Below are 67610 nucleotides of genomic sequence, written 5' to 3'. Positions count from 1 at the left end.
CGGACACGGGACAGGGGACACGGACACGGGACATGGGACACGGGACACGGACACAGGACAGGGGACATGGACACGGGACAGGGGACACGGACACGGGACATGGGACATGGACAGGGACATGGACATGGGACAGGGGACATGGACACGGGACATGGGACACGGACACGGGACATGGACACGGGACATGGACACGGGACATGGACATGGGACACGGGCATGGACACAGGACATGGGACAGGGAACATGGACATGGGACATGGGTCACGGGATAGGGGACATGGACATGGGACACAAGACACAGGACGGGGCCAGAACCACTATGGGGGAGGCACTGGGAAGGGGATGGAACTGGGATGGGGACAGGAATGGGATGGGAACAAGAATGGGACTGGGGTGACGATGGGGACAGGGACAAGAATGGAGCTGTGGCTCTGGGATGGGGACATGAATGGGACTGGGATGGGGACAGGGACCTTGTGGGACCCCCCCATGGTCTCGTCTCTCCCCCTCTGAGCTGTGAAGCGGACCCAGGTGTCCGGGAGGGGACTCACATGTCTGAGACGGGACCCAGGTGTCCAGGAGGGAACTCAGATGTCTGGGAGGGCACTTAGGTGTCTGGGAGGGGACCCAGGCGTCCGGGAGTGGACCCACCTTTCCAAGAGGGGACCCAGGCGTCCGGGAGGGGACCCAGGAGTCCAGGAGGGGACCCAGGCATCCGGGAGGGGACCCAAGCATCCATGAGAGGACTCAGGCATCCGCGAGGGGACCCAGGAGTCCGGGAGGGGACCCAGGCATCCGAGAGGGCAGTCAGGCATCCAGGGGCGGTCCCAGAAGGGGATCCAGGTATTCAGGAGGAGACCCAGGCGTTTGGGACGGGATGCAGGTGTGCAGGAGGGGACCCAGGCGTCCGGGTGGGGACCCAGGCGTCCGGGAGGGCAGTCAGGCATCCAGGGGGGGACCCAGAAGGGGACCCAGGCGTCCGGGAGGGGACCCAGGCGTCCGGGAGGGGACTCAGGAGTCCAGGAAGGGACTCAGGTGTCCAGGAGGGGACCCAGGCGTCCGGGAGGGGACCCAGGTGTGCAGGAGGGAACCCAGGAGTCCAGGAGGGGACCCAGGCATCTGGGTGGGGACCCAGGCGTCCGGGAGGGCACTCAGGCATCCAGGGGGGGACCCAGGAGGGGACCCAGGTGTGCAGGAGGAGACCCAGGTGTGCAGGAGGAGACCCAGGCGTTTGGGACGGGACCCAGGCGTCCGGGCGGGGACCCAGGCGCGCGGCCTCGCTGCCCGCAGGTGCACGCGCACATCATGGGCCGGCTGCGCAAGGAGATGCCGTCGGTGTTTGGGAAGGAGCACAAGAAGAAGCAGCTGATCCAGAAGCTGCCGCTGCTGTTCGCGCGGATCCAGCTGGAGCAGCACATCCCCCCCGGCGACTTCCCCGACTGCAAGCGCATGCAGGTGAGACCCCGCTGGGGGGCTGAGCCCCGGATTGGGGTGCTGAGCCCCAGATTGGGGGGGGCTGAGCCCCGGGATGGGGGGCTGGGGGTGCTGAACCCCGGATTGGGGGGGGGCTGAGCCCCGGGATGGGGGGCCAGGGGTGCTGAGCCCCAGACTGGGGGGGGCTGAGCCCCGGGATGGGGGTCTGAGGGGGTCTGGGGGTGCCCCCATGGCGCCACTGAACCCATGTCCCGATACTGCCCCATGTCGCGACACTGCCCCCGTGTCGCCATCCCCACCCCATGTCACGATACTGCCCCATGTCACGATCCCCACCCTATGTCACGATACTGCCCCATGTCAGGATCCCCGCCCCATGTCACGATACTGCCCCATGTCACGATCCCCACCCTATGTCGCGATACTGCCTGTGTTGCCGCTGAGCCCATGTCCTGATACTGCCCCATGTCATGATACTGCCCCATGTCACGATCCCCACCCCACGTCGCGATCCTGCCCCCATGTTGCCATCTCGCCCGTGGCGCCGCTGAGCCCATGTCATGATACTACCCCACATCGCGACACTGCCCCCATGTCGCCATCCCCACCCCATGTCGCGATACTGCCCCATGTCGCGATACCGCCCCATGTCGTGACACTGCCCCCATGTCGCCATCCCCACCCCATGTCGCGATACTGCCCCATGTCGCGATACTGCCCCATGTCCCGACACTGCCCCATGTCACGATACTGCCCCCGTGTTGCCATCCCCACCCCATGTCGTGATCTTGCCCCATGTCGCGACACTGCCCCATGTCCCGACACTGCCCCCGTGTCCCCATCCCCACCCCATGTCGCGACATTGCCCCATGTCGCGATACCGCCCCATGTCGCGATACCACCCCATGTCCCGATCCTGCCTCAGGTCCCAACACTGCCCCATGTCACGATACTGCCCCTGTGTCACCATCCCCACCCCATGTCCCAATCCTGCCCCATGTCCCAATACTACCCCATGTCGCGATACTACCCCCGAGTCGCCATCCCCACCCCATGTCCTGATCCTGCCCCATGTCCCGATCCTGCCCCACGTCCTGATACTGCCCCCGTGTCGCCATCCCCACCCCATGTCCTGATACTGCCCCATGTCGCGACACTGCCTCCGTGTCACCATCTCCACCCCATGTCCCAATCCTGCCCCATGTCCCAATCCTGCCCCGTGTCGCCATCCCCACCCCATGTCCCGATACCGCCCCATGTCCCGATCCTGCCCCACGTCGCCACACTGCCCCATGTCCTGATACCACCCCATGTCCCGATCCTGCCCCACGTCGCCACACTGCCCCATGTCCTGATACCACCCCATGTCCCGATCCTGCCCCATGTCCCGATCCTGCCCCACGTCGCCACACTGCCCCATGTCCTGATACCACCCCATGTCCCGATCCTGCCCCATGTCCCGATCCTGCCCCACGTCGCCACACTGCCCCATGTCCTGATACCACCCCATGTCCCGATCCTGCCCCATGTCCCGATCCTGCCCCACGTCGCCACACTGCCCCATGTCCTGATACCGCCCCATGTCCCGATCCTGCCCCATGTCCCGATCCTGCCCCATGTCCCAATCCTGCCCCACGTCGCCACACTGCCCCATGTCCCGATCCTGCCCCATGTCCCGATCCTGCCCCATGTCCCGATCCTGCCCCACGTCGCCACACTGCCCCATGTCCTGATACCGCCCCATGTCCCGATCCTGCCCCATGTCCCGATCCTGCCCCACGTCGCCACACTGCCCCATGTCCTGATACCGCCCCATGTCCCGATCCTGCCCCATGTCCCGATCCTGCCCCACGTCGCCACACTGCACCATGTCCTGATACCGCCCCATGTCCCGATCCTGCCCCACGTCGCCATCCCGGCCGTGCCGCCCGCAGGAGCTGCTGCTGGCGCAGGACCTGTCGCGCCTGCCCGCGCTGAAGCCGCGGCTGCTGGAGGCGCTGGACGAGCTGCTCACGGCCGACATCGCGGCGCTCATGCCGCTGCTGCGCCAGGAGGAGCGCGGCGCGCCCGACGCGGGCGTGCAGGGCGGCGCGTTTGACGGCGCCCGCCAGGGCCCGTTCGGCGCCGACGAGGAGGACGAGGAGGAGGCGGCGGGGGCCGAGGAGGAGGAGGACGAGTGGGTGGTGACGAAGGACAAGGCGAAATACGACGAGATCTTCTACGGGCTGTCGCCGCTGGGCGGGAAGCTGAGCGGGCGGCGCGCGCGGGGCTGGATGGTGAGCAGCAACCTGCCCAGCTCGGTGCTGGGGCGCATCTGGCAGCTCAGCGACGTGGACCGGGACGGGATGCTGGACGCCGAGGAGTTCGCGCTGGCCGGGCACCTCATCGGGGCCAAGCTGGAGGGGAGGGGGCTGCCCGCAGACCTGCCCCCCCGCCTGGTGCCGCCGTCCAAGCGCCGGCCCAAGGGGTCGGCGGAGTGAAGATCCCGCCTGGGGGGGGATCGGCAGGGACCCCGCATTGAGCAGAGACACCCCCGGGACCCCCATCGAGCAGAGACACCCCTGGGATCCCCCATCGAGCAGAGACACCCCAACTGGGACCCCCCATCGAGCAGAGACACCCCCGGGACCCCCATTGAGCAGAGACACCCCCTGGGACCCCCCATTGAGCAGAGACACCCCACCCAGGACACCCCCCCATCGAGCAGGGAACCCCCAGATAGAGACAACCCCCCCGGGACCCCCCATCGAGCAGAGACACCCCCGGGACCCCCATCGAGCAGAGACACCCCCGGGACCCCCCATCGAGCAGAGACACCCCCGGGACCCCCATTGAGCAGAGACACCCCCGGGACCCCCCATTGAGCAGAGACACCCCACCCGGGACCCCCCATCGAGCAGGGAACCCCCAGATAGAGACAACCCACCCGGGACCCCCCATCGAGCAGAGACAACCCTGGGACCCCCATTGAACAGAGACACCCCCCGGGACCCCCCATCGAGCAGGGAACCCCCAAGCAGAAACACCCCCCGGGGACCCCCTATTGAGCAGAGACACCCCCCGGACCCCCCATCGAGCAGAGAACCCCAAAGCAGAAACTACCCCCTCGGGACCCCCAATTGAGCAGAGACACCCCCGGGACCCCCCATTGAGCAGAGACACCCCCGGGACCCCCCATCGAGCAGGAAACCCCAAAGCAGAAACAACCCACCCGGGACCCCCCGATCGAGCAGAGACACCCCCGGGACCCCCATTGAACAGAGACACCCCCGGGACCCCCCATCGAGCAGGGAACCCCCAGGCAGATACATTCCCCCCCCCGCACAAGGGGGGTTCCCCACCCCAATAAAGGACGATGCGGCTGATGGAGACACCGTGGTTGTGGCGTTTGGGAACTGGGGGGGGGGGGTTGAAAGGGGTGGGGGGGGGGGGGGCAAAGGGGGTGAGTGTGCAAGGCGGGGGGGCGGGGTGGGTGTGCAAGACACCCCCCCCCCCCCCCCCCGCTGGGCAGCGCCCTTCCCAAGATGGCGGTTGCACCTTTACCTACATGGCTGCCTCGCCCTTCCCAAGATGGCGGCCCCGCCTTTCCCTCGATAGCGGCTCCGCCCTTCCCAAGATGGCGGCTCCGCCCTTCCCAAGATGGCGGCTCCGCCCTTCCCAAAGTGGCGGCTCCGCCCTTCCCAAAAAGGCGGCTCCACCTTCCCCGCCCTCCCCAAGATGGCGCCCGGAAGCGGTGTCGCCGCACTTCCGGCCTGCCCCGCAGCGTGGCCTTCCCTTTCAGCATGGCGGCGGCCGCAGGCTCCCCGTCGTTCCTGGGCCTGTGCCCCGGCTCCCGCGATCCCGCCGCCGCCCGCCGCCGCTCCCGCGGGCCCCGCCACCGCAAGAAGGGCTGGAAGCGCTGGGCCGGCCCCGAGGCGCGACTGGGCCGCGAAATCGGCGACTTCCTAGAGGACGTGGCGCTGCAGCAGCGGGCGACGGGGTGAGGGGGCGCGGCGGGGCCTGGGGGGGACCCCATTGGGTTTTTAGGGGGGGGATAAACCTCGGGGCCCCCCCGGAGGGTGACGCCGCGGGGTTTGTCCGCAGGGGGCTGATCGCGGAGCAGCCGGACGAGGGGCTGTTCTTCCTGGACACGGGCGACGCCGACAAGGGTGAGCGGGTCAATTTTGGGGGGGGGGGGGCACACAGGAGGGACCCCCGGGGGGGCACCACCCCCCCCCCCCCCTTTCCCTCAGCGTTTGGGGGTGACGTGTCCCCCCCCCCCCGGCAGACCGGCGGCTGAACAAGGGGAGGGAGAAGCCGCTGCACGTAGACCTGGTGCTGCAGCCCGACTCCAAGGTGCCGCCCCCCAAAAAGTGAGTATGGGGGGGGGGGGACACACACACATGGGGGTGACATTTTGGGGGGGCTGACCCCCCCGCAGCATTCTGGCCCACCAGGTCCCCAACGGGCGCAAGGAGCGGCGGCGGCGCGAGTTTTGGGAGAAACGAGCCGAAAAGGGGGTTCTGCCCCGCGCCGAGCGGCGCCTGCGCGCGCGGCTGCAACGGGGGGCGCCCCCCCCGCAGAAAACACCCGAGAAGGGCCGCTCGGACCCCCAAAGAGGCTTCTACGACATCTGGGCTGCTGATAGTAAGTTAGGGGGTTTCGGGGGGGGGGGGGGTTGGGGGGGTCAGTGTTGCCCCCCGCCGCGGTGACGCCGGTGTCCCCGCAGACCCCCTGGAGCGGGCGCTGGCGGGGCAGGACGGCTGGTTCCTGCAGCAAACCAAGAAGCAGAGGGTGAAGGTGAGGATTTGGGGGGGGGGGGTGGTCCTGCGTGACCCCCCCTGGTCCTGCGTGACCCCCCCTGGCCCTGCGTGACCCCCCCATCTCGTGTGACCCCCCCGCAGCGTCCCGCCAGGCTGGCGACGAAGCCGTCGCAGGTCCCCGCCGTGGAGGTCATCGCCGCCGGCGGCTCCTACAACCCCACCTTTGAGGACCACCAGGTTTCTTTTGGGGGGGTGTGAGTGTGGGGTGACCCCCCCCCACCACCCCGTGCCCGATTTGGGGGTGATGGGGTGTGCGTGTCCCCCCCCCCAGGCGCTGCTGCTGCGGGCGCACGAGGTGGAGGTGAGGAAGAAGAGGGCGGAGGACAAGGTGGAGCGGCAGCTGCGGATCCCGGCCGGCGCGCAGCTCCCCACCGCGGTGAGACCCCCCACAGAACCCACAGCGCTGCTCGGGGGGGGTCCCAAAGTGGGGTGGGCACAGGAGGGAGTCCCTTCCCCAATTGGGGCGCTGACCCCCTCTCCTCACCCCCCCAGGAGACAGTTTTCCAGGAGCAGTGCGAGGGGCTGCTGGAGGAGTCGGGGGACGAGGGGGACGCGGTGCCAGCGGCAGAGCCGCAGGACGCGCCGGTGACGGCGCCGCGGCGGGAGAAGAAGACGGAGCAGCAGCGGCGGCGGGAAAAGGAAGCGCGAGCTCTGGTGAGGGGGCGCTGCCGATGCTGTGCCGATGCTGTGCCAATGCTGTGCCGGTGCTGTGCCGGTGCCGTGCCGGTGCCGTGCCGGTGCCGTGCCGGCGCCGTGCCGGCCCTGATGCGGTGTGCTGGTGCCATGCCGGCCCTGACGTGGCATGCCGGTGCTGTACCGGGCCCTGGCATGGTGTGCCGGTGCCGTGCCAGTGCCTTGCCACCCCTGACGTGGTGTGCCAGTGCCTTGCCAGCCCTGATATGCTGTGCCGGTGCTGTGCCGGTGCCGTGCCGGTGCCTTGCCGGCCCTGACACAGCGTGCAGGTGCCATGCCGGTGCCGTGCCAGCCCTGGCCCAGTGTGCCGGTGCCGTGCCAGCCCTGACACAGTGTGCCGGTGCCGTGCCGGTGCTGTACCGGGCCCTGACGTGGTGTGCCGGTGCCTTGCCAGCCCTGACCTGGTGTGCTGGTGCCATGCTGACCCTGGCCCAGTGTGCCGGTGCCGTGCCGGTGCCGTGCCGGCCCTGACACAGTGTGCAGGTGCCATGCCGGTGCCGTGCCAGCCCTGACGTGGTGTGCCGGTGCCGTGCCAGCCCTGACACGGTGTGCCGGTGCTATGCCGGTGCCATGCCAGCCCTGGCCCAGTGTGCCAGTGCCGTGCCGGTGCTGTACCGGGCCCTGACGTGGTGTGCCGGTGCCTTGCCAGCCCTGACATGGTGTGCTGGTGCTGTGCCGGTGCCGTGCCAGCCCTGACACAGTGTGCCGGTGCCGTGCCGGTGCTTTGCCACCCCTGACCTGGTGTGCCGGTGCCATGCCAGCCCTGACACAGTGTTCCGGTGCCGTGCCGGTGCTTTGCCACCCCTGACCTGGTGTGCCGGTGCCATGCCGGCCCTGGCCCAGTGTGCCGGTGCCGTGCCGGCCCTGACGCGGCGTTTCCCGCGCAGGAGGCCCAGCAGCGGCGGGAGAAGGCGGCGCGGTGCCGGCGGCAGCAGCTGTTCCGCCTGCGCTCACTGCGGCAGCAGCTGCGGCGCTGGGACGAGGAGCTGCTGCGGCGCCGGCAGTTGCGCTTGGCCAAGCGCCGCGCCAAGGACGCGCTGCCCCGGCGCCTGGGACCCCTCAAGTGAGTTTTAGGGGTTTGGGGGGGGGCTGCAGGGTCCTCCCCCCGACCCCCTTTGAGCCCCTGAACCCCCCAGGTACGAGGAGCCCATCCTGGAGGTGCAGCTGAGCGACGAGTTGGCTGAGTCCCTGCGTACCCTCAAGGTGGGACACTGTTTTTGGGGGATCCTCATGCTTTTGGGGGGGTCCCCACCCTTTTGGGGGGGGGGTCCTCGCCCTGGGAGGGGCTGGCACCCCATGATGAGACCCATCCTTGCGCTAGGAGGATTCACAGCCCCCCCGGGCTGGGAATGTGAAGGTTTTTGGGGTCCCGGGGCCTCGCCGTGTAGGCGGGGGTCTGGGTGCTGAGGGTGCTTTGTGGGGGGGTGCTGGGTGAAACTGCCCCCCAAATTTGGTTGAGGGGTGGGGGAGTGTACCCCCCCACCCCCTAAATGTCTCCTCTTTGGTGTCCCCCCCATTTCAGCCCGAGGGCAGCGTCCTGCGCGACCGCTTCAAGAGTCTGCAGAAGAGGAGCCTGATTGAGCCGCGGGAGAGGGCCAAGTGAGGGGGGGTTTTGGGGGTCCGGGGGGGGTTTAGGGATCCGGGGAGGGGGTAGTTTGGGGGGGCTGGATTTTTGACCCCCTCCCTCCCATCTCTCGCCAGGTTCAAGAGGAGATATCGCCAGAAATACGTGGAGAAAAGAGCCTTCCGGGAAGTGACGTGAGTGGGGGGCACTGTGGGGATGGGCCCCCCCCACCAGGGTGCCCCCCCCGACCGACCGCTCTCCCTTGCAGGTTGTAACGGCGGATCCTGCCCCCCCCCAGCGCCACAGCCCAATAAAACCATTTGCACCCGCGCCACCTCCTTCAGTTCTGTACTGGGGGGGCTGGGGCGGGGATGCTGTCGTGCGTCCCCCCCCCGGGGGGGCCATGACAGATGGCACCAGGCTCAGCCCCTTTCCCTTCTTTAGAGCTATTACAGAGCGGATTAGAGGCTGCAAATCCAGGGGGGGGGCCCCCACTACACTCGGCGGGGGGGGCGGATTGCCAGGAAGACCCCCAAACCCACCACGTAGAGCTCAGCACTCAACCCTCCAACCCGTTTATTTACATCTCGGGGGGGCTCTGCCCCCCCACAACCCCTCTGACAAATAAATAACCCCCACACATGCTGTGCTCCCCCCCCGGCAGGGTCGTGGGCCCCCCCACTCCCCGCTTGCACCATGATGAGGTCGATCGACGCCGAAACTCGGCGTCAGCCCTTGCGGCGAATCGGGGTGGCGGGGATGCACCCCGGGGATTTTGGGGAGGTGGGGGGCAGCACCGTTGCCCCCCCACGCTTTCGGGGGGGCGGGTCTCAGACGTAAGCAGACTCGCTGGACTGCGTCCGGCCCAGCGCCGGGGGGGGGACGGGGGGAGAAAGGTCCTTTTTACGCACCTCCACCAGCGACTTGCGCCGCGCCTGCACCCCGCGCACCGCGGCCTTGACCTTGCGCCAGCCCAGGTGGTTGAGCTCGGCCAGGTTGAGCAAGACGCAAACGCCGCTGACGGCGAACATGAACACCAGAAAAACCGTCTTCTCGGTGGGGCGCGACACGTAACACTCCACCTCCTTGACGCAGGGGTAGCGGTCGCACTCAAAAATAGCCGGGACGTTGAAGCCGTAGAGGAAATACTGCCCGGCCAGGAAACCGATCTCCAGAGCATTCCGGAAAACCACCTGGATGACGTAGAAGCGGGAGATCCCCTCTTGGCGCTTGGCTTTGGAGCTGCGGGGGGCGCGCGGGAGGGGCCCGGGCAGCTCCTTGGCCTCCAGGCAGTCGGGTTCCTCCTTGCAGCCCCCGTCGGGGCCGGGCGCCAGCGCCCCGTTGATGGGTTTGGCTCTCTTGGCGTCGCGGTCCAGCAGCGGGTAGAGGAAGGAGTAGCGGCGCTCGCGCTGCTTGGCCGACTGGTGCACCGAGTAGGTGATGAAGCAGAGGCTGGGGGTGCAGACCAGGATGATCTGGAAGACCCAGTAGCGGATGTGGGAGATGGGGAAGGCTTTGTCGTAGCAGGCCTGGTTGCAGCCCGGCTGCAGCGTGTTGCACATGAACATGGTCTGCTCGTCCTCGTACACCGTCTCGCCCACGATGGCCACGATGAGGATGCGGAAGATCACAACCACCGTCAGCAGGATCCTGGGAGGGAGGAGCTGTGGGCATGCGGGTCCTACCTGCACCCAGGCATGTCGCTTGGACGTGGATAAGTGGGTCCTTCTTGGGCCCAGATGTGTGGGTTGAACTCGGAGACCTGGGTCCTACCTGGACCCAGACAGGTGGGTTAGACCTGGTCCTACCTAGACCCGGACATGCAGGTTCTACCTGGACCCACACAGGTGGCTTAGACCTGGACCTACCTAGACCTGGACATGCAGGTTCTACCTGGACCCAGACACATGGGTTGGACGTTGAGATGTGGGTCCTACCTGAACCCAGACACATGGGTTGGACATGGAGATGTGGGTCCTTCTGGGGCCCAGATGTGTGGGTTGAACTCGGAGACCTAGGTCCTACCTGGACACGTGGGTTAGACCTGGACCTACCTAGACCTGGACATGTAGGTCCTACCTGAATCCAGACAGGTGGGTTAGACCTGGTCCTACCTAGAAACAGACATGCAGGTTCTACCTGGACCCAGACAGGTGGGTTAGACCTGGTCCTACCTGGACCCAGACAGGTGGGTTAGACCTGGACCTACCTAGACCCAGACATGCAGGTCCTACCTGGACCCAGACACATGTTGGACATGGATATGTGGGTCCTCCTTGGACCCAGATGTGTGGGTTGAACATTGAGACCTGGGTCCTACCTGGACCCAGACATGTGGGTTAGACCTGGACCGACCTGGACAGGTGGTTGGACCTGGATACATCTAACCCAGAGATGTGGGTCCTACCTGGACACGTGGGGTGGGCCTGGCCCCCCAGGTGCTTCCCAGGCCCCATGTCCCCATGTGCCACTGCCCCTGACCTTGACCTGTCCCCATGGCCACGGGTACCCGTTGATGCTCATCCCCTAGTGCCATGGCTGCAGGTTTGGGGTACATGGGGTGCAGGTTTGGGGTACATGGGGTGCAGGTTTGGGGACACAGCTGAAGGTTTTGAGGGACAAGCGGTGCAAGTTTGGGGACACAGGATGCAGGTTTGGGGACACGGGATGCAGGTTTGGGGACACAGGATGCAGGTTTGGGGACACTGGGTGCAGGTTTGTGGGACATGGGGTGCAGGTTGGGGGGACATAGCTGCATGTTTTGGGGGACATGGGGTGCAGGTGTGGGGGATGGGGGTGCAGGTTTGGGGACACGGGATGCAGGTTTGGGTACATGGGATGCAGGTTTGGGGCCACAGGATGCAAGTTTGGGGCCACGGGGTGCAGGTTTGGGGGACACTGGGTGCAAGTTTGTGGGACATGGGGTGCAGGTTGGGGGGACATAGCTGCATGTTTTGGGGGACATGGGGTGCAGGTGTGGGGGATGGGGGTGCAGGTTTGGGGACACTGGATGCAGGTTTGGGGGACACTGGGTGCAGGTTTGGGGTACACGGGGTGCAGGTTTGGGGACACAGCTGCATGTGAGGACCGCGCTTGGAACCGCCCCAACCCTGGGCTGTGCCTGTCCCCACGCTGTCCCTTGTCCTGAGTGTCCCCGTTGTCACAGCTGTCACCTACTGCCAGCGGGGAGGTGACGCGGGGAGGGGGGAGGTGACAGCAGGGAGGTGACAGCGGGTCCCTCTGCCACCCCCACACGCGGGCCACCTCCCAGCCTCTTGCCGGGGGGGGGGGCGGGTTGTCCCGCTGTCACCCCGCGGGTGACACGACACCCCTGCCGCCCCCCACGGGCATCTGCTGCCCCCGGGAGGGGCCGGGGGGTGCGGCGGTGACCCAGGGGGCCCGGGGGGCGATGTGGGGGGTCCCGTGGGGGGGGTCCGGTGACCCGTGGGGGGCCCCGGTGTCCCCCCCCCGCCGCGTGGGCTGACCTGCCGATCATGGTGGAGTGCTGCTGCACCGCCGCCTCCAGCAGCCGCTCCAGGATGGTCCATTCGCCCATCGCTCCGGGACCGGGGGGCGCCGGCCCGGGCCCCCCCGCGCCCCGCCGGGCCCCCCCCGCTCAGCGCCGCCGCCCCATCCCCGCCGCAGCCGCCGCTGCCGCCGCCGCCGCGCCCGGGAGCGCCGAGCGCGGCCCCGGCTGAGCGGCCCCGGCTGCGCGCGGCCCCGCGGGAGCGCGCGGGGCGGCGGGAGCGCGCAGGGCCGTCCCGCTAACGGCGGCGCGGGGGGGGCGGCGACGCACGGGTTGTACTGGGAGGGTGCGCTGGTTATACTGGGGGAGGTGCTGGTTATACTGGTGGGGGACACAGTGGTTATTCTCGGGGGGATACACTGGTTATACTGGGGAGGATGCAGTGGTTATATTGGCAGGATGCACTGGTTATACTGGTGAGGGACACACTGGTTATTCTAGGGGGGGAGAAACACTGTTTATTCTGGTGGGGGATACACTGGTTACACTGGGGAGGATGCACTGGTTATACTGTGGGATGCACTGGTTATACTGGGGGGAGGCGCTGGTTATACCGGTGCGATGCACTGGTAAATACTGGGGGATATCCTGGTGGGATGCACTGGTTTTACTGGGAGGAGGCACTGGTTATTCTGGTGGGGGATGCACTGGTTATTCTGGTGGGGGATGCACTGGTTACACTGCGGAGGGGACACACTGGTTATTCGGGGGGGGAATACACTGGTTATACTGGCAGGATGCACTATTCTGGGGGGGAATACACTGGTTATACTGGCAGGATGCACTGGTTATACTGGGAGGGGTGCAAAGGTTACAATGATGCGATGCACTGATTATACTGGCGTGGGTGGGAATAGCGAAGGAATAAGTGGAGTGGGAGGGGCCGGTCCCGGTGTTTTTGGGGGGGCGGTCCTGGTCCCGGTGGTTGCGGGGAGGGGGGCGGGACCGACGCTTCTGCGCAGCCGCCGCCATGGCCGAACGGCTCCGCGTCTCCGTGCTCTACTGGTACCGGAGCGGGGGGGCTTGTGCTCAGGATGGGGGTCCCTGTGCCCTGGGGGGGTCCTTGTGCCTAGGGGGAATTCCCTGTGGCTGGGGGTCCCTGTGCCCTGGGGGTGGGTCCTTGTGCCTAGGGGGAATTCCCTGTGGCTGGGGGTCCCTGTGCTCTGTGGGGGGGGGTCCCTGTGCCCTGGGTGGGGGGGTCCTTGTGCCCTGGCCGGGGTTCCCTGTGCCCTGGCTGGGGTGGTCCCTGTGTGTGGTGGGGTTTCTGGTGCATTGAGGGTGTCCCTGTGCACGGGGGGGTGTGTGTGTCCCCTTTTAAAGGGGTCCCCCTCCCACTGACCTTCTTTCCCTGCCCCCCCCAGTGGAGCCTGAGGCTACAGCCCCAAGGTGAGCCGTGCCCCCGCCACCTTGCTCACACCCCCACAAGGGGTTTCCCCCCCCAAACCAGCACAGGGGTGACCCCCCCCTCAATGTCGCTTTCAGTACCAACAGCTCAAGCAGGAGCTGGAGAGGCGCTTCCCGGGCGCGCTGGAGGTGGTGAGTGGCGGGGAAGGGGGGGAACACATAGCGTGGGGGGGTCACCCAGGACCGAGGTGACCCCCTCAGTGTCCCCACAGAGCGGCCAGGGGACGCGGGAGGTGACAGGATGGTTTGAAGTGACGGTGAGGGGACGCCTGGTCCACTCCAAGAAGGTGGGTGACCCCCTCCCCGGTGCTACAACAGCATCGCGTGTGTCCCCCCCACCACCCCGGCGCCTCAAACGTGGCCGTTCCCCCCCCCCAGAACGGCGACGGCTTCGTCGACACCGACGCCAAGCTCCACAAGATCATGGCGGCCATCAAAACCCAGCTGGCGCAAACCCCGGCGCGACGGTAACGGCACGAAGGTAACGGCACCGCGACGCCGCCTCTGACCCCCCCGCGCCCCCTCCGCACCGCCACAGCGCTCCATGACGGGAACCGCCAAAACGCCCCCGGGCACCGGGCGCTTTCCAGAAGCTTCCGCGCAAGATGCCGGTGCTGGGGGGGGGGCGGCGGGGCCGTGGAGCTCCGTGTGTGTCCCCCCACCCCCCTGCACTAACCGCCTTCTCCGATGCTCCTTTTCATTGCACTGGTTCCATTGGGTTTTTATTCCCCTCGCTCATCTGTTTTCACCAAGCCTGCCGGGTTGAAAAATAAGTGGAAAAAACCTTCAAAACCGGAGAAATTAGACACTAATTTAATTACTTCCCCACCTGCCCAGCAGCAGCTGGACCCCAATTCCCACCCCTCCCTTTCCAGTCGCCTTCTGTAACGTTTTGTGGCCTTTCTGGAATAAAGTTGTGGAAAATGTGAGGTCGGGGTGTTTTTTGGGGGTTTATTGTGGGTGGTTTTAATCTCCCACCTCAGCCCTGGGGCTTGAGAAACTCTGTTCCCTCATTTGGACCTAAAACTAAACCAAAGCGCGGGCGGCGGACGCGTGCCCTCTGCCGACTGCAGCGATTCAGCCCTTCGCCTGTTGTTTTTCCTCATTATGGTGTTTTAAGTTAATACTTTGCACTGTACCAAGGGTGAGAGACAACACCGGGGAGCCCAAGATTAAAGCTTCTCCTCCCCGCCACTTGAGCGTTTTGGGCGCTGAAGGGACTTGTGAAGCGCTACCTGAAGGTGGATTTGAGGGCGGCGAAGCCCGGACGCTCCTTTGGCCTCAGGGGTGACGGTTTTTCTCCGCGGGGCGGGGGTACGGAAAACAGGTTTGGCTTCCAGCGGAGGTTCGCCCCGAAGTGGGGAGCGGCCCTGGGGGGACCCGGGCTCGGAGTTCCCCCTCACACCGGGGCCGGGGCGCGGAGCTCCGCCTCACACCGGCGCCAGGCCCGGCCCCTGGGTGGGGGACAAGATGGCGCCGGCCCCCTCACCTCAGCCGACCTCCCCCCGCGCGGTGCATGACGGGTAAGCAGCCCCCGCCGGGAGCCCGCCATTTTCTGTCAGGAAAGGCGGGAAGGGAGCGAGAGCGAGCGACGAGCGTCGCCGCGGGACCTCGAACGGCTTCAGCGCCGCCGCTAGCCCGGCACGCAAGGTAAGGGCGGCGGGGCCGGTGCCCGGTAACGGCGGCCCGGGGCGGGGGGAGCGGGGAGTGTGCGGGGGGGGGCGGCCGGTGCCGAGGTCGTCTGAGGATACGCTGCTCCCCCCTAGTCCCGCCTTCCGCCTGCGGCAGGCCGTTGGTTGGCTGCGGTGGGCGGCGGCGCTGATTGGCTGGGAGGCTGGGCGGGGATAGGTCGAGGGGCGCGTCCGTCTTCACGGGGAGGGTCCGTAGCCCCGCCCCGCTGTTGGCAGCGTGCGAGCCCATTGGCTGGGCGCCACCGGCCAATCGGCGGAGAGGCGCGTGACGCGGCGCGAAAGGCTTCTGGGAGGTGTAGTCTGAGGAGACGGCGGCGCCGCTGCCCCGGTGAGGCCATGGGGGCTCCCGGCGGCTCCCGGGGCCCGGCCCGCCGGCGGGTCCGCCGCTCCGGCGTCTCCTCCTCAGCCCGCTGCTCCCCCCGAGGCCGCGGGCGCAGCCGGCCGCCCCTCAGCCCCGTTAACGGCCGCTCCCCGGAGCCGACCGCGGCCTTCTCCCCCTGGACAGGCCCTGAGCGTCCGGTATGGCCCGTACCAAGCAGACGGCTCGGAAATCCACCGGCGGGAAAGCGCCGAGGAAGCAACTGGCCACCAAGGCCGCCAGGAAGAGCGCGCCGTCCACGGGGGGCGTGAAGAAGCCGCATCGCTACAGGTACCGGCCCCGTGTCACCTCTGGGGGGCTTGGGGGGGTCTGGGGGTCCCGCTCTGCAGCCGTTAACGCCCCATTCCCCACAGGCCGGGCACGGTGGCGCTGCGGGAGATCCGGCGGTACCAGAAATCCACCGAGCTGCTGATCCGCAAGCTGCCCTTCCAGCGCCTGGTGAGGGAGATCGCCCAGGACTTCAAAACCGACCTGCGCTTCCAGAGCGCGGCCATCGGCGCGCTGCAGGTGAGACCCCCCATCCGAAAACACCCCCGAAACGCGGCGCTTTATCCCCAAAAGCTCAGGGCCCGTCCGTGTCCCGCAGGAGGCCAGCGAGGCGTATCTGGTGGGGCTCTTTGAGGACACCAACCTGTGCGCCATCCACGCCAAGCGCGTCACCATCATGCCCAAGGACATCCAGCTGGCGCGGCGCATCCGCGGCGAGCGGGCGTAGAGCGGCCGGCCGGCGGGAGGGACGCGGGGAATGGGGTTTTTTGGGGGGGGTTGGGGTTTCTCCTGCCGCCGTTCACCACGTCCGAGCAAAAAAAACCACCAAACACGCAAATTCCGAGGGGTTTATGAGACTTTTTCTTTGGATTTGTTCCCCCCCCACTCCCCGATTCCTTTTTGTACACTTTTGGTTTTCTTTTTTCCCCTCTCCAAGCTGCAAAAAAATATATATATATATATATTAAAAAGTGTGTGTATGTCGGGGGGAGCGGGGACAGTTTTTGAAATCCCTGGTTTTCTACACAAACCACCTGTATTTTTTTGGGTATGGAAAGAGGAATTTTGGGGCTTTGGATTCTCATTTTCACACTATCCCCCCACCCTGGCTTTGTTTCCTGTTGGATCTTTGTCCCATCTGCGTTTCTCACCCTGGAATAAAGAAAACCCGTCAGCGTTCATCAGCGTCCCCCTCCTTAATTAACCCCCTTGCACTTTATTATCAATAAACCCCCCGCCTGGACTTTAAAATTGACACTTTGGCTCTTGGGGAGCGGGGGGTTAATTTGGGGTGCAGGGTTGGGGGTTTTCCCCCCTTTTTGGGGTGGTTGGGGGGGGATTTGGGCCGGATTACCCCGAGGCGCTGACGTGATTGTTCCTGACACTCCGGGGTTAAATTTAGAGCCCCCCCCCCCCTTAGCCACCCTAATCGGGATTAGGGACCTGGAGGGGGGGTGGGCACCTGAGGACGGGGTGTCCCCCCCCGCCTCGAAAACGCCGGCAAGACGTGGCGCTGGGGGCCTGAAAAATGGGGGGTTTGGGGGCGTTCAAGAGAGGGAGAGAAAACATACGTCAGGTTTTAAACAGAAATAGGGGTTTTTTAACTTAATATCGAGCTCTATCTCTGTTTTTATAAAATATCCCTGTTTTTATAAAATATCCCTGTTTTTATAAAATATCTCTGGTTTTATAAAATATCTCTGGTTTTATAAAATATCTCTGGTTTTATAAAATATATCTTAATATCTATAAAATATATCTCTGGTTCTATAAAATGTATCGCTGCTTCTATAAAATAAAGGTGTTTATATACATGTAAAATACGTTTTATAGAAACAGAGAGATGTTTTCTAGAAATACGGGTGTTTTCTCAACCTCTGTGTTTTATAACTATGGCTCCATTTTATAGAAATTGGGTGTTTTTATAGAAATCGGGGGGTTTTATAGAAATCGGATATTTTTATAGGAACACGGGTGCGATTTTTATCTGAACACAGAGATTTTACATTTGAATTTTATCGTCAAATGATCATATTAAATGGTTCACCCATCACGTTTTTCTTCCAAAAACAGGGAAATCAGAGCCCCTCCCCCCCCAACACCTCCCCTCAGGCTGGGGGGGGGGGCAGCGGGGACCCCGAAAAAGCCAATTACCGCTAACGAGGGGAACGAGCAGCCGCATTTCGGGGCTACTTTCCCCGCCCCCCCTCTCTTCGTTAGGGTTTAATTAGGGGTTCGGCCTCGCCCCAGGATTAAAACCTGCAAGGTGGGGGTTTGGGGACCCCCCCCGGGGGTGTGTTGGGGGGTGGGGGGTCACATCTGTGCTGCCCCCCCGATATCCCCCCCCCCCCGTGCAGGGATTAGGGTTAATCAGCCCCAAATCCGCATGGCTGAAAAACAAACTAATCAGCCCTGGGGACACGGAGTGGGGGGGGAACGACACAGCATGGGGGGGGAGGGGGGCGGGCAGCAGGAGCTGGGGGGGTCCTGAAGGGTTTGGGGGAGTCTTGAAGGGTTTGGAGGGTCCCACTGGGGTTTTGGGGAGTTCCTGAAGAGTTTGGGGGGTCCTGAAGGGTTTGGGGTGGTCCCACTGGGTTGGATGTCCCATGGGGTGAGGGGGTCGGGTAGGATAAACTGGGGGGTCGTTCCCAGCCCCCCCCAAACTCCACACTCTGCTGACCCCCCCCGCTGTCCCTCCCATGTCCCCTGGGCTCAGACGTGGCAGCTGTCCCCTGGATTAGCCCCACGACGGCAGGGAGGAGTGACATTTTGTCCCTGTCCCCCCTCCCAGGACAACACCCAGGCCTCGCCTACCCCCCCACCCTGTGTCACCTAGGACCCCCCCCCACCCTGTGTCACCTAGGACCCCCCCCCACCCGGGGACACGGGGGGTGACACCGCGGAGGATGAGCGCTAATTGCCGGCAGCGCTGGATTAGCCCGGGCCGGGGCCAATGTCACCCCCCCCGGGGATTAGTGACATCGCGGTGGCGGGTGACATCACGGCGGGGTCCTACTTAAACCTCCCCCCGCCCTGGGGACGCTTCCCCGCTGCCACCGCGGCCACCAGCGCCGTCACCGCCGCCGCACAGGTACGCGCCGCCGCGGGTCCCCGAGGGGGACGGGGACATTTGGGAGGGGGGACGAGCTGATGGTGCTGTCCCCGTCTTGGGCAGGTGTCACCTGGCTTGGGGACAGGCCAGTGGTGCCAGCTTTTGGTGTGGGGATGAGGTGGCCAACCCCGGGGAGGTGTCACCTGGCTTGGGGACAGCTCTGTCCCCAGCTTGGGGACATGGTCACCAGCCCTGGGGTGACCTCCCTTGGATTGTGGAGAAGCCACCAGCTCCATCCCCAGCTTGGGGAGATGGTCACCAGCCCTGGGGTGATGTCCCTTGGGTTGTGGAGAAGCCACCAGCTCTGTCCCCAGCTTGGGGACATGGTCACCAGCCCCGGGGTGACGTCCCTTGGATTGTGGAGAAGCCACCAGCTCCATCCCCAGCTTGGGGAGATGGTCACCAGCCCTGGGGTGATGTCCCTTGGATTGTGGAGAAGCCACCAGCTTCGTCCCCAGCTTGGGGACATGGTCACCAGCCCCGGGGTGATGTCCTTTGGATTGTGGAGAAGCCACCAGCTCCATCCCCAGCTTGGGGAGATGGTCACCAGCCCTGGGGTGATGTCCCTTGGGTTGTGGAGAAGCCACCAGCTCCGTCCCCAGCTTGAGGACATGGTCACCAGCCCCTGGTGACATCCCTTGGGTTGTGGAGAAGCCACCAGCTATGTCCTTGGCTTGAGGACATGGTCACCAGCCCCTGGTGACATCCCTTGGGTTGTGGAGAAGCCACCAGCTTCGTCCCCAGCTTGGGGACATGGTCACCAACCCCAAGGTGATGTCCCTTGGGTTGTGGAGAAGCCACCAGCTTCGTCCCCAGCTTGAGGACATGGTCACCAACCCCAAGGTGATGTCCCTTGGGTTGTGGAGAAGCCACCAGCTCCGTCCCCAGCTTGGGGACATCGTCACCAGCCCTGGGGTGATGTCCCTTGGGTGGCGGAGAAGCCACCAGCTCCGTCCCCAGCTTGGGGACATGGTCACCAGCCCCTGGTGACATCCCTTGCCTTGGGGACAGCTTCAGGTGGCCTCCTCTGGCTCAAGGATGAGCCACTGCTGCTGTCCTTGGCTTGGGGACAGGGTTCCAGCCCCAGGGTGACGTCCCCTGGCTTGGGGACAAGTCGCTGGCTCTGTCCCCTCTCTCAGTGATGGCATCTGGGTGCAGCGGGGGGGATGTTCCTTGGTTTGGGGACAAGCCACTGCCTTGGGGACAGGGGGGACATCCTGGCTGGTGCTTGTGATTGAGGATGGGGTCCTTGTCCCTAAGGGGTCCCTGATTGGCCTTGAGGGGTCCCTGTCCCACAGGGTGTCCCCAAGGGGATCCCTGTCCCATAGGGATCCCTGATTGTCCCCAGGGGGTCCCTGTCCCATGGGGGTCCCTGGTTGTCCCTGAAGGGTCCCTCTCCCTCAGGGTTCCCTGTCCCACAGGGGTCCCTGATTGTCCCCAGGGGGTCCCTGTCCCACAGGGGTCCCTGGTTGTCCCCATGGGGGTCCCTAGTTGTCCCCAAGGGGTCCCTGTCCCCAGTTGTCCCCCATTGTCCCCGGTGCCAGCCGCGTCCCCCTGTCCCCACAGCGCAGCCCCGGGGACCGCAGGGACACAGGTAGGACCCGGGGGGGAAATGGTGACACTGCTGTGCCGTGTGTCACCGTGCCGTGTGTCACCGTGCCGTGTGTCATTGTGCCGTGTGTCATTGTGCCGTGTATCATTGTGCCATCACCGTGCTGTGTGTCACCATGCTGTGTCTCATTGTGCCGTGTGTCATTGTACCATCACCGTGCCGTGTGTCATTGTGCCGTGTGTCATTGTGCCGTGTGTCAACCTGCTGTGTCTCATTGTGCCATATGTCATTGTACCATCACCGTGCCGTGTGTCATTGTGCCTTGTGTCATTGTGCCATCACCGTGCCGTGTATTATTGTGCCGTGCTGCGCCGCATGGTGCCATGATTTGCCATGCCGTGCCATGCTGCACCATGGTTTGCCATACTGTACCGCACCATGCCATGCTGTGCCATGCCATGCTGTGCCATGCCGTGCTGTGCTCCACCATGGTGTGCTGCACCGTGCCGTGTTGTGCCATGCTGCACCATGGTGTGCTGCACTGTGCCATGCCGTGCCATGCCGTGCCATGCTGTGTTGTGCCGTGTTGTTCCATGCCGTGCCATGCCATGCTGTGTTGTGCCATTCCGTGTTGTGCCGTGTTGTTCCGTGCCGTGCTATGTTGTGCCGTGTTGTTCCATGCCATGTTGTGCCGTGCCGTGCCATGCCATGCTGTGCTGTGTTGTGCCATGCCGTGTTGTGCCATGTTGTTCCATGCCGTGCCGTGCCATGTTGTGCCGTGCCATGCCATGCTGTGCTGTGTTGTGCCATGTTGTTCCATGTTGTGCCGTGCCATGTTGTGCCGTGCCATGCCATGCTGTGTTGTGCCATGCCGTGTTGTGCCATGTTGTTCCATGCCGTAACATGCCATGTTGTGCCGTGCCATGCCATGCTGTGCTGTGTTGTGCCATGTTGTTCCATGCCGTGCCATGCCATGTTGTGCCGTGCCATGCTATGCCATGCCATGCTGCATCATGATTCACTGCGCTGCGCCGTGCCGTGCCTTGCCATGTTATGCCGTGTTGTTCTGTGCCATGCCGTGCCGTGCTGTTCCGTGCCATGCCGTGTTGTGCCGTGTCGTTCCGTGCCATGCCGTGCCATGCTATGCCATGCCATGCTGCATCATGGTGCACTGCGCTGTGCCGTGCCTTGCCATGTTATGCCGTGTTATGCCGTGCCATGCCATGCCGTGCCGCGGCGTGCCGTGCCACGCTGACCCGGTGTCCCCAGCCCCGGCGGGTCCCCCCGAGCATGATGTCCTACATCAAACAGCCGCACTTCACCGTCAACGGGCTGAGCTTGGCCGGGCCCGGCATGGACCTGCTGCACCCCGCCGTGGGCTACCCCGGTGAGCGCCGCACCGCACTGCGCGGCACGGGGGGTTTTGCACAAGGGTGGCATGCACAGGGGGTTTGCACAGGGGGTTTGCATGGGGGGGTTTGCACAGGGCATTTTGCACTAGGGGTTTGCACAGAGATTTTGCACAAGGGTGGGATGCACAGGGGGTTTTGCACAGGGATTTTGCACAAGAGTAGGATGCACCGGGGGTTTGCACAGGGGGTTTTGCATGGGGATTTTGCACAAGGGTGGGATGCACAGGGGGTTTGCATGGGGGTGTTTGCACAGGGCATTTTGCACTAGGGATTTGCACAGACATTTTGCACAAGAGTGGGATGCACAGGGGGTTTTGCACAGGGGTTTTTGCATGGGGATTTTGCACAAGGTTGGGATGCACAGGGGTTTGCACAAGGTGGGAATTCACAAGGGCTTTACACATGGGGTTTGCACAAGGGTGGGATGCGCAGGGGATTTTGCACAGGGGTTTTTGCACAAGAGTAGGATGCACCGGGGTTTTGCACAGGGGGTTTGCACAGAGGGTTTGCATGGGAGGGTTGCACAGGGCCTTTTGCACTAGGGGTTTGCACAGAGATTTTGCACAAGGGTGGGATACACAGGGGTTTGCACAGGGTGGGGATTCACAAAGGGTTTGCACAGGGGGTTTGCACAAGGGGTTTGCACAGAGATTTTGCACAAGGGTGGGATGCACAGGGGTTTGCACAGGATGGGGATTCACAAGGGGTTTACACAGGGGTTTTGCACAAGGGTGGGATGCACAAGGGGTGTGCACGTGGATTTTGCACGGGGGAGGGTTGCAAAGCGATTTTGCTCACAGAAAGGGTAAATGGCGGGGGGGTGTTTGCACCAGCACATTGCACGGTTTGCACGGGGGGGTCTCGGGGGCCACCCTGACCCCCCCCCCCCGCCCCCTTGTGCGCAGCCACCCCGCGGAAGCAGCGCCGGGAGCGCACGACGTTCACCAGGGCGCAGCTGGACATCCTGGAGGCCTTGTTCGCCAAGACCCGCTACCCCGACATCTTCATGCGCGAGGAGGTGGCGCTGAAGATCAACCTGCCCGAGTCCCGCGTGCAGGTGTGCGAGGGGCGTGCGAGGGGCGTGCGAGGGGGTGCAAGGGGGTGCGAGGGGGTACAAGGGGGTGCGAGGCCCTGTGTGCGAATGGCGGGGCGCCCATGTGCACGGGGATGGGTGTGCAAAGCCCCACGTGCACTAGGAGGGTCGTGCAAGGCCCTGCGTGCATGGGGATGGTCGTGCAAAGCCCCACGTGCACGGGGGTGGGTGTGCAAAGCCATGTGTGCATGGGGATGGGTGCAGATTGTTGCACACACCCTCATGCACACTCAGGGGGTGCAGATTGTTGCACACACACACACACACACAGGTGGTGCAGATTGTTGCACACACACACACACAGGTGGTGCAGATTGGTGCTCACACCCCCATGCACACCCAGGGGGTGCAGATTGTTGCACACCTCCGTGCACACTCAGGGGGGGCAGATTGTTGCACACACCCCCGTGCACACTCAGGGGGGGCAGATTGTTGCACACACACACACACACAGGTGGTACAGATTGTTGCTCACACCCCCGTGCACACTCAGGGGGGGCAGATTGGTGCTCACACTCCCATGCACACCCAGGGGGGGCAAATTGTTGCACACCCCCATGCACACTCAGGGGGGGCAGATTGTTGCACACACCCCTGTGCACACTCAGGGGGGGCAGATTGTTGCACACCCCCATGCACACTCAGGGGGTGCAGATTGTTGCACACACCCCCGTGCACACTCAGGGGGTGCAGATTGTTGCACACCCCCATGCACACTCAGGGGGTGCAGATTGTTGCACACCCCCATGCACACTCAGGGATGCAGATTGTTGTCCCCCAGGGGATGCAGATTGTTGCACACACACAGGGTGCAGATTGTTGCACATCCAGGGGTTGCAGACTGTTACACACTCAAGGTGTGCAGACTGTTGCACACCCACACCCAGGGGGTGCAGATTGTTGCACACACACACACAGGGGCTGCAGACTGTTGCACACCCAGGAGTTGCAGACTGTTACACACTCAAGGTGTGCAGATTGTTGCACCCATACCCAGGGGTGCAGATTGTTGCACACCCAGGGGTTGCAGATTGTTTCACACACACAGGGTGCAGATTGTTGCACACCCAGGGGTTGCAGATTGTTTTACACACACAGAGTGCAGATTGTTTCACATCCAGGGGGTGCAGATTGTTTCACACACACAGAGTGCAGATTGTTGCACACCCAGGGGTTGCAGACTGTTACACACTCAAGGTGTGCAGACTGTTGCACACCCACACCCAGGGGGTGCAGATTGTTGCACACACACACCCAGGGACTGCAGACTGTTGCACACCCAGGGGTTGCAGACTGTTACACACTCAAGGTGTGCAGATTGTTGCACCCATACCCAGGGGTGCAGATTGTTGCACACCCAGGGGTTGCAGATTGTTTCACACACACAGGATGCAGATTGTTGCACACCCAGGGGTTGCAGATTGTTTCACACACACAGGGTGCAGATTGTTGCACACCCAGGGGTTGCAGATTGTTTCACACACACAGGGTGCAGATTGTTGCACACCCAGGGGTTGCAGATTGTTTCACACACACAGGGGGTGCAGATTGTTGCACACCCAGGGGGTGCAGATTGTTTCACACACACAGGGGGTGCAGATTGTTGCACACCCAGGGGTTGCAGATTGTTTCACACACACAGGGGGTGCAGATTGTTACACACCCAGGGGGTGCAGATTGTTTCACCCACACCCGGGGTGCAGCTCGTTGCACACACGGGGGTGCAGCTCATTGCCCCCCCAGGGGTGCAGCCCGTTGCCCCCCCCCGTGCCTCAGTTTCCCCTCCCGCAGGTCTGGTTCAAGAACCGCCGCGCCAAGTGCCGGCAGCAGCAGCAGCAGAGCAGCGGCCAGGCCAAGTCGCGCCCCCCCAAGAAGAAAAGCTCCCCGGCCCGCGACGCCGCCCCCGACGTGGGGGCTCCGGGGCCCTACACGCCGCCCCCCAGCGCCCCCGCCGGCACCCCCAGCTCCGCCGGCGCCACCGTGTCCATCTGGAGCCCGGCGTCCATCTCCCCGGTCCCCGACCCCTTGGCCGCCTCGGCCACGCCGGGGTTGCCGCGCTCGGCGCCTTTTCCCGCCGCCTACAGCCAAAGCGCCGGTTACGGCCAAGGTTACGCCGGCTCCGCCGCCTATTTCGGGGGCCTGGACTGCAGCTCGTACCTGTCGCCCATGCACCCGCAGCTGGCGGCGCCCGGCGCGGCGCTCAGCCCCCTGGCAGCCCCCGCTATGGGCGCGCATCTGGCTCCATCGCCCGCCGGCTTGGCCGGGCAGGGCTACGGCGGCGCCGGGCTCGGGTTCGGCCCCGTCGACTGCCTGGAGTACAAGGAGCCCGCGGGCTCCTGGAAGCTCAACTTCAACACCGACTGCCTGGACTACAAGGACCAGAGCTCCTGGAAGTTCCAGGTGTTGTGAAGCGGGGGCGGCCGCCGCGTCCCCCCCATGGAGCATGGAGCACGGGGCGCTCCGCGTGGTGCAGGAGCCGCCGCGGCGCAGCCTGGACGGGGATGCGGGGTGGAGGATCGCTGCGGCGCGGGGCGGCCCGGGATGGGGTGTCCATGCACCGTGGAGCGTCCCTGCACCGTGGAGCATCCATGCAACACGGAGCATCCCGGGACGGGGTGTCCATGCACCATGGAGCATCCCTGCAACATGGAGCATCCCGGGATGGAGCATCCCTGCAACAGGGAGCATCCGTGCACCACAGAGCATCCCTGCACCATGGAGCATCCCTGCACCATGGAGCATCCCGGCACCATGGAGCATCCTGGGATGGAGCATCCCTGCAACACTGAGCATCCCTGCACCGCGGAGCATCCCAGGATGGAGCATCCCTGCACCATTGAGAATCCCTGCACCATGGAGAATCCCGGGATGGAGTGTCCATGCACCATGGAGCATCCGTGCACCACGGAGCATCCCGGGATGGAGCGTCCCTGCACCATTGAGAATCCCTGCACCATGGAGAATCCCGGGATGGAGTGTCCATGCACCACGGAGCATCCCTGCACCACGGAGCATCCCTGCACCATGGAGCATCCCTGCAACATGGAGCATCCCGGGATGGAGCATCTGTGCAACACGGAGCATCCCTGCAACATGGAGCATCCCGGGATTAAGTGTCCCTCCAACGTGGAGCATCCCAGGATGGAGCATCCATGCACCATGGAGCATCCCTGTAACATTGAGCATCCCAGGATGAAGTGTCCCTGCACCATGGAGCATCCCTGCAACACGGAGCATCCCGGGATGGAGCATCCCTGCATCATGGAGCATCCCGGGATGAAGTGTCCCTGCAACATGGAGCATCCCAGGATGGAGCATCCGTACACCATGGAGCATCTGTGCAACACGGAGCATCCCAGGATGGAGCATCCCTTCAACACAAAGCATTCCTTCAACACGGAGCATCCCTTCAACATGGAGCATCGATGCAACATGGAGCATCCCGGGATGGAGCATCCCTGTACCATGGAGCATCCGTGCAACACGGAGCATCCCGGGATGGAGCATCCATGCACCATGGAGCATCCGTGCAACACGGAGCATCCCGGAATGGAGCATCCCTGCATCATGGAGCATCCCTGCATCATGGAGCATCCCGGGATGAAGTGTCCCTGCAACATGGAGCATCCCGGGATGGAGCATCCATACACCATGGAGCATCCCTGCAACATGGAGCATTCCAGGATGGAGCATCCCTTCAACACGGAGCATCCCTTCAACATGGAGCATCCATGCAACATGGAGCATCCTGGGATGGAGCGTCTCTGCACCATGGAGCATCCGTGCAACACGGAGCATCCCGGGATGAAGTGTCCCTGCAACATGGAGCATCCCTGCACCATGGAGCATCCCGGGATGGAGCATCCATGCACCATGGAGCATCCGTGCAACATGGAGCATCCGTTCACCATGAACTGTTCCCACAGCACGGGGCGTCCTTGTGCACTGAACATCCTTGTGCACGGAGCATCCTTGTGCACGGAGCATCCTTGTGCAGAGAGCATCCGTAAACCATGGAGAATCCATGCAACACGGAGCATCCCTGCACAAGCAATCCCTGCACCATGAAGTGTTCTCACAGCACGGAACATCCTCGTGCACAGAGCATCCTTGTGCACAGAACATCCTCGTGCATGGAGCATCCTTGTGCGCGGAGCATTCTTGTGCACAGAACATCCTCGTGCATGGAGCATCCTTGTGTGCGGAGCATCCTCGTGCACGGAACATCCTCGTGCACAGAGCATCCTTGTACACGGGACATCCTTGTGCACAGAGCATCCTCGTGCACGGAACATCCTCGTGCACAGAGCATCCTTGTGCACAGAGCATCCTCGTGCACGGAACATCCTCGTGCACAGAGCATCCTTGTACACGGGACATCCTTGTGCACAGAGCATCCTCGTGCACGGAACATCCTTGTGCACAGAGCATCCTTGTGCACAGAGCATCCTCGTGCACGGAACTTCCTCGTGCACGGAACATCCTTGTGCACAGAACATCCTCGTGCATGGGACATCCTCGTGCACGGGCCATCCTTGTGCACAGAGCATCCTCGTGCACAGAACATCCTCATGCACAGAGCATCCTTGTGCACAGAACATCCTCGTGCACAGAACATCCTCGTGTACGGAACATCCTCGTGCACAGAGTATCCTCGTGCATGGAACATCCTCGTGCACAGAACATCCTCGTGCACGGAACATCCTCGTGCACGGGACATCCTCGTGCACAGAACATCCTCGTGCACAGAGCCCCCCCGGGACACACAGGGGGCCGGGACCCCCTTCCCGCCATCCCCCCGCTGCCCCCCCCCCGTCCCCCCATAGCTCTGTCGTGCCCCCCCCAACCCCGTGGAAAAGGAAAAGGCTTTAAAACAAATGAAACTGTAATAATTAAAACCAAAAGCAGACAATGAGGTGGGTGGGGGGGGCGCCCCCGCCTCTCTCATTAAGCACAGCAGCTAATGAGGGGTTGCTAATTGCATTGAGCTGGGCCGGGGGGGGCATGGAGTGACCACAGTGTCACCCAATCCTGGAGTGAGAGACCCTGGAGGGGACCCAGGCGTCCGGGCCCCCTGTCGGTGGCAGGGGGGGGGACGAGACCCTGCGGGGGGGGCCCAGCCCCCGTTTGACCCCCCCGGGTTATTTTTGCTGATCTCATTTAGCAAATGGGGGCGAATTAGAGGGATTAGGGACCCGGTGACAAATTGGTCGGTGATCAGCGGTGACAGCTGCTGCTGCCGGTGGCCCCTGAGCCCCCCCAGCCCCCATGTGTCCCCAGAGCCCCCCCCAGAACCCCCCATGTGTGCCCAAAGCCCCCCCACAGCCCCCCATGTGTGCCCAGAGCCCCCTGAACCCCCCATGTGTGCCCAGAGCCACCCCAGAGCCCCCCATGTGTGCCTAGAGCCCCCCGAACTCCTCCATGTGTCCCCAGAGCCCCCCCAGAGCCCCCCCCAAAACCCCCCCAGAGCCCCCCCCAGAGCCCCCCATGTGTCCCCTGCCCCCTCCAGAGACCCCCCCATGTGTCCCCAGAGCCCCCCCAGAGCCCCCCCATGTGTCCCCAGAGCCTCCCCCAGAGCCCCCCCATGTGTGCCCAGAGCCCCCCGAACCCCCCATGTGTCCCCAGAGCCCCCCCCAGAGCCCCCCCTAGAGACCCCATGTGTCCCCAGAGCCCCCCTCCAGGAGAGCCCGTGTGTCCCCACAGCCCCCCATGTGTCCCCAGAGCCCCCCCAGAGCCCCCCCTAAAACCCCCCCCAGAGCCCCCCATGTGTCCCCAGAGCCCCCCCCAGAGCCCCCCCTAGAGACCCCATGTGTCCCCAGAGCCCCCCTCCAGGAGAGCCCGTGTGTCCCCACAGCCCCCCATGTGTCCCCAGAGCCCCCCCAGAGCCCCCCCTAAAACCCCCCCCAGAGCCCCCCATGTGTCCCCAGAGCCCTCCCCAGAGCCCCCCCTAGAGACCCCATGTGTCCCCAGAGCCCCCCCCCAGGAGAGCCCGTGTGTCCCCACAGCCCCCCATGTGTCCCCAGAGACCCTCATGTGTCCCCAGAGCCCCCCCAGAGCCCCTCCTAAAACCCCCCCCAGAGCCCCCCATGTGTCCCAAGTGCCCCCCCCCCCAGAGCCCCCCATATGTCCCCAGAGCCCCCCGTGTGTCCCCAGAGCCCCCCCCCAGAGACCCCCCCATGTGTCCCCAGAGCCCGTGTGTCACTGGCGGGGGGGGGGGTGTCGGTGCACATGGGGGGGTCACTGGGGGGGGGTTGTCGGTGCACATAGGGGGGGTCACTGGGGAGAGGGGGTTGTCGGTGCACATGAGGGTCCCTGGTGGAGGTGTCAGTGCACATGGGGGTCCCTGGCGGGGGGGTTGTTCACATGGGGGTCACTGGGGGGGGTGTTGGTGCACATGGGGGTCCCTGGGTGGGGGGTTGTTCACATGGGGGTCACTGGGGGGGGTGTTGGTGCACATGGGGGTCCCTGGGTGGGGGGTTGTTCACATGGGGGTCACTTGGGGGGAGGTCTGTGCACACGGGGATCCCTGGGGGGGGGGTTGTTCACATGGGGGTCACTGGGGGGGGTGTTGGTGCACATGGGGGTCCCTGGGGGGGGTGTTGGTGCACATGGGGGTCCCTGGGTGGGGGGTTGTTCACATGGGGGTCACTGGGGGGGGTGTTGGTGCACATGGGGATCCCTGGGGGGGGGTTGTTCACATGGGGGTCACTTGGGGGGAGGTCTGTGCACACGGGGGTCCCTGGGTGGGGGGTTGTTCACATGGGGTTCACTGCGGGGGAGGGGGGAGGGTCTGTGCACATGGGGATCCCTGGGGGGGGATCTGCGCATATGGGGGGGTTCTGTGCACACGGGGTTCACTTGGGGTGCCCTGGGGGGGTCCCCGCCCATGCGTCCCGCCCCCCGGGTTAACCCGGGCCGTGCCAGCGGCTCCGCCGGGCAGATGGAGCCTAATCCGGGCTGAGCCGGGGTGCGGGGGGGCGGCCAGAGGAGGGTTAAGCCCGGTTTAACGGGGCTAATGAAGGGGATGAGCAGGGCGGGGCTGCAGCGGCCCCCCCGGCTCCGGGACCCCCGGTCCCCCCCACGGACGGTTCCCCGGGCTCCGGGCCCCCCCGGTCCCCCCCACGGACGGTTCCCCGGGCTCCGGGACCCCCCGGTCCCCCCCATGGACGGTTCCCTGGGCTCCGGGACCCCCGGTCCCCCCCACGGACGGTTCCCCGGGCTCCGGGACCCCCCGGTCCCCCCCACGGACGGTTCCCGGGGCTCCGGGCTCCCCCGGTCCTGCCCACGAACGGTTCCCGGTCCCCGTGTCCGCTTCCCGCGGTGCAGGGGCGTGGCCACGTGGCGGAGGCAACGCCCACCCGCCCGCTCTGCGCGCTGATTGGCCGCTCGCTCTGTCACTCCGCAGGCGTGGCCCCGCCCCTCCCTTCACGCAGGCGCCGTGCTGCGCTCTCAGTGGTGGGCGGGGCCGGGAGTGAGAGGCCACGCCCATCGGGGCGTGGGGACGGTGCCACGTGATGGGGGGGGGGGGAGGTGACACCGGGGACATAAAACGCGACCCCTGGGACCCCCCCAGAAACACCAAGAAGGACGCCAGGACCCCCCCCCCGCCCCTGGGGACCCCCCTGGGACCAGGACCCCCCCAGCAGCATCAGGAGGGACCCCAAGAACCCCCCAGGACCACCAGGAGAGACACACCCCCCCCCACCAGGGATTGGGACCCCCCATCAGGACCACTGGGAGGGATCCAGGACCCCCCCAAAAGCATCAAGAGGGACCCCAGGAACCCCCCATAACCACTGGGAGGGACCCCCAGGACCCCCCCTTAGGGATTGGGACCCCCCCCCTGCCCAGGACCATGGGGAGGGACCTCAAGCCCCCCCCAGGACCACAGGGATGGATCCTCAGGACCCCCCTAGAAGCATCGAGAGGGACCCAAGACCCCCCCAGGACCACCGGGCAGGACCCTGGGACACCCCTGGGGATGGGGAGGGACCCCAGGACCCCCCCAAGAAACACCAGGATGGACCCCTGGGGACCCCCTCTGGGACCAGGACCCCCCCAGCAGCATCAGGAGAGACCCCCAGGACCCCCCCTTAGGGATTGGGACCCCCCCCAGGACCATGGGGAGGGACCCCAAGACCCCCCCAGGACCAGCGGGCAGGACCCTGGGACCCCCCTTGGGATGGGGAGGGACCCCCCTGGGGATGGGGAGGGACCCCCAGGACCCCCCCCCCAGACAAAGACCCCCCAGAAACATGAGCAGGGACCCCCAGGACCCCCCCTGGGGATTGGGACCCCCCCCAGAACCACTGGGAGGGATCCAAGACCCCCTCAAAAGCATCAAGAGGGACCCCAGGAACCCCCCATAACCACTGGGAGGGACCCCCCCGGACCCACTCTTAGGGATTGGGATCCCCCCCAGGACCATGGGGAGGGACCCCAGGACCCCCCCAGGAGCATCAAGAGGGACCTCAGGAACCCCCCAGAACCAATAGGAGGGACCCCAGGACCCCCCCAGAAGCATCGAGAGGGACCCCAAGACCCCCCCAGGACCACCGGGCAGGACCCTGGGACCCCCCTGGGGATGGGGAGGGACCCCCAGGGCCCCCCCCAGAAACATGAGCAGGGACCCCTGGGACCCCCCCAGCAGCATCAGGAGGGACCCCCCCTTAGGCATTGGGACCCCCCCAGGACCCCCCCTTAGGGATTGGGACCCCCCCAGGACCATGGGGAGGGACCCCAGGACCCCCCCAGGAGCATCAAGAGGGACCCCAGGACATCCCCCCAGAACCAATAGGAGGGACCCCAGGACCCCCCAACAAGAAGCACCAGGAGGGACCCCCAACCCAAAGGGAGAAGGGGCGGGGGGGCAATAAGGTGAAGGGGATGGGGGGGGGGTAACGAGGCGGGGGGGCCCACATTTTGGGGTGAAATCAGCTCTTTATGGAGGAGGCGACGCCGCGACACTGAGTCCTACACATCGGCACAATGGGATGGAGCCAACAACGCTGACGGGACCCGGAGAGGTGGGGGGGGGGGACACAATGTGAATAAACCACATGGGGGGGGGCAAAACCCCTCCCCAAACCATAGGGGGGCTGCACAGCCGCCCCCCAAACCCCCCCTGACCCCCGGGGGTGGGGGCACATAACACCCCCCCCCCCCCAATCCCCAATGCGCTGCCCGGCGGAGTTTGGTACAAACCAAGTGGGAAATGGGGGGGGGGGTTTGGGGGGGTTTAATCCTTCTTTTTGTCCTCTGGGGGTTTGTCCCCCCCCATTATGGGGGTGGTGGGGGGTCGGGGGGGCACCTGGTCCTCCCCGCTGAGCCCGAATTCGTTGACGCGCGTGAGGTCGACCCGGTAGATCCAGCGCTGATAGAGGTAAATGAAGAAGACGACGTCTAGGGGGGGGGAAAATGGGGTGAGGGGGGGGTATGGGGGACCCCCAGAATTGTGTGGAGGGGAGGGGGATATGATGGGGACCCCCCAGGACCCTGTGGAGCTGGGGAGGCAATGGGAAGAAAGGGGAGGGGGATAGAGGGTGGGAGTATATTGGCACACCCAGATTTGGGACGGGGTCCCCAAACCCCCCCAGAGGCACCCCTAGATTTGGGAGGGGTCCCCAAACCCCCCCAGAGACATAGAGTCACCCCCAGATTTGGGAGGGGTCCCAAACCCCCCCAGAGACATAGAGTCACCCCCAGATTTGGGAGGGGTCCCAAACCCCCCCAGAGACATAGAGTCACCCCCAGATTTGGGAGGGGTCCCCAAACCCCCCCAGAGCCATAGAGTCACCCCTAGATTTGGGAGGGGTCCCCAAAACCCCCAGAGTCACCCCCAGATTTGGGAGGGGTCCCCAAGCCCCCCCAGAGCCCCAGGGGCACCTCCAGATTTGGGAGGGGGTCCTGGGGATGCCCCAGAGCTCCAGGGTCCCCCTATAATGCCCAGGACCCCCCTGTACATCATGGGCATCATGATGACAAAGCCCCCATAGCTCCATGGTCACCTCCATAGCTCCATGGTCACCCTCTCACCTCCATGGTCACCCCCAGAGCTCCAGGGTCCCCCCCACAAGTCCAGGGTCCACCCCACAAGTCCAGGGTCCACCCCACAAGTCCAGGGCACCCCCATATCACCCAGGACCCCCCTGTACATCATGGGCATCATGATGACAAAGCCCCTACAGCTCCATGGTCACCCCCATAGCTCCATGGTCACCCCCATAGCTCCATGGTCACCCCCATAGCTCCATGGTCCACCCAGAGCTTCAGGGTGCCCCCCCAAATCCAGGGTCCCCCCAACAAGTCCAGGGTCCCCCCAACAAGTCCAGGGTCCCCCCATATCACCCAGGACCCCCCTGTACATCATGGGCATCCTCATGACAACGCCCCCATAGCTCCATGGTCACCCCCATAGCTCCATGGTCACCTTGTCACCTCCATGGTCACCCCCAGAGCTTCAGGGTGCCCCTCCAAGTCCAGGGTCCCCCCCACAAGTCCAGGGCACCCCCATATCACCCAGGACCCCCCTGTACATCATGGGCATCCTCATGACAAAGCCCCCATAGCTCCATGGTCACCTCCATAGCTCCATGGTCACCCTCTCACCTCCATGGTCACCCCCAGAGCTCCAGGGTCCCCCCCACAAGTCCAGGGTCCACCCCACAAGTCCAGGGCACCCCCATATCACCCAGGACCCCCCTGTACATCATGGGCATCATGATGACAAAGCCCCCATAGCTCCAGGGTCACCCCCATAGCTCCATGGTCACCCCCAGCACTTCAGGGTTCCCCCCCCAAATCCAGGGTCCCCCCAACAAATCCAAGGTCCCCCCAACAAATCCAGGGCACCCCCATATCACCCAGGACCCCCCTGTACACCATGGGCATCATGATGACAAAGCCCCCATAGCTCCATGGTCACCCCCATAGCTCCATGGTCACCCCCATAGCTCCATGGTCACCCCCAGAACTTCAGGGGTCACCCTCCAAATCCAGGGTCCCCCCAACAAGTCCAGGATCCCCCCAACAAGTCCAGGGCACCCCCATATCACTCAGGACCCCCCTGTACACCATGGGCATCATGATGACAAAGCCCCCATAGCTCCATGGTCACCCCCATAGCTCCATGGTCACCCCCATAGCTCCATGGTCACCTTCTCACCTCCATGGTCCACCCAGAGCTTCAGGGTGCCCCCCCAAATCCAGGGTCCCCCCAACAAGTCCAGGGTCCCCCCATATCACCCAGGACCCCCCTGTACATCATGGGCATCCTCATGACAACGCCCCCATAGCTCCATGGTCACCCCCATAGCTCCATGGTCACCTTCTCACCTCCATGGTCCTCCCAGAGCTTCAGGGTGCCCCTCCAAGTCCAGGGTCACCCCCACAAATCCAGGGTCCCCCCAACAAGTCCAGGGCACCCCCATATCACCCAGGACCCCCCTGTACATCATGGGCATCCTCATGACAAAGCCCCCATAGCTCCATGGTCACCCCCATAGCTCCATGGTCACCCCCATAGCTCCATGGTCACCCCCAGAACTTCAGGGTTCCCCCCCCAAATCCAGGGTCCCCCCAACAAGTCCAGGGTCCCCCCAACAAGTCCAGGGCACCCCCATATCACCCAGGACCCCCCTGTACATCATGGGCATCACGATGACAAAGCCCCCATAGCTCCAGGGTCACCCCCATAGCTCCATGGTCACCCTCTCACCTCCATGGTCACTTTCTCACCTCCATGGTCCCCCCCACAAATCCAGGGCACCCCCCCAAATCCAGGGCACCCTCCAATGTCCAGGGTCCCCCCATACCATCACGCAGGCATCCTATCCTATACATCATGGGCATCCTGATGACGAAGGCGAAGAGGTCGTCGATGAAGGTGTTGAGCGCCTTGTAGGTCAACATGCGCCACGGCAGGTGAGCCACCGACTTCAGCTTGTAATTAATGAACAACTGGGGGGTCATGGTGATGAACCCTGTGCGGGGGGGGGCAATGACACCCTCGTTAGCTTAACGAAGCTGTGCCGGGGTGGTGAGACACCCCCATGTTCCACCATAGAGATGCTGCGGCATGGGGTGCGACCGCCTACGTCTTCATCGCGGTGTGGGTGGGTTGGAGGGTGTGGGGTGGATTTGGGGGGTGTATGGGGATTTTGGGGGGGTGTGGGGATTCTGGGGGGGTTATGGGGATTCTGGGGGGGTTATGGGGAGTGTTTGGTACCCACCGAAGGTGAGGAGGAAGCCGTAGAGCATGCTGAGCACCCAGGAGTACCAGCCCTTGTGTTCCAGGTACAACAGGCTGTACACGGCGTAACAGCCCAACAGGGGGAACAGGATCCACGACAGGTACCGGAATGCCATCTGGATGCGGGGGGGACACAATACAGATCAATGGGGACAGGGACATTGGTCGGTGCCACCGCCCGTGTCCCCAGGAAACACTCGGGAGTTGGTAGAGCTGGATTCAGCCCCATGATGATGTCCCCGGCGCCACCACGATGTCCTTGGTGCCACCACCACGTCCTTGGTGCCACCATGATGTTCCTGGTCATCTCCCTATGTCACCAGCCCCACCACAATGTCCTTGATGCCACCACCACAATGTCCTTGGTGCCACTACAATGTTCCTGGCCATCCCACTATGTCCCCAGCCCCACCACAATGTCCTTGGTGCCACCACCACAATGTCCTTGGTGCCACCACCACAATGTCCTTGGTGCCACCACCACAATGTTCCTGGCCATCCCACTATGTCCTTGGTGCCACCACAATGTCCTTGGTGCCACCACAATGTCCTTGGTGCCACCACAATGTCCTTGGTGCCACCATGATGTTCCTGGCCATCCCACTATGTCCTTGGTGCCACCACCACAATGTCCTTGGTGCCACCACCACAATGTCCTTGGTGCCACCACCACAATGTCCTTGGTGCCACTACAATGTTCCTGGCCATCCCACTATGTCCTTGGTGCCACCACCACAATGTCCTTGGTGCCACCACCACAATGTCCTTGGTGCCACCACAATGTTCCTGGCCATCCCACAATGTCCTTGGTGCCACCACAATGTCCTTGGTGCCACCACAATGTCCTTGGTGCCACCACAATGTCCCTGGCCATCCCACTATGTCCCCAGCCCCACCACAATGTCCTTGGTGCCACCACCACAATGTCCTTGGTGCCACCACCACAATGTCCTTGGTGCCACCATGATGTTCCTGGCCATCCCACTATGTCACCAGCCCCACCACAATGTCCTTGATGCCACCACCACAACGTCCTTGATGCCACCACCACAACGTCCTTGATGCCACCACCACAACGTCCTTGATGCCACCACCACAATGTCCTTGATGCCACCACCACAATGTCCTTGATGCCACCACCACGTCCTTGATGCCACCACGACATCCCCAGCCCCACCACGATGTCCTTGGTGCCACCACGATGTCCCCAACCCCACCACCACATCCTGGGTCCCCCCACTATGTCCCCGGTGCCACCACAATGTCCTTGGTGCCACCACAATGTCCTGGGTCCCCCCACGATGTCCTTGGTGCCACCACCATGTCCTTGGTGCCACCACCACGTCCTGGGTCCCCCCATGATGTTCCTGGCCCCATCATGATGTCCTTGGTGCCACCATGATGTCCCTGGTGCCACCACCACATCCCCAGCCCCACTACAATGTCCTTGGTGCCACCACCACAATGTCCTTGGTGCCACCACCACAATGTCCTTGGTGCCACCACCACAATGTCCTTGGTGCCACCGTGATGTTCCTGGCCATCCCACTATGTCCCCAGCCCCACCACAATGTCCTTGGTGCCACCACAATGTCCCCAGCCCCACCACCACATCCTGGGTCCCCCCACTATGTCCCCAGCCCCACCACGATGTCCTTGGTGCCACCACAATGTCCTTGGTGCCACCACCACGTCCTGGGTCCCCCTACTATGTCCCCAGCCCCACCACGATGTCCTTGGTGCCACCATAATGTCCCCAACCCCACCATCACATCCTGGGTCCCCCCACGATGTCCCCAGCCCCACCACGATGTCCTTGGTGCCACCACGACATCCCCAGCCCCACCACGATGTCCTTGGTGTCACCACAACGTCCCAGCCCCACCACAATGTCCTGGGTCCTCCCATATTGTCCCCAGCCCCACCACGATGTCCTTGGTGCCACCACAATGTCCTTGGTGCCACCGTAATGTCCCCAGCCCCACCACCACATCCTGAGTCCCCCATGTCCCCAGCCCCACCACAATGTCCTTGGTGCCACCACCACATCCTGGGTCCCCCCACGATGTCCTTGATGCCACCACCACGTCCTTGATGCCACCACGATGTCCCCAGCCCCACCACAACGTCCCTGGTGCCACCACGACGTCCCCAGCCCCACCACTCACATCATCGTACACCTTGGTGGAAGACTCAATGTAGGTCGACTTATCATTGAAGGTGACGCGCGGAAACACTCCGGCCACTTTGTTCTCGCGGTCCAGCTGCCACCAGATGGGGGGAAAAGCGTCACCGAGTGGAAACGGGGACCCCACGGCCCCCACTTTACGTGTCACCATCACTCACCCGGACATCCATGACCTTGGTGATCTTCCATATGTCAATGAGCAGCCCAATAAACACGCTGACCTGCACCACGAAGTTGGTTTCGTTGTCCAGGATATAAAGGAGGACGACGAGCGATTGGAAGACGCCGAAGAACACGGAGCGGACGGACAGACCCTCCAGTGACTGCCGGCTGTTCCAGAACTGGATGTCTGTAGGGACGGGGACGCTAAATGTCACCACGCGGTGACAAAAGCACAAGAAAACGCGCGTTTTCCGGCTTTCCGCCCTCAAATTGACGACGCAGACAGGATGGGGCGACATGGGATGCGTTTAAGGTCACGTCCGACCCGCTCCGTGTCCCCCAACTCACCGTTTTTGAAGGCCAAGAACTCAAAGATGCTGTGGATGATGGAGACTATGATGGTGAGCGCCAGTAGGTAGGGGTTGGTCTCCAGAAGCGCGACCTGCGAACGATAAACTGGTCCAGACTGGGGCGAACTGGGAGGATTCGGGTTACAGGCACCGAGGAGGATGAGGGTTTAATAAACTGGGGGGATCTGGACACCGAGGAGGGTTTAATTAAACTGGGGCAAACTGGGAGGATTGGGAGGGATCTGGGCACTGAGGAGGTCGAGGGTTTAATTAAACTGGGGCAAACTGGGAGGATCTGGAGGGATCTGGACACTGAGGAAGACGAGGGTTTAATTAAACTGGGGCAAACTAGGAGAGTTTAATTAAACTGGGATGATCTGGGTGATCCAGGCGGTTATGGGCAGCGAATAGGACGAGGGTTTAATTAAACTGGGGGGATCTGGACACTGATGAGCACGAGTGTTTAATTAAACTGGGGTGATCTGGACACTGATGAGCACGAGGGTTTAATTAAACTGGGGGGGATCTGGGCACTGATGAGCACGAGGGTTTAATTAAACTGGGGGGGATCTGGGCACTGATGAGGACGAGGGTTTAATTAAACTGGGGGTGATCTGGACACTGAGGAAGACGAGGGTTTAATTAAACTGGGGGTGATCTGGACACTGATGAGCACAAGGGTTTAATTAAACTAGGGGGGATCTGGGCACTGAGGAAGACGAGGGTTTAATTATACTGGGGGGGATCTGGGCACTGAGGAAGATGAGGGTTTAATTAAACTGGGGCAAACTGGGAGGGATCTGGACACTGAGGAGGACGAGGGTTTAATTAAACTGGGGGGATCTGGACACCGAGGAGGGTTTAATTAAACTGGGGCAAACTGGGAGGATTGGGAGGGATCTGGGCACTGAGGAGGTCGAGGGTTTAATTAAACTGGGGCAAACTGGGAGGATCTGGGCAATGAGGAAGACGAGGGTTTAATTAAACTGGGGCAAACTGGGAGAGTTTAATTAAACTGGGATGATCTGGGTGATCCAGGTGGTTATGGGCAGCGAATAGGACAAGGGTTTAATTAAACTGGGGGGGATCTGGGCACTGATGAGCACGAGGGTTTAATTAAACTGGGGTGATCAGAGCACTGAGGAAGACAAGGGTTTAATTAAACTGGGATGATCTGGGTGATCCAGGCGGTTATGGGCAGCGAATAGGACAAGGGTTTAATTAAACTGGGGGGGATCTGGGCACTGAGGAAGACGAGGGTTTAATTAAACTGGGGGTGATCTGGACACCGAGGAGGACGAGGGTTTAATTAAACTGGGGGTGATCTGGACACCGAGGAGGAGGAGGGTTTAATTAAACTGGGGGCGATCTGGACACTGATGAGCATGAGGGTTTAATTAAACTGGGCGGATCTGGGCACTAAGGAAGACGATGGTTTAATCAAACTGGGGCAAACTGGGAGGATTTGGAGGGATCTGGACACTGAGGAGGACAAGGGTTTAATTAAACTGGGATGATCTGGGTGATCCAGGCGGTTATGGGCAGCGAATAGGACAAGGGTTTAATTAAACTGGGGGGGATCTGGGCACTAAGGAAGACGATGGTTTAATTAAACTGGGGCAAACTGGGAGGATCTGGGGGGGATCTGGACACTGAGGAAGACGAGGGTTTAATTAAACTGGGGGTATCTGGACACTGATGAGCACAAGGGTTTAATTAAACTGGGGGCGATCTGGACACTGATGAACACAAGGGTTTAATTAAACTAGGGGCGATCTGGACACTGATGAACACAAGGGTTTAACTAGACCGTGGTTATCCAGGCACCGAACAGGATGCGAACCAAAGAGCCCCCAAACTACTCATCTACCTGTGCACCCCCCCGTTAATTAACCAGGCGCTTAACGAGCGTCTCCCACCTTGACCGAGTCCTGCTCCTCGTCCGACTGTTCGTACAGGTCCTCGCCCAGGAAGTTCCACGGCGAGCGGGAGCTCTGGGCGGCGTAGAGCTGCCAGCGCCAGAGGGACAGCGGACAGAAGGACAGACGGAAGGGCAGGCGCCGCAGCGACTCGTTGATGGGGAAATAGTCCTTCTGCAGGTTCCAGTAGTCGTTGAAGTACAGGATGGGGTAGTAGTCGCCGCTGATGGCGTCGAACTTCACGTCTGGGGGGGTGGAAAGAGAGGGGGTGACGGGGAAATGAGCCCCTGTTGGCTGCAGGAGACCCAAAGTAGCCCCTGGGGGCACTAAGAGGGGTCGCAGTGCGATCCAGTGCGTCCCAATGGATCCCAGGGCGTCCCAGTGTGATCCAGTGCGTCCCAATGGATCCCAGTGAGTCCTGGTGTGACCTAGTGTGTCCCAGTGGGATACAAGTGCGACCTAGTGCGTCTCAATGGATCTCAGTGTGACCCAGTGTGTCCCAGTGGGATACAGTGCAACCTTGTGCATCTCAATGGATCCCAGTGCATCCCAGTGTGTCCCAGTGCATCCCAATGGATGCAGTGCAACCCAGTGCATCCCAGTGGGATACAAGTGCAACCTAGTGCATCCCAATGGATCCCAGTGTGTCCCAGTGCATCCCAGTGCGATACAGTATGAACTAGCGCATCCAAACGGATCCCAGTGCGTTCCAGTGGGATACAGTGCGACCCAGTGCATCCCAGTGGGATACAGTGCGACCCAGTGTGTCCCAGTGGGATACAGTGCAACCTAGTGCATCCCAATGGATCCCAGTGCCTCCCAGTGTCCTAGAGTGTCCTAGCGCGTCCCAGTACATCCCAGTGCGTCCCAGTGCATTCTAGTGTCCTAGAGCGTCCCAGTATGACCCAGTGCCTCCCAGTGCCCTAGAGTGTCCTAGTGCGTCCCAGTGAATCCCAGTGCATCCCAGTATCCTAGAGTGTCCTAGTGCATCCCAATGCAACACAGTGTCCTAGAGTGTCCCAGTGCGTCCCAGTACATCCCAGTGCGTCCCACCATGACCTAGTGCAACCTAGTGCATCCCAGTGAATCCCAGTGCGTCCCAGTGTCCTATAGCGTCCTAGTGCGACTCAGCGCGTCCCAGTGCATCCCAGTACATCCCAGTATCCTAGAGTGTCCCAGTGCGTCCCAAATTGACCTAGCGCATCCCAGTACATCCCAGTGTCCTAGAATGTCCTAGTGCATCCCAGTGTGACCTAACGCTTCTCAATGTGACCTAGTGCGTCCCAGTGCATCCCAGTGCCTCCCAGTGTCCTATAGTGTCCTAGTGCCTCCCAGTACATCCCAGTATCCTAGAGTGTCCTAGTGCGTCCCAGTGTGACCTAGTGCATCCCAATGCAACCCAGTGCCCTAGAGTGTCCCAGTGCATCCCAGTGCGTCCCACCATGACCTAGTGCAATCCAGAGCATCCCAGTGCGTCCCCGTGTCCTATAGCGTCCTAGTGCGTCCCAGTGCGTCCCAGTACATCCCAGTATCCTAGAGTGTCCCAGTGCGTCCCAAATTGCCCTAGCGCATCCCAATGCAACCCAGTGCGTCCCAGTACATCCCAGTGTGTACTAGTGTGTCCCAGTACATCCCAGCATTCTAGAGTGTCCTAGTGCACCCCGTGCGTAGTGCACCCCAGTATGATATAGTGCATCCTAGTGAATTCCAGTGCATCCCAGTGCCTCCCAGTCCTTACACTGGTCCAGGGGGGGCGGGACGCTGCCCTTCACCCACGGCGTGTGGTCGTCCACCATGTTGATGGTCAGGTTGGGGTGCCAATGCGAGATCACTCCACGGGGCCAAAATCCTCCGCGCGCTGCAACGGGAACGGCACCGGAACCGTCACCGGCGTCCGTCTGTCCCACCCGGGGTCCCTCTGTCCCACCTGGGGTCCCCCCATTAAACATGGGTCACCCCATTAAACACGGGGGCAGCACAAAGGGGTCAAACCGCCCCCCCTGCCCCAAAACCTTGATCATTTCGGGATCCGCCTCCGTCTCCCCCGTCAGAAAGGTTCTTGGTCTTCTGGAACCGCCGCCGCTTGTATTTGTTGATCACTGCGGGGGGGGGAAAGGAGATGGTGTTGGGGGGGGGAATCCTGGGATCTGGTGGATCCCGATCGTCTCGTGCATCCCAGAGGGAAATGGGGAGGTTTGGGGGGGAATAAACCCAAATGGGGGGGGATCTGGGCTGGGGGGAACCAAGGGGGTGGAACCCAAAGTGGGGGGAACCCAAAGTGGGGGAAGGAAAATGGGGGAGGGAACTGAGCCGGGGGAACCAGGTTGGGGGGGGGGAAACCAAGTTGGGGGGGGGGGAGGAGGGGAACCAAGGGGGGAGGGGCGAACAAGGTGGGGGGGGAACAAGGGAGGAGGAAACCAAGGGGTGGGGGAACCCAGTGGAGGGGGGCGGGGAGGAAACCAAGGAGGGGGGGGGGAAACCAAGGAGAGGGGGGGGGAACCAAGGAGAGGGGGGGGGGGAACCAAGGAGAGGGGGGGGGGGAACCAAGGAGAGGGGGGGGGGGAACCAAGGAGAGGGGGGGGGGAACCAAGGAGAGGGGGGGGGGAACCAAGGAGAGGGGGGGGAAACCAAGGAGGGGGGGGGGGGAAACCAAGGAGGGGGGGGGGGGAAACCAAGGAGGGGGGGGGGGGAAACCAGGGAGGGGGGGGGGGGGGAAACCAAGGAGGGGGGGGGGGGGAAACCAAGGAGGGGGGAGGGAAACCAAGGAGGGGGGGGGGAAACCAAGGAGGGGGGGGGGGAAACCAAGGAGGGGGGGGGGAAACCAAGGAGTGGGGGGGGGAACCAAGGAGTGGGGGGGGGAACCAAGGAGGGGGGGGGGAACCAAGGAGGGGGGGGGGAACCAAGGAGGGGGGGGGGAACCAAGGAGGGGGGGGGGGAACCAAGTTGGGGGGGGAGGGGGGGAATCAAGTTTGGGGGGGGGGAACCAAGTTGGGGGGGGGGACGGACACACACCAAGTTGGGGGGGGGGACGGACACACACCAAGTTGGGGGGGGGGGACGGACACACACCAAGTTGGGGGGGGGGGACGGACACACACCAAGTTGGGGGGGGGGACGGACACACACCAAGTTGGGGGGGGGGACGGACACACACCAAGTTGGGGGGGGGGACGGACACACACCAAGTTGGGGGGGGGGACGGACACACACCAAGTTGGGGGGGGGACGGACACACACCAAGTTGGGGGGGGGGGGACACACACACCAAGTTGGGGGGGGGGGGACACACACACCAAGTTGGGGGGGGGGGGACACACACCAAGTTGGGGGGGGGGGACACACACCAAGTTGGGGGGAGGGGGGGGGGAACCAAGTGGGTGGGGAGGGGGGGGAACCAAGTGGGGAGGGGGGAACCAACTTGGGGGGGTGGGGGGGGGGGGGGCAACCAACTTGGGGGGGGTGGGGGGGGGGAACCAACTTGGGGGGGGCAAACCAAGTTGGGGGGGGGGATTCATTTTGCCCTAATTTGGGGTCGGGGGGGGACACGCCGTACTTCTCGAGGTGTGCACGGTGGCGAGGCGCCGGTAAAGGTTCTTCTGGCGCGGGTCGGGGTGGAAGCCGCTCTTGGTGAAGTAGACGTGGATGTAGATGGAGCCGTTCTGCTGCACGCTCTGCAATAACGAGGCGCTTAACGACGACCCCCACCCTAAAAATACACCCCCCCACTAAAAGAATGAGCCCCCACCTGGGATATATTGACCTCCCCGTAGTGTTCGTAGCAGCCGTCGGCGTTCTCGCCGCTGGTCCAGTCGCCATAGACCAGGTCGCGCTTCTGCCAGAACAGCGCGGAGCTGAGGTTGAAATCCGTAAAGTGCTCGTGCTCCGAGATGTAAACGTAAAGATCCTGGAGGGGGGGGGACATATAGATACATAGGGGGGATGTATAGATACGTAGGGGGGTGTTGGTGAGCGGAACGAGCTGCAGAAATTGGGGATTTGGGTGGATTTGGGTGATCTGGTGTTACCATGAGGGTGTCCTTGGGGAAGAGGTTGCGGCTGGGGGCTCGCGGGGCCCCCCCGGCACTGCCGGGGTCCTGCGGTGCCGGCCCGCGGCGGAACCAGCTGCTGATGGCCCAGATGATGAAGATCCTGGGGGGAGGAAGAGGAGGAGTTGCTTTTTGGGTAGAAATAGGGCTTTTTCAGCCCCTGTTTTGGGATGGGGTTTGGGGGTGTCCCAACTTGCCCCTGGGATGGGACCCCAAAAACGTGGGGAGAGGGGGGGGACGAGGTCTGGGATTCACCGCAATGGAGGGGATGAGCCCCAGGAGCCCATGGGGACACCACAAAGGGGGGATGAGCCCCAGGACCCCATGGGGATCCCACAATGAAGGGGATGGGGACCCCACAACGAAGGGGATGAGTCCCGGGACCCCATGGGGGACCCCACAATGAGGGGAAATGGGGACCCCACAATGAGGGGAATGAGCCCCAGGACCCCACGGGGACCCCACAATGAGGGGGATAGGGACCCCACAATGAGGGGGATGAGCCCCGGGACCCCACGGGGACCCCACAATGAGGGGGATAGGGGACCCCACAATGAGGGGGATAGGGACCCCACAATGAGGGGGATGAGCCCCAGGACCCCCATGGGGACCCCCCAATGGGGGGGACAAGCCCCAGAACCCCATGGGGACCCCAGAATAGGGGGGATGAGCCCTGGGACCCCAAGGGGACCCTGGGATGGGGGGGATGAGCCCCAAGACCCCATGGGGACCCCACAATGAGGGGCATGAACCCCAGGACCCCATGGGGACCCCACAATGAGGGGGAAGAACCCCAGGACCCCATGGGGAACCCATGATGAGGAGGACGAGCCCCAGGACCCCACGGGGACCCCGGAATAGGGGGGATGAGCCCTGGGACCCCACAGGATAGGGGGGATGAGCCCCAGGACCCCACGGGGACCCCACAATGGGGGGGACGAGCCCCAGGACCCCATGGGCACCCCACAATGGAGGGGACAAACCCCAGGACCCCTCGTAATGGGGGGGACGAGCCCCAGGACCCCATGGGGACCCCACGATGGGGGGGACGAACCCCAGGACCCCTCACAATGGGGGGAACGAGCCCCAGGACCCCATAGGGACCCTGAAATGGGGGGGATGAGCCCTAGGACCCCACAGGATAGGGGGGATGAGCCCCAGGACCCCAAGGGGACCCCGGGATGGGGGGGATGAGCCCCAAGACCCCATGGGGACCACACAATGGAGGGGACAAACCCCAGGACCCCTCGTAATGGGGGGGACGAGCCCCAGGACCCCATGGGGACCCCACGATGGGGGGGACGAACCCCAGGACCCCTCGCAATGGGGGGAACGAGCCCCAGGACCCCATAGGGACCCTGAAATGGGGGGGATGAGCCCTAGGACCCCACAGGATAGGGGGGATGAGCCCCAGGACCCCAAGGGGACCCCGGGATGGGGGGGATGAGCCCCAAGACCCCATGGGGACCCCACAATGGAGGGGACAAGCCCCAGGACCCCACAGGGACCCCACGATAGGGGGGACAAGCCCCAGGACCCCATGGGGACCCCACGATGGGGGGGACGAACCCCAGGACCCCTCGCAATGATGGGGGACGAGCCCCAGAACCCCACAGGGACCCCGGAACGGGGGGAACGAGCCCCGGGACCCCACAGGGACCCCGGGATGGAGAAAACCGGGGAGCTCACCTGAAAAGAACCCCCTTGATGACCTGCCAGGCGTTGGGCGCCGGTTGTTGCCGCTGCGTCTCGGCCGCCGCCGCTTCGCCGCTACCACCGGCGCTGCCGTTGCTCGTCACCTACGGGGAGGAGGAACCGGGACGCTCAGTAGAGTCACCGGCCGGGGCTCTGCTGCTGTTCCCCCGGCTCCGATGTCCCCGTTGTCCCCGGTCCCGTCCGTACCTGCCCCGGCCCGGTCGCCGCCGCCTCCTCCGTCCCCGGCGCCGCCATCTTGATGCGCCGCCGCTCCCGCCGCTCTCGCGAGACCGCCGCCGGCGTCACGTGACGGCGCGGGAGGGCGGAGCAGGCAGATCGCCCCGCCCACTCCATGCCAAACCACGCCCACTCCACTCCAAACCACGCCCACTCCGCTCCAAACCCCACCCACTCCACTCCCAGCCCCGCCCACTCCACTCTGAGCCCCGCCCACTTGTTTCCCTACTCCGCTCAAAGCCCCGCCCGCTCCTTTCCCAGCCCCGCCCGCTCCATTCCCAGCTCCGCCCACCCCACTCCCAGCCCCGCCCACTGATTCCACATTCCCGCCCACTCCACTCCCAGCCCCGCCCACTCCACTCCCAGCCCCGCCCACTCCACTCCCAGCCCCGCCCACTCGTTTCCCTACTCCGCTCAAAGCCCCGCCCGCTCCATTCCCAGCTCCGCCCACCCCACTCCCAGCCCCGCCCACTGATTCCACATTCCCGCCCACTCGTTTCTAAGCCCCGCCCACTCGTTTCCCAGCCCCGCCCACTCCATTCGTGGGAACCGGAGAAGTAAATGTCACTCTAGTGTTCAAAGATGGGGGAACGACCTGTTGGAGAGCAGTGAAGAGGGACGTTGGGGTCCTGGAGGACAGCTGGATGACCATAAAATAAGAGTATAGTTCAGTAAAATGTATATATTACGATATACATACGCAGCATGTATGTATATATGTTATATACAGCCATAGTACCCTGAGAACACCGGAACTCGGAAGCTAAGCAGGGTCGGCCCCGGTCAGTACTTGGATGGGAGACCTTAGAGGTCCCTTTAAATCCCTGACAACCCGATTCTGCTCCCAGCCCCGCCCACTCCGCCCCAGCCCCGCCCACTCCTTTCCCATACCCGCCCACCCCCGGGATGGTGACGTCAGCCCCACGGGCCCGCCAATAGCGGCGCCGCTAGAGCGGGGTTCCCCGGCCCCGCCCCTCCTCTTGGGTGACGTCAGAGGCGGCAGCCAATGGCGGCGGCGCCCGCGCGGGGATTTCCAGCTACGGCGGCCGCGCGGCTCCGGTGGGCGGCGGGACCGGGACCGGGACCGGGACATGGCGCTGCCGCTCGGTTAGGGGACCGGGGGCGGGAACCGGGGATGGGGAACCGGGGGCTGTCCCGGGGAGGGGGGGTCAACCGGAGATGGGGAACCGGGGGCGGGGACTGGGGGGCTGCACCGGGAATGGGGAACCGGGGGCTGCACCGGGGATGGGGAACCGGAGATGGGGAACCGGGGGTCTGTCCGGGAGGCGGAACCGGGAATGGAGAAGCGGGGTCTGCACCGGGAGTGGGGACAGGGGTCGGGGAACCGGGGGCTGCACCGGGGATGGGGAACCGGAGATGGGGAACCGGGATCTGTCCGGGAGGCGGAACTGGGGATGGGGAACCGGGGGCTGCACCGGGAGGGGGCGAAACGGGGATGGGGAACCGGGGGACCGGAGTCTGTCCCGGGGAGGGGGGAACCGGTGTCTGCACCGGGGACTCGAACCGAGGTCTGTTGGGGATGGGGACGCGGGATCTGCACCGGGTGGGGCACCGGGGACTCGAACCGGGGGCTATTGGGGATGGGGACGCTGGATCTGCACCGGGGCGGGGGGGGGGAATCGGTCCTGGGGGGCAGGGGGGGCAGCTCCTTTTGGGGACCCCCATGTTCCTACCGGGAGTTACACGGTCCCCAACCTCCCCCCCCATCCCAGTGTGTGTGTGTCCCCCCAATTGGGGGGGGGAGGGTGACAATGCGTGTCCCCCCCCCCCCCCCCCAGGAGCTGCCCCCCAGGACCCCGGTTTGGCCATGGCACATACCGGTGAGCCCCCTCCAACCGGCCCCCCAAAACCCACCTCAAATGGGGGTGTCCCCCCCCCCCCAGATTGGGACTGGGGGTGACCCCGGGGGGGTTTGTGCCGTTACAGATGATTTGGGTGAGTGACCCCCCCGGGGGTGTCGTGGCACGATTTTGGGGTCCCCTCGGCTGGAGCTGCAGGTGATGGGGTGTCCCCCCCCCCCCCAAAGGTTTGGGGCAGATTTGGGGTGCAGAGACACCCCCCCCATGGGGATGTGATGGATCGACCCGCCCCGATGACCATGATACAAAGGGGGCGTTTTGGGGGGGTCATGATGAGTTTGGGGGGATCATGGCAAGTTTGAGGGGGTCGCATTAAGGTTGGGGGGGTCATGGTGATTTTGGGGGGTCATGGCAAGTTTGGGGGGGTCGTATTAAGGTTGGGGGGGTCATGATGATTTTGGGGGGTCATGGTGATTTTGGGGGGTCATGGCAAGTTTGGGGGGGTCGCATTAAGTTTGGGGGGGATCATGATGAGTTTGGGGGGTCCTGGTGATTTTGGGGGGTCATGGCAAGTTTGGGGGGGTCGCATTAAGGTTGGGGGGGTCGTGGTGATTTTGGGGGGTCATGGCAAGTTTGGGGGGGGTCGCATTAAGGTTGGGGGGGTCATGATGAGTTTGGGGGGTCGTGGTGATTTTGGGGGGTCATGGCAAGTTGGGGGGGGTCGCATTAAGGTTGGGGGGGTCATGATGAGTTTGGGGGGTCGTGGTGATTTTGGGGGGTCATGGCAAGTTTAGGGGGGTCGCATTAAGTTTGGGGGGGATCATGATGAGTTTGGGGGGTCCTGGTGATTTTGGGGGGTCATGGCAAGTTTAGGGGGGTCGCATTAAGGTTAGGGGGGTCATGATGAGTTTGGGGGGTCGTGGTGATTTTGGGGGGTCATGGCAAGTTGGGGGGGGTCGCATTAAGGTTGGGGGGGTCATGATGAGTTTGCGGGGTCGTGGTGATTTTGGGGGGTCATGGCAAGTTTAGGGGGGTCGCATTAAGTTTGGGGGGGGTCATGATGAGTTTGGGGGGTCGTGGTGATTTTGGGGGGTCATGGCAAGTTGGGGGGGGTCGCATTAAGGTTGGGGGGGTCATGATGAGTTTGGGGGGTCCTGGTGATTTTGGGGGTTCATGGCAAGTTTAGGGGTGTCACTGCAAGTATGGGGGGTCATGGCAAGTTTGGGGGGGTCGCTACGATTTTGGGGGTGTCACTGGGAGTTTGGGGGGTCACAGTGAGTCTGGGGGGGTTGTGGCAACTGTGGGGGTTCATGGCAAGTTTGGGGGGGTCATGACGATTTTGGGGTGTCACTGTGAGGTTGGGGGGGGTCATGATAAGTTTGGGGTAAATAAAGCGAGTTTGGGGGAGTCGCATTGAGTTTAGGGGTTCGCATCGACTTTGGGGGTGTCACTGCGGTTTTGGGGGGGTCATGATGAGTTTGGGGGTCCGTCCCGACTTTGGGGGTGTCACTGCGATTTGGGGGGTTCGTCCTGAGTTTGGGGGGTCATCTCGACTTTGGGGGTGTCACTGCGGTTTTGGGGGGGTCATGATGAGTTTGGGGGTTCGTCCCTACTTTGGGGGGGTCATGATGAGTTTGGGGGTCCATCCCGGCTTTGGGGGTGTCACTGCAATTTAGGGGGTTCGTCCCGACTTTGGGGGTGTCACTGCGGTTTTGGGGGGGTCATGATGAGTTTGGGGGTCCGTCCCGAGTTTGGGGGTGTCACTGCGATTTGGGGGGGTCATGATGAGTTTGGGGGGTCGTCCCGACTTTGGGGGTGTCACTGCGATTTGGGGGGTTCGTCCTGAGTTTGGGGGAGTCATGATGAGTTTGGGGGGTCCGTCCCGACTTTGGGGGTGTCACTGCGATTTGAGGGGTCCGTCCCGAGTTTGGGGGGGTCATGATGAGTTTGGGGGGGTCATGATGAGTTTGGGGGGTTCGTCCCGACTTTGGGGGTGTCACTGTGATTTGGGGGGTCCGTCCCGACTTTGGGGGGGTCATGATGAGTTTGGGGGGGTCACGATGAGTTTGGGGGTTCGTCCCGAGTTTGGGGCGGTCATGATGAGTTTGGGGGGTCGTCCCGACTTTGGGGGTGTCACTGCGATTTGAGGGGTCCGTCCCGAGTTTGGGGGGGTCATGATGAGTTTGGGGGGGTCATGATGAGTTTGGGGGTTCGTCCCGAGTTTGGGGGGGTCATGATGAGTTTGGGGGTCCATCCCGAGTTTGGGGGTGTCACTGCGATTTGAGGGGGACCCCCTGACCCCTCCCCCATCCCGCAGCCATCATCGAGGAGGTGATGAAGGAGGACGGTTTCCAGCCGGCCCCCGTCCCCGTGTCCCCCAAAGCGCCCCCCAAGGGCTCGGCCAGGCTGGTGGCTCGTGGATCGGGCCCCTCCGAGGCCCCGCCCCCCGCGCTGTCCCGCAGCCTCCGCTCGCTGTCGCTGTCGCCCAAGGCGGCGGCGGCTCCTCGCTGGACCGCGGTTCGAGGCCCCGGTGCGGAACAACTGGAGGAGCTGCTGGAGCCGCCCAAGCTGGTGATCACGGAGCAGCCCAAGCAGCGCGGGATGCGGTTCCGATACGAGTGCGAGGGGCGCTCGGCCGGGAGCATCCTCGGGGAGAGCAGCACCGAGGCCAGCAAGACGCTGCCCGCCATCGAGGTGGGGGGCTTGGGGGGCTGGGGGGGCAGGGGTGGGGCCCTATGGGGCTGGGGGGGCAGAGGTGGAGCCCTTGGGGGAGAAGAGATGGAGCCCTATGGGGTTAGAGGGGGCAGAGATGGAGCCCTATGGGGTTAGAGGGGGCAGAGATGGAGCCCTATGGGGTTGGAGGGGGCAGAGATGGAGCCCTGTGGGGTTGGAGGGAGAAGAGATGGAGCCCTATGGGGTTGGAGGGGGCAGAGATGGAGCCCTATGGGGCTGGAGGGGGAAGAGATGGAGCCCTATGGGGCTGGAAGGGGAAGAGATGGAGCCCTATGGGGCTGGAGGGGGAAGAGATGGAGCTCTATGGGGTTAGAGGGGGAAGAGATGGAGCCCTATGGGGCTGGGAGGGGAAGAGATGGAGCCCTATGGGGTGGGGGGGAAGAGCCCTGGGGAGAAGAGATGGAGCTCTATGGGGCTGAGGGGGACAGAGATGGAGTCCTGGGGGGACATGGGACCCCCATGGGTGCTGGACCCATATGGGTGCTGGGACCCCCTGTAGCTGCTGGACCCCCATGGGTGCTGGGACCCCTCTGTGGCTGCTGGACCCATATGGGTGCTGGGCCCCCCCAGTAGCTGCTGGACCCATATGGGTGCTGGGCCCCCCCAGTAGCTGCTGGACCCATATGGGTGCTGGGACCCCCCTGTGGCTGCTGGACCCATATGGGTGCTGAGACCCCCCAGTAGCTGCTGGACCCATATGGGTGCTGGGACCCCTATGGGTAGTGGGACCCCCCTGTGGCTGCTGGACCCATATGGATGCTGGACCCATATGGGTGCTGAGACCCCCATGGGTGTTGGGACCCCCCTGTGGCTGCTGGACCCCCATGGGTGCTGGGACCCCCCTGTAGCTGCTGGACCCATGAGGGTGATGGGACCCCCATGTGGCTGCTGGACCCCATGGGTGCTGGGACCCCCCTGTGGCTGCTGGACCCATATGAGTGCTGAGACCCCCCTGTGGCTGCTGGACCCCCATGGTTGTTGGGACCCTCCTGTGGCTGCTGGACCCATATGGGTGCTGGGACCCCCCAGTAGCTGCTGGACCCATATGGGTGCTGGGACCCCCACGGGACCCCCCGTGTGGGTGTCCCCAAGGCCCCGGTGTCCCCCCCGTGTCCCCCCAGCTGCTGAACTGCCAGGCCATCCCCGAGGTGACGGTGACGGCGTGCCTGGTGTGGAAGGACTGGCCGCACCGCGTGCACCCGCACGGGCTGGTGGGCAAGGACTGCAGCGACGGGCTGTGCCGCGTGCTGCTGCGCCCCCCCACCAACCCCCGGCACAGGTACGGGACCCCCGCCGGACCCCCGGTGCGAGGGGGGGGCGGCGGAGGTGGGGACGTTGGGGTCGGGTCATGGGGACATTGGGGTCGGGTCATGGGGACATTGGGATCACTCATGGGGATACCAGGGTCAGTTCATGGGGACATTGGCATCACTTATGGGGACATTGGGATCAGTTCATGGGGACACTGGGGTCACTCATGGGAATCGTTCATGGGGACATTGGGATCAGTTCATGGGGACATTGGGGTCACTCATGGTGACACCAGGGTCAGCTCATGGGGACACCAGGGTCAGCTCATGGGGATATTGGGATCACTTGTGGGGGCACCAGGGTCAGCTCATGGGGACATTGGGGTCACTCATGGGGACACCAGGGTCAGGTCATGGGGATGTTGGGATCGTTTATGGGGACATTTGGGTCAGGTCATAGGGATGTTAGGGTCACTCGTGAGGACACCGGGGTCAGCCCATGGGGACATTGGGGTCACTCATGGGGACACCAGGGTCAGCTGATGGGGACATTGGGATCATTTATGGGGACATTTGGGTCAGGTCATGGAGATGTTGGGGTCACTTATGGGAATACCACAGTCAGTTCATGGGGACATTGGCATCACTTATGGGGACATTGGGATCAGTTCATGGGGACACTGGGGTCACTCACGGGAATCGCTCATGGGGACATTGGGCTCACTCATGGGGACATTGGGCTCACTCATGGGAATACCAGAGTCAGTTCATGGGGACATTGGGATCAGTTCATGGGGACATTGGGATCAGTTCATGGGGACATTGGGATCACTCATGGGGACATTGTGGTCAGCTCATGGGGACATTGGGATCACTTGTGGGGACATTGGGGTCAGCTCATGGGGACACTGGGGTCACACATGGGAATCGCTCATGGGGACCTTGGGGTCGCTCATAGGGACACCTGGGTCAGCTCATGGGGACATTGGGATAACTCATGGGCATCGCTCATGGGGACACTGGGATCTCTCATGGGGACATTGGCATCACTCGTGGGGACACCTGGGTCACCCCATGGGGACATTGGGATCAGTTCATGGGGACACTGGGTTCACTCATGGGGAAATTGGCATCGCTCATGGGGACACTGGCATCGCTTATGGGGACCTTAGGGTCAGTCATGGGGACACTGGCATCACTCTTGTGGACCTTGGGGTCACTCATGGGGACACTGGGATCACTCATGGGGACATTGGGGTCACTCATGGGGACACTGGCATCGCTCATGGGGACCTTGGGCTCACTCATGGGGACACCTGGGTCAGTTCATGGGGACATTGGGGTCACTCATGGGGACATTGGCATCTCTCATGGGGACATGGGCATCGCTCATGGGGACCTTGGGCTCACTCATGGGGACACTGCCCCCCCAGTTTCAGCAACCTGGGCATCCAGTGCGTGCGCAAGAAGGAGATCGAAGCCGCCATCGAGCGCAAGCTGCAGTTGGGCATCGACCCCTTCAAAGGTACCGGGGTGTCCCCCCACCCCTTGGGGTGTCCCCACCCCCTCGGGGACGTCCCCAACTGTCCCCCGCGCTGTGTCCCCAGCCGGGTCGCTGAAGAACCACCAGGAGGTGGACATGAACGTGGTGAGGATCTGCTTCCAGGCGTCCTACACGGACAGCGCGGGCCGGCGGCGCCAGCTCAGCCCCGTGCTCTCGGAGCCCATCTTCGACAAGAGTGCGTCACCGGGGGGGGACACGTGTGTCACCCAGGGGGGGGACGTGTCACCCGGGGCGGGACGTGTGTCATCTGGGGCCACCGGAGCCCAGAAACTGGGCTGGGATGGTGTCGAGTCCCAGTGGGATGCTGGTCCCAGCCTGGTGCTCTTGGAGCCCCTGTTGGACCAAAGTGGCACCGGGGGGACGTGTCACCATGGGGACGTGTCACCATGGGAATGTGTCACCATGGGGATGTGTCACCAGGGGGATGTGTCACCATGGGGATGTGACACCGGGGGGAACAGGGACAGTGGGGAGGTTGGGACCCCCAGGATGGGGTTAGGATGGTGTTTGGTCCCAGTCCCAGTCTAAGTGCCTGGTCCCAGTCCAGTATCCAGTCCCAGTCTAAGTGTCTGGTCCCAGTCCAGCTCCCAATCCCAGTCTAAGTGTCTGGTCCCAGTCTAAGTGTCTGGTCCCAGTCCCAGTCTAAGTGTCTGGTCCCAGTCCAGTTTCCAGTCCCAGTCCCAGTCTGATGCTCAGTCCCAGTCTAAGTGTCTGGTTCCAGTCCAATTCCCAGTCCCAGTCTAAGTGCCTGGTCCCAGTCCAGTATCCAGTCCCAGTCTGATGCTCGGTCCCAGTCTAAGTGCCTGGTCCCAGTCTAGCTCCCAGTCCCAGTCTAAGTGTCCGATCCCAGTCTAAGTGTCCGGTCCTAGTCCAGCTCCCAGTCCCAGTCTAAGTGTCTGATCCCAGTCTAAGTGTCCAGTCCCAGTCTAAGTGTCTGGTCCCAGTGCAGCTCCCAGTCCCAGTCTAAGTGTCTGGTCCCAGTCTAAGTGCCTGGTCCCAGTCCAGTATCCAGTCCCAGTCTGATGCTCAGTCCCAGTCTAAGTGTCTGGTCCCAGTCCAGCTCCCAGTCCCAGTCTAAGTGTCTGATCCCAGTCTAAGTGTCTGGTTCCAGTCCAATTCCCAGTCCCAGTCTAAGTGTCTGGTCCCAGTCCAGTTTCCCGTCCCAGTCCCAGTCTGATGCTTGGTCCCAGTCTAAGTGTCTGGTCCCAGTCCAGTATCCAGTCCCAGTCTAAGTGTCTGGTCCCGGTCCAGCTCCCAGTCCCAGTCTAAGTGTCCGATCCCAGTCTAAGTGTCTGGTCCCAGTCCAGTATCCAGTCCCAGTCTGATGCTTGGTCCCAGTCTAAGTGTCCGGTCCCAGTCTAAGTGTCTAGTCCCAGTGCAGCTCCCAGTCCCAGTCTAAGTGTCTGGTCCCAGTCTAAGTGTCTGGTCCCAGTCCCAGTCTAAGTGTCTGGTCCCAGTCCAGTTTCCAGTCCCAGTCCCAGTCTAAGTGTCCGGTCCCAGTCTAAGTGTCTGGTCCCAGTCCAGCTCCCAGTCCTAGTCTAAGTATCTGGTCCCAGTCTAAGTGTCTGGTCCCAGTCCAGCTCCCAGTTCCAGTCTAAGTGCCTGGTCTCAGTCTAAGTGTCTGGTCCCAGTCCAGTATCCAGTCCCAGTCCAAGTGCCTGGTCCCGGTCCAGCTCCCAGTCCCAGTCTAAGTGTCTGGTCCCAGTCTAAGTGTCTGGTCTCAGTCCAGCTCCCAGTCCCAGTCTAAGTGCCCGGTCCCAGTCCAATTCCCAGTCCCAGTCTAAGTGTCTGGTCCCAGTGCAGCTCCCAGTCCCAGTCTAAGTGTCTGGTCCCAGTCTAAGTGTCTGGTCCCAGTCCAGCTCCCAGTCCCAGTCTAAGTGCCCAGTCCCAGTCCAATTCCCAGTCCCAGTCTAAGTGTCTGGTCCCAGTCCAGTAACCAGTCCCAGTCTCAGTCTGATGCTCAGTCCCAGTCCAGTGTCTGATTCCCATCCCAGTCCAATGACGGTCCCAATCCCACACTGGTCCCAGTCCAACACTGGTCCTGATCCCAGTCCCATGCCCAGTCCCAGTCCAATGCTAGGTCCTAGTCCCAGTCTCATACTGGTCCCAGTCTCATACTGGTCCCAGTGCCAGTCTGATACTGGTTCCAGTCTCATACTGGTTCCAGTCTCATACTGGTTCCGGTCTCATACTGGTCCCAGTCTCATACTGGTGCCAGTCTCACACTGGTCCCAGTGCCAGTCTCATACTGGTCCCAGTCTCATCCTGGTCCCAGTGCCAGTCTCATTCTGGTCCCAGTCTCATACTAGTCCAGTGCCAGTCTCATACTGGTCCCAGTCTCATACTGGTCCCAGTCTCATACTAGTCCAGTGCCAGTCTCATACTGGTCCCAGTCTCATACTAGTCCCAGTCTCATACTAGTCCCAGTGCCAGTCTCGTACTGGTCCCAGTCTCATATTAGTCCCAGTCTCATACTGGTCCCAGTGCCAGTCTCATACTGGTCCCAGTGCTGGTCTTATACTGATCCCGGTCCCAGTCTCATACTGGTCCCAATCTCATACTAGTCCCAGTCCCAGTCTCATCCTGGTCCCAGTCTCATACCAGTCCCAATCCCAGTCTCATCCTGGTCCCAGTCCCACACTGGTCCCAGTCCCAGTCTCATCCTGGTCCCAGTCTCATACTGGTCCCAGTCTCATACCAGTCCCAGTCCCAGTCTCATCCTGGTCCCAGTCCCAGTCTCATCCTGGTCCCAGTCTCATCCTGGTCCCAGTCTCATCCTGGTCCCAATCCCAGTCTCATACTGGTCCCAGTCTCATACCAGTCCCAGTCCCAGTCTCATACTGGTCCCAGTCTCATACTGGTCCCAGTCTCATACCAGTCCCAGTCCCAGTCTCATCCTGGTCCCAGTCTCATCCTGGTCCCAGTCTCATACCGGTCCCAATCCCAGTCTCATACTGGTCCCAGTCCCAGTCTCATCCTGGTCCCAGTCTCATCCTGGTCCCAGTCTCATACCAGTCCCAGTGCCAGTCTCATACTGGTCCCAGTCTCCTGCTGGTCCCAGTCTCCTACTGGTCCCAGTTTGACCGCGGTGCCCCCCAGAATCCACCAACACGTCGGAGCTTCGGATCTGCCGCATGAACAAGGAGAGCGGCCCCTGCACGGGCGGCGAGGAGCTGTACCTGCTGTGCGACAAGGTCCAGAAAGGTGGGACAAACGGGGGACAAACGGGGACAAAGTGACCCCGGGGGACAGGGGACAAATGGGGGGACAGGGGACAAACTGACCCCGGGGGACAGGGGACAGATGGGGGACAAATGGGGGGACAGGGGGACAAACTGACCCTGGGGGACAGGGGGACAAACTGGCCCCAGGGGACAGGGGGACAAACAGGGGGACAAAGTGACCCCAGGGGACAGGGGGACAAATGGGGGACAAATGGGGGACAGGGGACAAACTGACCCCAGGGGACAGAGGGACAAACAGGGGGACAAGGGGACAAATGGGGGGACAGGGGACAAACTGACCCCAGGGGACAGGGGGACAAATGAGGGGACAGGGGGACAAAACAACCTGGGGGGACAAACTGACCCCAGGGGACAGAGGGACAAATGGGGGGACAAGGGGACAAAGTGACCCCGGGGGTGCCATGGGGACCCATCAGTGCTGCAGACCCCCAGGTGACTGTGGGTGCTGGGGGGTGACCCGGGGGTGCTGGGGGGTCCCCAGTGGGTGCTGCAGGGTCCCCAGGTGACTGGGGGTGCTGGGGGGACCCTAAGTGTCAATAGGTGACCTTGCGATGTTGGGGGGGCCCCCAAGTGTCATTAGGTGCCATGGGGGGACCCCAACTGTCAATAGGTGACCTGTGGGTGCCGGCGGGTGACTGTGGGTGCCGGGGGGTGACTGTGGGTGCCAGGGGGTGACTATGGGTGCCGGTGGGTGCCCCGGGGGTGCTGGGGGGTCCCCAGTGGGTGCTGCAGGGTCCCCAGGTGACTGGGGGTGCTGGGGGGACCCCAAGTGTCAGTAGGTGCCATGGGGGGACCCAAGTGTCAATAGGTGACTTTGGGATGTTGGGGGGACCCCAAGTGTCAATAGGTGACCTGGGGGTGCCGGGGGGACCCATCAGTGCTGCAGACCCCCAGATGACTGTGGGTGCTGGGGGGGACCCCAAGTGTCAGTAGGTGCCATGGGTGGACCCCAAGTGTCAATAGGTGACCTGGGGGTGCTGGAGGGACCCCAAGTGTCAGTAGGTGCCATGGGGGGACCCCAAGTGTCAGTAGGTGACCTTGGGATGTTGGGGGGACCCCAAGTGTCAGTAGGTGCCATGGGGGGACCCCAAGTGTCAGTAGGTGACCTTGGGATGTTGGGGGGACCCCCAAGTGTCAGTAGGTGCCATGGGGGGACCCCAAGTGTCAATAGGTGACTTTGAGATGTTGGGGGGGACCCCAAGTGTTGGTAGGTGCCATGGGGGGACCCCAAGCGTCAGTAGGTGACCTGGGGGTGCTGGGGGGACCCCAAGTGTCAATAGGTGACCTTGGGATGTTGGGGGGACCCCCAAGTGTCAGTAGGTGCCATGAGTGGACCCCAAGTGTCAATAGGTGACCTGGGGTTGCTGGGGGGACCCCAAGTGTCAATAGGTGACCTTGGGATGTTGGAGGGACCCCAAGTGTCAGTAGGTGCCATGGGGGGACCCCAAGTGTCAATAGGTGACCTTGGGATGTTGGGGGGACCCCAAGTGTCAGTAGGTGCCATGGGTGGACCCCAAGTGTCAATAGGTGACCTGGGGTTGCTGGGGGGACCCCAAGTGTCAATAGGTGACCTTGGGATGTTGGAGGGACCCCAAGTGTCAGTAGGTGCCATGGGGGGACCCCAAGTGTCAATAGGTGACCTTGGGATGTTGGGGGGACCCCCAAGTGTCAGTAGGTGCCATGGGTGGACCCCAAGTGTCAATAAGTGACCTGGGGTTGCTGGGGGGGACCCCAAGTGTCAATAGGTGACCTTGGGATGTTGGAGGGACCCCAAGTGTCAGTAGGTGCCATGGGGGGACCCCAAGTGTCAATAGGTGACCTTGGGATGTTGGGGGGACCCCAAGTGTCAGTAGGTGCCATGGATGGACCCCAAGTGTCAATAGGTGACCTGGGGTTGCTGGGGGGACCCCAAGTGTCAATAGGTGACCTTGGGATGTTGGGGGGACCCCCAAGTGTCAGTAGGTGCCATGGGTGGACCCCAAGTGTCAATAGGTGACCTGGGGGTGCTGGGGGGACCCCAAGTGTCAGTAGGTGACCTGGGGGTGCTGGGGGGTGACTGTGGGTGCCGGGGGGTGACTGTGTGTACCGGGGGGTGACTGTGTGTACCGGGGGGTGCCCTGGGGGTACCGGGGACACCCGTGGGCGCCGCAGCCCCCCCGTGACGGTCGGGGGGGTCCCGTGGCCGTGTCCCCGCAGAGGACATCGCGGTGGTGTTCCGCAAGGAGGCGTGGGAGGCGCGGGCCGACTTCTCGCAGGCCGACGTGCACCGGCAGGTGGCCATCGTGCTCAGGACCCCCCCGTACCAGCAGCTGGAGCTGGCGGAGCCCGTGGAGGTCGAGGTGTTCCTGCAGCGCCTCACGGACAGCGTGTGCAGCCAGGCCTGCCGCTTCACATACCTGCCCAGGGACCACGGTGAGGGGGGGGGGACGCGGGGACATGGGGACGGGGACCTGGGATGGGGATGGAGACATTGGGTTGGGGACAGGGACCATGGGATGGGTATAGAGACATTGGGATGGGGATGGAGACATTGGGATGGGATGGAGACATTGGGATGGGATAGAGACCGTGAGATGGGATAGAGACATTGGGATGGGGATGGAGACATTGGGATGGGATGGAGACATTGGGATGGAGATGGAGACATTGGGATGGGGACAGGGACCATGGGATGGGAATATGAACCCCAAGATGGGGATGGAGACATTGGGATGGGGATGGAGACATTGGGATGGGGATGGAGACATTGGGATGGGATAGAGACCGTGAGATGGGATAGAGACATTGGGATGGGGATGGAGACATTGGGATGGGGATGGAGACATTGGGATGGGGACAGGGACCATGGGATGGGAATATGAACCCCAAGATAGGGACAAGGATCTGGGATGGGGATGGAGACATTGGGATGGGGACAGAGACATTGGGATGGGGATAGAGACATTGGGATGGGATAGAGACCCTGAGAGGGGATGGAGACATTGGGATGGGGATGGAGACGCTGGGATGGGGATGGAAACATTGAGATGGGGACAGGGACCCTGAGATGGGTATAGAGACATTGGGATGGGGATAGAGACCCTGGGTTGGGGAGAGAGACATTGGGATGGGGATGGAGACATTGGGATGGGGATAGAGACCCTGAGATGGGATGGAGACATTGGGATGGGGATGGAGACATTGGGATGGGGACAGGGACCATGGGGATGGGATGGAGACATTGGGATGGGGATGGAGACATTGGGATGGGAACAGGGACCTGGGATGGGAACAGGGACCATGGGGATGGGATGGAAACATTGGGTTGGGGATGGAGACATTGGGATGGGGACAGGGACCCTGGGATGGGGATGGAGACCTTGGGATGGGATAGAGACCTTGGGATCTGGATGGAGACCTTGGGATCTGGATGGAGACATTGGGATGGGATAGAGACCCTGAGATGGGATAGAGACCCTGAGATGGGGATAGAGACATTGGGATGGGGACGGGGACCCTGAGATGGGATGGAGACATTGGGATGGGGATGGAGACATTGGGATGGAGACATTGGGATGGGGATAGAGACATTGGGATGGGGACATTGGGATGGGGACAGGGACCACGGGGATGGGATAGAGACACTGGGATGGGGATGGAGACCCTGGGATGGGATAGAGACATTGGGATGGGGATAAAGACATTGGGATGGGGATAGAGACTTTGGGATCTGGATGGAGACATTGGGATGGGGACAGGGACCCTGGGGATGGGATGGAGACCTTGGGATCTGGATGGAGACATTGGGATGGGGATGGAGACATTGGGATGGGGATAGAGACATTGGGATGGGATAGAGACACTGGGATGGGGATACAGACATTGGGATGGGGATAGAGACATTGGGATGGGGACATTGGGATGGGGACAGGGACCACGGGGATGGGATAGAGACACTGAGATGGGGATGGAGACCCTGGGATGGGATAGAGACATTGGGATGGGGATAAAGACATTGGGATGGGGATAGAGACTTTGGGATGGGGATAGAGACTTTGGGATGGGGATAGAGACATTGGGATGGGATAGAGACACTGGGATGGGATAGAGACATTGGGATGGGGACAGGGACCCTGGGATGGGGATAGAGACACTGGGGTGGGGATAGAGACATTGGGATGGGATAGAGACATTGGGATGAGGATAGAGACCCTGGGATGGGGATGGAGACATTGGGATGGGAACAGGGACCCTAGGATGGGATAGAGACCTTGGGATGGGATAGAGACATTGGGATGGGGATAGAGACCCTGAGATGGGATAGAGACCCTGAGATGGGGATAGAGACATTGGGATGGGATAGAGACATTGGGATGGGATAGAGACCTTGGGATCTGGATGGAGACATTGGGATGGGGACAGTGACCCTGGGGATGGGATGGAGACCTTGGGATCTGGATGGAGACATTGGGATGGGGATGGAGACATTGGGATGGGGATAGAGACATTGGGATGGGATAGAGACACTGGGATGGGGATACAGACATTGGGATGGGGACATGAACCCCAGGGTTGGAATGTGGCCCCTGGAATGGGGACAGGGACCCTGGGATGGGGATAGAGGCATTGGGATGGGGATAGAGGCATTGGGATGGGATGGAGACATTGGGATGGAGACATTGGAATGGAGACATTGGGATGGGGACAGGGACCACGGGGATGGGGACAGAGACATTGGGATGGGGATAGAGACCCTGGGATGGGAATATGAACCCCAGGATGGGGATGGAGACATTGGGATGGGGATGGAGACATTGGGATGGGATAGAGACATTGGGATGGGATGGAGACATTGGGATGGGGATAGAGACACTTGGATGGGGACATGAACCCCAGGTTTGGGATGTGGCCCCTGGGATGGGGACAGGGACCCTGAGATGGGATAGAGACACTGGGATGGGGATAGAGACATTGGGATGGGGACAGGGACCCCAGGGTGGGGACAGGGACCAGGGGATGGGTATAGGGACATTGGGATGGGGATAGAGACATTGGGATGGGATAGAGACATTGGGATGGGGACAGGGACCACGGGGATGGGATAGAGACATTGGGATGGGGACAGGGACCACGGGGATGGGATAGAGACATTGGAATGGGGATGGAGACATTGGGATGGGGATGGAGACATTGGGATGGGATAGAGACCCTGAGATGGGATAGAGACCCTGAGATGGGGATAGAGACATTGGGATGGGGACGGGGACCCTGAGATGGGATAGAGACCCTGGGATGGGGATGGAGACATTGGGATGGGAATGGAGACATTGGGATGAGGATGGAGACATTGGGATGGGGACAGGGACATTGGGATGGGGACAGGGACATTGGGATGGGGACAGTGACCATGGGGATGGGGACCCTGGGATGGGGACAATGTTCTCCAGCCTGGGCCCAGGCTCCCAGTTGGGTCCAAGGTTACGGGGGTGCCAGCCATGGGGAGGTGCCATTGGGGTGACATTGGGGGGTCCCTCCCCACAGACGCCTATGGGGTGAACGTCAAACGCAAGCGGGGGATGCCCGAGGTCCTGGAGGAGCTTTCGGGCTCAGGTGGGTGCCAATGGGGACCCCCCCCTGTCCCCAAGTGGGGGGACACCCCACCTTTGGGGACCCCCCCCTGTCCCCAAAGGGGGGGACACCCCATCTTTGGGGACCCCCCTGACCCCAACCCCCCTCAGATCCATATGGGATCGAAGCCAAGAGGAGGAAGAAGCCGCCGGGGTACATGGAGCATTTCGCCCCACTGCCTACTGCAGGTGGGGACCCCCGGGGGCCCCCAAACCCGAGGGACCCCCCCCCAGCCCCAGTGTCACCCCCCAGAGCCCTCCCAGAGCCCCAGTGTCACCCCAGACCCCTGGGGACCCCCCCCCAGACCCTCAGAGACTCCCTAGAGTCCCAGGGACCACCCCCCATAGCCCCATTGTCACCACCCAGAGCCCCAGTGTCACCCCCAGACCCCTGGGGACCCCCCCCCAGACCCTCAGAGACCCCCTAGAGTCCCAGGGACCCCCCCCCCCATAGCACCCAAGGACCCTCCCCATAGCCCCATTGTCACCACCCAGAGCCCCAATGTCACCCCCCAGAGTCTCAGACACCCCCCCAAAATCCCCCCCAGAGCCCCAGTGTCACCCCCAGACCCCCAGGGACCCCTCATAGCCCCAGTGTCACCCCAGACCCTTGGGGACCCCCCCCAGACCCTAGAGTCCAAGGGTCCCTCCCATAGCCCCATTGTCACCACCAGAACCCCAGTGTCACCCCCAGAGTCCCAGGGACCCCCCAGAGCGCCCCCAGAGCCCCCAGCCAGTGTCACCCCAGACCCCTGGGGACCCCCCCCCAGACCCTCAGGGACCCCATAGAGTCCAAGGGTCCCCCCCCATAGCCCCATTGTCACCATCAGAGCCCCAATGTCACCCCCCAGAGTCCCAGGGAACCCCCATTAGCCCCAGTGTCAACCCCCAGACCCCCAGGGACCCCCCCCATAGCCCCAGTGTCACCAAAGACCCCTGGGGACCCCCCCCCAGACCCTCAGGGACCTCATAGAGTCCAAGGGTCCCCCCCCATAGCCCCATTGTCACCACCAGAGCCCCAATGTCACCCCCAGAGTCCCAGGGACCCCCCCCCCCATAGCCCCAGTGTCACCCCCAGATCACCAGGGACCCCCCCCATAGCCCCAGTGTCACCACCCCCAGACCCCTAGGGACCCCCCCCCCCCCCCCCCCATACCCCCAGTGTCACCCCCAGACCCCCCAGGGACCACCCCCCCCATACCCCCAGGTCACCTCTAGACCCCCAGGGACCCCCCCCCCATACCCCCAGGTTACCCCAGGGACCCCCCCCCCCCCCCCATACCCTCAGGTCACCCCCAGGGACCCCCCCCCCCCATACCCTCAGGTCACCCCCAGGGACCCCCCCCATACCCCCAGTGTCACCCCCAGACCCCCAGTGACCCCCCCCATAGCCCCCCAATCCACCCCCCTCCCCCAAACCCCAGGGACCTCAGGACGTGACGGGGCGGGGGGGGGGGTGGGGGGGGTCAGAAGGACCCCCCCCAGCCCCCCCCCCAAACCCCTATGTCCCCATATCCCCCCCCCCAGAAGACGCCTTCGCCCTATTGGCCGCGGAAACCGGAGCCATTGGATACCTTGAGCCAGCTCTACGTCCCTTGGGCCCCCCCGGCTTTACCCCCCCCCGTACCCCATTATGGACTTCCCCGAATTATTAGGGGAGGCCCTATGCGTCCCCCCCCACAAGCGGCCCCCCCCGGACCCCCACCCCACCGCCAGCCTGGTGGGCACCCACATGTTCCCCGGGCACTACAAAGACACCGACTTGCGTTTGGGGGACGTCTGAGCCCCCCCCCATACCCCAAATTATCCTCTTTGAAATGGGGGGGGGGTCCCTTTGTACCCCCCCAACACACCCCGGGATGTGCAGACCCCCCCCCCCCCGCACCCCGGTTGGCGCCGCTTTGCACTATATTTATAGGGGGGGGATGTGGGGTGGCCCCCCCCGGTTGGGGGGGGGGTGTGGGGGTGGCCCCCCCCTGGTGGGGGGGGGACATGCGTGTGTCACTGTGAGGGTCCCTTGGCCCTGGGGGGGGGACAGGGGGAATAAAGCTGTTGGTGACATTGTGGCATCGGACTGGCCGGGGGTGGGGGGGGACTGGGAGGACTGGGATGGAAATGGGAATGGGATGGGAATGGGGATGGGGATGGGAATGGGAATGGGACTGGGTATGGGACTGGGATGGGAATGGGACTGGGAATGGGATGGGAGTGGGACGGGAATGGGATGGGAATGGGATTGGAATGGGAATGGGATGGGAGTGGGAATGGGACTGGGATGGGAATGGGGTGGGACTGGGATGGGAATGGGATTGGGATGGGAATGGGACTGGGGTGGAACTGGGCTGGGAATGGGATGGGAGTGGGACTGGGATGGAAATGGGGAGTGGGATGGGAATGGGACTGGGATGGGGATGGGACTGGGATGGGAGTGGGGAATGGGATGGGAATTGGACTGGGATTGGAATGGGATTGATATGGGAATGGGACTGGGATGGCATTGGGATGGGAATGGGATGGGACTGGGATGAGAGTGGGATGGGAATGGGACTGGGATGGGAAGGGGAATGGGACTGGGATGGGAATGGGACTGGGATGAGAGTGGGATGGGAGTGGGATGGGAATGGGACTGGGATGGGAGTGGGATGGGCCTGGGATGGAATTGGACTGGGATTTGAATGAGATTGATATGGGAATGGGACTGGGATGGGAGTGGGAGTGGGACTGGGATGGGAATGGGAGTGGGATGGGAATGGGATGGGAGTGAGATGAGATGGGACTGGGAATGGGACTAGGATTAGAATGGGATGGGGATGGGACTGGGATGGGAAGGGGAATGGGACTGGGATGAGAGTGGGATGGGAATGGGATGGGTACGGGACTGGGAATGGGATGGGAATGGGACTGGGATGGGAGTGGGGACTGGGATGGGAATGGGAGTGGGATGGGAATGGGACTGGGAATGAGAATGGGATGGGAGTGGGAATAGGACTGGAATGGGACTGGGATGGGACTGGGAATGGGACTGGGATCAGAATGGGACTGGGATGAGAGTGGGAATGGGACTGGGATGGGAGTGGGATGGGAATGAAACTGAGATGGGAATGGAACTGATGGATGGACTGGGACAGGAATGGGATGGGAATGGGAGTGGCACTGGGATGGTACTGGGATGGCACTGGGATGATACTGGGACTGGAAAGATACTGGGGTGGCACTGGGATGGTACTGGGACGATACTGGGACAGCACTGGGATGGTACTGGGCTGGTACTGGGGACAGCACCAGCACACGGGGACTGCGATGGGGCCGGGCTGGCACCAGTATCGCCCTGAGACTGGGACCAGTATGGCCCAGTATCATCCTGAGACTGGGACCAGCACTGCCCAGTATCGCCCTGGAACAAGGACCAGTATAGCCCAGTATAATCTTAGGACTGGGAGCAGCAACAGGGACCAGTATGACCCAGTATTCCACTGGAACTGGGACCAGTATGGCCCAGTATCGCTCTGGAACAAGGACCAGTATAGCCCAGTATAATCTTAGGACTGGGAGCAGCAACAGGGACCAGTATGACCCAGTATTCAACTGGAACTGGGACCAGTATGACCCAGTATTCCACTGGAACTGGGACCAGTATGACCCAGTATCGCCCTGGAACAGGGACCAGTATAGCCCAGTATAATCTTAGGACTGGGAGCAGCAACAGGGACCAGTATGGCCCAGTATTCCACTGGAACTGGGACCAGTATAGCCCAGTATAATCTTAGGACTGGGAGCAGCAACAGGGACCAGTATGACTCAGTATTCAACTGGAACTGGGACCAGTATGACCCAGTATTCAACTGGAACTGGGACCAGTATGACCCAGTATCGCCCTGGAACAGGGACCAGTATAGCCCCAGTATAATCTTAGGACTGGGAGCAGCAACAGGGACCAGTATGGCCCAGTATTCCACTGGAACTGGGACCAGTATTGCCCACTATCGCCCTGCGACTGGCCGAGCGCTGCAGCCGCTGCTCCGCCCTAAGCCCCGCCCCCCGCCGCAAGACCACGCCCCCACCAGACCACGCCCCCGATGACCACGCCCCCTCCCTAACCCCGCCCACCCCAAGCCCCGTCCCCTTTTCGCGCCGCGGCCCCCGAGGCCACGCCCCCTCCTCCGACTCCTCCCTCTCCGCCCCGCCCCTTTCCTCGCCCTCACTTCCGCTTCCGCTCGCTCCGCTGCGGCGGGCCCGCCGGTGAGTGGATGTTCGTCCCGCCGCCCCCCCCCGCCGTGTCTCCCCCTCTCCGTGTCCCCCCCCCCCCCTCCACCGTCCCCCGTCCCCCCTCCCCCCGTCCCCCCCCACCTCCCCGTGTCCCCTCCCCCCCACCTCCCCGTGTCCCCCTCCCCCCCCCGTCCCCCCACCTCCCCGTGTCCCCTCCCCCCCCTCCCCGTGTCCCCCCCCCCCCTCCCCGTGTCCCCCCCCTCCCCCCTCCCCGTGTCCCCCCCCCCCTCCCTCCCCGTGTCCCCCCCCCCCTCCCTCCCCGTGTCCCCCCCCCTCCCTCCCCGTGTCCCCCCCCCTACTCCCCGTGTCCCCCCCCCCCTCCCCGTGTCCCCCCCCCCCCTCCCGTGTCCCCCCCCCCTCCCTCCCCGTGTCCCCCCCCCTCCCTCCCCGTGTCCCCCCCCCTCCCTCCCCGTGTCCCCCCCCTCCCCCGTGTCCCCCCCCCTCCCCGTGTCCCCCCCCTCCCGTGTCCCCCCCCCTCCCTCCCCGTGTCCCCCCCCCCCGTGTCCCCCGCTCCCCGTGTCCCCCCCCCCCGTGTCCCCCCCCCGTGTCCCCCCCCCCGTGTCCCCCCCCCGTGTCCCCCCCCCCGTGTCCCCCCCTCCCCGTGTCCCCCCCTCCCCGTGTCCCCCCCCTCCCCGTGTCCCCCCCCCCCCTCCCCGTGTCCCCCCCCCCTCTCCCGTGTCCCCCCCCCCCCTCCCCGTGTCCCCCCCCCTCCCCGTGTCCCCCCCCCTCCCCGTGTCCCCCCCCCCTCCATGTCCCCCCCCCGTGTCCCCCCCCGTGTCCCCCCCCCGTGTCCCCCCCCCCACTCCTCGTGTCCCCCCCCCCACTCCCCGTGTCCCCCCCGCACTCCCCGTGTCCCCCCCCCCTACTCCCCCGTGTCCCCTCCCCCACTCCCCGTGTCCCCCCCCCTCCCCGTGTCCCCCCCCCTCCCCGTGTCCCCCCCCTCCCCGTGTCCCCCCCCTCCCCGTGCCCCCCCCCCCTCCCCGTGTCCCCCCCCCCCGCTCCCCGTGTTCCCCCCTTCACTCCCCGTGTCCCCCTCCCGCTCCCCGTGTCCCCCCCCTTCACTCCCCGTGTCCCCCCCCCCGCTCCCCCGTGTCCCCCCCCCCGCTCCCCGTGTCCCCCCCCGCTCCCCGTGTCCCCCCCCACTCCCCCCGTGTCCCCCCCCACTCCCCGTGTCCCCCCCCATTCACTCCCGTTATCACCCCCCCCCCCTCCCGGTATCACCACCGGGTGTCCCGTACCCCCCCCAACCCCGGGTCGCTCCGTGTCCTATAACACCCGTTCTCCCCATAGGAACCAGCAGCCCCTGCGCCTCCTCCTTTGCAACCCCACGGTGTCCCGGTTTCCCCCCCCCCCCGCCACACACACTCGGTGTCCTGTTTCCCCCCCCCCCCGGTGCCTCCGGTGCCCCCCGGGATGTGGCACGAGGCCCGGAAACACGAGCGCAAGCTGCGCGGGATGATGGTGGATTATAAGAAACGGGCGGAACGGCGCCGCGAATACTACGAGAAAATCGTGAGTGGAACCCCCCCCCTGGGGGATAATGGGGGACAATGGTGACCCTGACACCCCCCCCAAAGGGACAACCAGTGACCCCGACACCCCCCCCAGGGACAACAGTGGCTTTGACAC

General features: G+C 63.2%; 9 protein-coding genes across 12 annotated transcripts in view; 7 read left to right on the top strand and 2 right to left on the bottom strand.

The window, feature by feature from the left end:
- Nucleotides 1-3914, top strand: part of LOC308051334 (EH domain-containing protein 2-like) — a gene marked incomplete at both ends in the record, with an annotated part of 8621 nt that extends 4707 nt beyond the window's left edge. The window contains 2 exons of the mRNA XM_080361708.1: nucleotides 1291-1455; nucleotides 3369-3914. Of these exons, the coding sequence (XP_080217834.1) occupies nucleotides 1291-1455; nucleotides 3369-3914 (711 nt within the window). The remainder of the gene's footprint in view (nucleotides 1-1290; nucleotides 1456-3368) is intronic.
- A 1270-nt stretch (nucleotides 3915-5184) lies between these two features.
- On the top strand, nucleotides 5185-8876 carry NOP53 (NOP53 ribosome biogenesis factor). Its single transcript, XM_080361685.1, has 13 exons — nucleotides 5185-5413; nucleotides 5518-5582; nucleotides 5702-5786; nucleotides 5855-6060; nucleotides 6143-6213; nucleotides 6318-6413; nucleotides 6508-6612; nucleotides 6729-6890; nucleotides 7817-7992; nucleotides 8066-8132; nucleotides 8452-8528; nucleotides 8631-8687; nucleotides 8762-8876. The coding sequence occupies exons 1-13, from the start codon at nucleotides 5217-5219 to the stop codon at nucleotides 8766-8768; spliced, it is 1371 nt and encodes a 456-aa protein (XP_080217811.1). The 5' UTR covers nucleotides 5185-5216; the 3' UTR covers nucleotides 8769-8876.
- A 289-nt stretch (nucleotides 8877-9165) lies between these two features.
- On the bottom strand, nucleotides 9166-14798 carry LOC308051317 (gap junction delta-2 protein-like). The gene is made up of 3 exons (XM_080361686.1): nucleotides 14659-14798; nucleotides 14100-14177; nucleotides 9166-10143 (listed from the first exon to the last, which is right to left on the bottom strand). The coding sequence occupies exon 3, from the start codon at nucleotides 10059-10061 to the stop codon at nucleotides 9324-9326; it is 738 nt and encodes a 245-aa protein (XP_080217812.1). The 5' UTR covers nucleotides 10062-10143; nucleotides 14100-14177; nucleotides 14659-14798; the 3' UTR covers nucleotides 9166-9323.
- Nucleotides 12956-14352, top strand: SELENOW (selenoprotein W). Of its 2 annotated transcripts, none has more exons than XM_080361694.1 (5): nucleotides 12956-13024; nucleotides 13381-13405; nucleotides 13502-13552; nucleotides 13636-13710; nucleotides 13802-14352. In XM_080361694.1, the coding sequence occupies exons 1-5, from the start codon at nucleotides 12990-12992 to the stop codon at nucleotides 13892-13894; spliced, it is 279 nt and encodes a 92-aa protein (XP_080217820.1). In that variant the 5' UTR covers nucleotides 12956-12989; the 3' UTR covers nucleotides 13895-14352. The 2 variants fall into 2 exon arrangements, with proteins under 2 accessions (XP_080217820.1, XP_080217819.1); XM_080361693.1 differs by having other exon boundaries at nucleotides 13502-13555.
- A 146-nt stretch (nucleotides 14799-14944) lies between the features above and the next one.
- On the top strand, nucleotides 14945-16662 carry LOC308051318 (histone H3.3A). Of its 3 annotated transcripts, none has more exons than XM_080361688.1 (4): nucleotides 14945-15073; nucleotides 15620-15763; nucleotides 15847-16000; nucleotides 16080-16662. In XM_080361688.1, exons 2-4 carry the CDS (start codon nucleotides 15636-15638, stop codon nucleotides 16206-16208), a joined length of 411 nt encoding a protein of 136 aa, XP_080217814.1. In that variant the 5' UTR covers nucleotides 14945-15073; nucleotides 15620-15635; the 3' UTR covers nucleotides 16209-16662. The 3 variants fall into 3 exon arrangements, with proteins under 3 accessions (XP_080217814.1, XP_080217815.1, XP_080217813.1); XM_080361689.1 differs by lacking the exon at nucleotides 14945-15073 and adding an exon at nucleotides 15384-15442; XM_080361687.1 differs by lacking the exon at nucleotides 14945-15073 and having other exon boundaries at nucleotides 15396-15763.
- Nucleotides 16663-21435: 4773 nt separating this feature from the next.
- On the top strand, nucleotides 21436-25059 carry LOC308051342 (homeobox protein otx5-like; the record flags this gene model as incomplete). The annotated part of the gene is made up of 3 exons (XM_080361719.1): nucleotides 21436-21532; nucleotides 22463-22614; nucleotides 24442-25059. The coding sequence occupies 3 exons, from the start codon at nucleotides 21436-21438 to the stop codon at nucleotides 25057-25059; spliced, it is 867 nt and encodes a 288-aa protein (XP_080217845.1).
- Nucleotides 25060-31590: 6531 nt separating this feature from the next.
- Nucleotides 31591-45566, bottom strand: CLPTM1 (CLPTM1 regulator of GABA type A receptor forward trafficking). The gene is given in 16 exon segments (XM_080361713.1): nucleotides 31591-32052; nucleotides 34464-34631; nucleotides 34881-35016; nucleotides 37069-37164; nucleotides 37247-37437; nucleotides 37599-37692; nucleotides 39520-39764; nucleotides 41258-41350; nucleotides 41353-41377; nucleotides 41532-41570; nucleotides 41572-41618; nucleotides 43073-43190; nucleotides 43265-43423; nucleotides 43545-43668; nucleotides 45255-45364; nucleotides 45468-45566. Coding segments are annotated over 16 exon segments (1857 nt in total). The 5' UTR covers nucleotides 45516-45566; the 3' UTR covers nucleotides 31591-31888.
- A 935-nt stretch (nucleotides 45567-46501) lies between these two features.
- RELB (RELB proto-oncogene, NF-kB subunit) lies at nucleotides 46502-63574 on the top strand. The gene is given in 12 exon segments (XM_080361712.1): nucleotides 46502-46604; nucleotides 49635-50011; nucleotides 51172-51329; nucleotides 52734-52825; nucleotides 52908-53039; nucleotides 55964-56068; nucleotides 58306-58521; nucleotides 61630-61698; nucleotides 61827-61904; nucleotides 63243-63271; nucleotides 63273-63328; nucleotides 63330-63574. Coding segments are annotated over 12 exon segments (1497 nt in total). The 5' UTR covers nucleotides 46502-46588; the 3' UTR covers nucleotides 63499-63574.
- Nucleotides 63575-67394: 3820 nt separating this feature from the next.
- PPP1R37 (protein phosphatase 1 regulatory subunit 37) overlaps nucleotides 67395-67610 on the top strand; it is a gene marked incomplete at its 5' end in the record, with an annotated part of 13085 nt that continues 12869 nt past the window's right edge. The window contains 1 exon segment of the mRNA XM_080361707.1: nucleotides 67395-67497. Within this exon segment, the coding sequence (XP_080217833.1) occupies nucleotides 67395-67497 (103 nt within the window).

The sequence above is a fragment of the Nesoenas mayeri genome (genome assembly GCF_963082525.1).
Source record: "Nesoenas mayeri genome assembly, chromosome: 37".
Taxonomy (NCBI): Eukaryota; Metazoa; Chordata; class Aves; order Columbiformes; family Columbidae; genus Nesoenas; species Nesoenas mayeri.
Note: the sequence above shows the minus strand (reverse complement) of the source record. Positions and strands in the feature narration are given on the sequence as shown.

What these genes read in the sequence shown, in the direction of transcription:
- LOC308051317 (XM_080361686.1), bottom strand. Translation starts at nt 10,061, where the DNA reads ATGTTCATGTGCAACACGCTGCAGCCGGGCTGCAACCAGGCCTGCTAC.
- LOC308051318 (XM_080361688.1), top strand. Translation starts at nt 15,636, where the DNA reads ATGGCCCGTACCAAGCAGACGGCTCGGAAATCCACCGGCGGGAAAGCG. An exon ending in AAGAAGCCGCATCGCTACAG is followed by an intron (nt 15,764 to 15,846) that starts GTACCGGCCCCG and finishes CATTCCCCACAG; the next exon opens with GCCGGGCACGGTGGCGCTGC. An exon ending in CGGCCATCGGCGCGCTGCAG is followed by an intron (nt 16,001 to 16,079) that starts GTGAGACCCCCC and finishes CGTGTCCCGCAG; the next exon opens with GAGGCCAGCGAGGCGTATCT.
- NOP53 (XM_080361685.1), top strand. Translation starts at nt 5,217, where the DNA reads ATGGCGGCGGCCGCAGGCTCCCCGTCGTTCCTGGGCCTGTGCCCCGGC. An exon ending in CGACATCTGGGCTGCTGATA is followed by an intron (nt 6,061 to 6,142) that starts GTAAGTTAGGGG and finishes GTGTCCCCGCAG; the next exon opens with ACCCCCTGGAGCGGGCGCTG. An exon ending in CCACCTTTGAGGACCACCAG is followed by an intron (nt 6,414 to 6,507) that starts GTTTCTTTTGGG and finishes CCCCCCCCCCAG; the next exon opens with GCGCTGCTGCTGCGGGCGCA.